The sequence below is a fragment of the Pyxicephalus adspersus genome, chromosome 6, assembly GCF_032062135.1.
Source record: "Pyxicephalus adspersus chromosome 6, UCB_Pads_2.0, whole genome shotgun sequence".
NCBI lineage: Eukaryota > Metazoa > Chordata > Amphibia > Anura > Pyxicephalidae > Pyxicephalus > Pyxicephalus adspersus.
Window position 1 is genome coordinate 57,087,705 of NC_092863.1, and position 72,089 is coordinate 57,159,793.

General features: G+C 35.6%; 1 protein-coding gene across 6 annotated transcripts; it reads right to left on the minus strand.

The window, feature by feature from the left end:
- Positions 1-14,769: 14,769 nt before the first annotated feature.
- Positions 14,770-56,669, minus strand: CMKLR1 (chemerin chemokine-like receptor 1). 6 transcript variants are annotated; one of them, XM_072415932.1, is made up of 4 exons: positions 56,388-56,483; positions 34,216-34,497; positions 19,592-19,652; positions 14,770-17,901 (listed from the first exon to the last, which is right to left on the minus strand). In XM_072415932.1, exons 3-4 carry the CDS (start codon positions 19,616-19,618, stop codon positions 16,837-16,839), a joined length of 1,092 nt encoding a protein of 363 aa, XP_072272033.1. In that variant the 5' UTR covers positions 19,619-19,652; positions 34,216-34,497; positions 56,388-56,483; the 3' UTR covers positions 14,770-16,836. The 6 variants fall into 6 exon arrangements, 5 of the variants coding, with proteins under 5 accessions (XP_072272033.1, XP_072272036.1, XP_072272035.1 ...); XM_072415935.1 differs by lacking the exon at positions 34,216-34,497 and having other exon boundaries at positions 56,388-56,508; XM_072415934.1 differs by lacking the exon at positions 34,216-34,497 and having other exon boundaries at positions 56,384-56,489.
- Between the last annotated feature and the right edge of the window lie 15,420 nt (positions 56,670-72,089).

The following is a 72,089-nucleotide window of genomic DNA, read 5'->3' on the forward strand; positions in this document are numbered from 1 at the left end:
GTCGTCTTCAAGGGATTTGGTTTTGAATAATGTTTGAGATAAATGCACGATTCGCATAACGAGTGTGTTGGGGCTTTCAGAGATGCTGACATTCAAAATAATAATATACTTTTTTTTTTCTTTTACAGGAATGTCAGTAGTGCTTTCATAAGCCAGCTTTGGATAAAAACCAGCACTGGTAAAGACAAGAAACACGCTTATTGTACTTTCAGCTTGTAACTTTGCTTTTTGCATATTTCATTTACATTTCACAGTGAATCTTTAGGCTACTTTCATCAAGTATAAGCACAGAAATTTTCAAATCCCCAAAGGTTTATTTGTCATTTTAGGGCCTTCAGCTTTTGAAGGTTGGTAACTGCATTTGTAAAAAGGATGGAAAATAAATGTTAAAATAATATTCCTATTGGACATGTGTGTTCTAGACCAGTGGTTTGCAACCTTTTAGACGTTACGGACCACTAATTTCACATACTCCAGAATGTGCATGCGCAGGGAGTTGTATGTCACTCAAAGGGCAAGAAACTTCCCCCATAGTGATGTCATGATGTCACAACCCGCCCACAACCCTGAGTCTGCGATCTGTACAGGAGACATGGTCCATGGTTCTGGTCGGCACCCCCCCCCCCCAGTGGGGTCCTTCTCCTGATCCTGCTGGGGGCCCACTGACCAGCGCCACGGACCACCAAAATTTTCTTGCAGAATTTTCATTATTCAAAAGCACAATAAACAGCATTTTGAAGAAGTGCCCACCAAAATCCCTTTACATTTTTATTTTCCCTAAAAAATGCTAACTAAAACTTTTACAAAACAATACTTCTCAATTATGACATTTCCATGTCTGTTGTTTCATATTACTTGCACAACAATTCTTACTTCCTTGTTTCATATGCCAGGCAGTTTTGTTTCTTATGTAATAGCTGTTTATTTTTTTTTGCCACTGCACAAAAACTAAAATGGAAATATAAATCATACATTGTATGGGCCCAAAGTATGAAATGTGGTGAAGTGCTGTGCACTTAAAGCTGAGCTTGAGGATAAAGATCTTTTTCACTCAATCTTCCCACCTATTAGACCAATAATTCTTATATTTTCTTGAAATCATAAAGCAGTTATCAAAATTCTAAGCATGTATTACCTGCAATATTATAACTTCCAGTCCTAGGGTGGAGGATGGCCTGAATCTCATGATAGCCAGAAATTCCAAATCAGAATTAGTAGCTTTTTAATAAGCTGCACTCTATTGTCAATGATGGTTAATGGCCCAGCCCATCCTGTTGCTGATCAAGAAATTAAACATATATATACACTGTATATATACTATAAACTGATCTGAATAAAAATTGAGGTAACTGCTTTTACTTGAAAAAACAAGAAAAACAAATTGTCTCAAGTATAAACCTGAGGAATAAACTGTGACCATCATAGCTACCACTGAAAACAGTAATCAATCAATTTGAATAAATACATCTATGATGTGTTATTTTGAAAAGATTTACTTTAAATGAGGAAAAATAATAAAATCACACATGCTCAGCCTGTACATAATTGCATTGCATAATTTTTATAGGGTTTTAAAGTATTTTGTACTTTTGAGCTAGATATATTTAATCACTTGCTCTTTTGTTAATGGTTAACAACCACCAGTATATGGCGCTGTGTCCTCATGATCTGTTAAACCAGAGGCAAATGCAGTTCCTCGGCCTGTCACCGGGTGTCATCTGAGTATAAACCAAGATACCTGTTCCAATGGCATTTGTAAAAAAAAAATCAGTTTATACTTGAATATGTACGGTATGTCAATTAGCAAAAATGGTTAATAAGACCCAGTTTTTTTCCACTCTGCAGCTCAGTAGCATTTGCATGTCTTGCACCTCCTCCTTCTGTGCTGATGAGTTATCCATCACACTGCATTAATTCTATATATATATATATATATATATATAAAAATAATACCTTAACTATGTATACAATAGTTTGTGTATTTTCTATCTGTGTAGACTTCAGCTGTAAAAAATGGTAAAAATATAAGCTAAATCCAGAAACAATTATCTCTGTTTATTTGGGCTAATAAAAAACTGAGAATCGCCCACAAAACTCTGCACACAAGAAACAATGTGGGCTGGGAGACCTTAACATTTGTAAGTATTACCAAGCCGCCCAAATAGCTCCCATGGTCAGTTTGTATGCAGGTACATCGACCCCAGTTTGGGTACACAATGAATCTTATTACTGTAATCCTGTGAATCCTAGGATAGTCCTGTGGCTTCCTCCCAAGTCTTGCCTTCCTGTTGGTTATCATTTTCAACAGATTTTAGGAGTTTGGGATGAAATCAAATATTCAAATGGTCTATTATCCCCACATTTGCCACTACTGTCAATACATTGCAACCCCTTTTTTCTACCAGGACTGGAATCACCCAGAGCCCTGGTGGGTAGATTATGGCTTCAGTACAGTCTATTCCCTGCTGGGGAAAAGGGGTGAAAAACTTGAGTTGGGAAACCATTAATGGTATTTATCCTGCCCTCAGTTCGGAACTATTCAGGTATATCCAGCTGAAGCATTGGATCTCGTCCCTAATAAATAATGGAATATCTAAATTGTTGGTTCTGGAACATATTTGTCTTAGAACATAACTGAAGACCGAACTAAATACAGTCATACGCGCTCATATCCACTCATACAAGGTGCAATAGGAAAAAGATCAGAAGGGTAACAAAACGGATACAGAATGGTTTAACATGTGGGCTAAAGTAATGACCTGTTCACCAAATGTCACCACTATTTAAAGTATTGATGGGATGGTACATGGTACCAGTTAAGTTGAAACATCTTTCCCCACATAATACCTGTCTTTGTTTCAGAGGTAGTGGGGAACTAGGGACTAAACTACATGTTTGGTGGATGTGTCCACTTATAATCCAACTTTGGGGAAGAGTATTTAAACTCCCCAGCACAGTATTCCAGAAAACTATTACCAGAGATCCCTGGCTAGCATTGCTCCACTTTAAACCTTCAACCTTAACAAATGTCCAGTTTAAATTATGGTATTTTATACCTTAAGCATATACCTGGAAAAAACAACTAGTACCATACCATGAGGTGTTATTATGGTTTGACAATACATTTATTATTGAAAAATTATCCAGTACACTAATGGATTCTTATTATAAGTTTAATAAAATATGGGAACCCTGGCACCAGTTTTCTTTATCTAATATGATCATGTCTTCCTTAGTAAACCTATGGCAAACATTTAGCTAGACTAAATTATCCTAGTGGAAACCATTGCTGCAATAAGTTCCACTCGACCAAATTCATTTTTCTCCAACATTTCCCCCTATTTTCCCTCTTTTATTGTTTCCCCCCTTGTTTTCTCATTGCTGTGATTTCAGCATATACCTTGATTTTAGCCTTGAATATCTGTTTTGCATTAGCTGTTTTCAGTCATTAAACAACCGGTATTACAGAGATTAATGCTGATTATAGCGGTGCTATACTACTGACTGCACTGTTATTTATATAATCTGTTAAAATTACATGTATTTATATTTCTGTTGTTTATTATGTATTTTGTTCATGCTTTTTCTTTAAAAACTAAAAAAAAAAATGTTGAAACCAAAATATAAGTTAATATAAAACTTAATGGAAAATAATACAATGACAACTCAAAATTAACTTTAAATTTGGGTGTGATCACTTTTTATATGCTATGCACAAAATATATTCCTCTTTAAAAAACATTACATGTTAAATTTAAGAAATTAATTCTATTTGTGTTATACATCAGGTTAAAATAAATATCTGTTTTCCTAGAAAGATTCTCTACATGCTACACAAATCAATACATGGTTTGTCAAATATCTTCTTACAGCTGACAGCAGTACACACATTAAAAACAGCTGGACTAAAATAGAAACCTATTTCTTTTTATCCTCTTGGTAAGGCGATATTTTGGAATCCTTTTGAATGGTTTAGCTATCTGTGAAGAAGAATCCATTGGTTTGTGAATATCTGTCAACGTATGTCATAAAAACCCTATAAAAGCAATGTTTTAGTTAAAGATTACTGGCAAATGAAAAGAGGCCACCATGGAAATGGATGTTTCACTTGGTTGTGTGTAATTGGACATCATCCCTGTCTTTCTTTATTCCTGTATATTTTTCAAACCATACAGACTAGGTTCTTAACTACAATATTTAAAGCCTTAATGAAAACTTTTAATGAGTTGGAGCAATAGCGTAATTGATCCTAACAAAAAGAATGTTGAAATCAATGACAAGGAGCAGGGGAGCTGTTAACATAGCCAGGTGGTCAGCTCACCTTGTTTTTTGCATCATGATATTTGTCAGGTAATACAATTTTTGAGTTTTGTGATAAATATTAGTTATTATAACTTTTACCAGTACACACTTGTTAGAATTCCTATGCACAATTTCTTTATAAACTTAGTCCAAAATACTTTTCACTGTGTTTTCTTTCAGAATTTGAAATCTCAACTTCAAATTTAAGGTTCAGTTGTACTGGTTTAGGCATAAAGGACTAATATAAATGTGCTGACCTGGATGACCGAAAGCCCAAAAAACAATCTAATTTCCAATAGGTATAGTTATATCACTGATCAAATCCTTAAGGCAATGGGTATTCTTTAATTGGAAAATGACAGCTGATGGAAAGATACATACCCATGCCAAATATATGGGTGAATGTTATTTTTTATAAATAATATAATATATATTTTGAAGAAAAATGAATTTGCTAACCAAAGTGAGATTAGGAGCTATATACAGCATTCATCTGCTTGTGTCACACTAAAGGTTTAGGGGTAAATTGTTAGGGGCTTCAACATTTTTAACTGATCTATACTTCTTCTCCACCATCAAACAAGAAACATTTAGGGAAAAAAAATATTTTCATTTGTATTTGCTGTACTCCATCTTTAGAGAATTTTCTCAATATCATGATTAAATTATGTGCCATTGGACACCCCGTATTTAATGTTTAATACATTTTGTGTATAAAACAAACAGTTTACACTTTTTTAAACATTTAGCAAGCCACTTATATCAAACTAAAACTTTGGAAGTTTGTTAGCACCCTTTTTTTTTATTTTTTATGGCAAGTGTGAGTTGTCCAACTTATTTAAAAACAGGAAATTTTGAGTGGTCGATATTGTAACAGCTGTTGAGCCCTGTACACATGATAGATTATTGTAACTGGAAACAATTTTTTCCAATAATTTCCTCGTGACACGATCGAACAAGGGCAGGGCAGATTGATAAACTATGTTAGGGCGAATACTGTATGGGTCTTCTATGCAGTTTTGTTTGTAATTAAGATTTAGCACTTCAGAGGTAAAATCCTGTTTCAGGTGGTGTTACCTACATGTATAAAGTGTTTAAATAATTGCTATAAAAATACCTATTTATTCACTAACTGTCCTTATATTTACCAGATGCACTGACAATGCTAATAAATGCTGTTGTTAACAAAACAAGACTAAACAACTCAGAATATTGACATTTTGTGATCACAGAAGAAAGAAGTCCTTTAGGTATTTTGCCCACATACGAAATTAACTGATATGTGATGATTACCACACACAATTGAACCATCAATATTGTAAGGTATAAATAAGTAATGGCAAGAGCTCAATATATGTACAAATCGAATACACTATCAATGCCTCTTTACACCCTAAATCCAATAACTGGTACTAGACTAATCAATCTTGAATAATCTGTAGTCTTCTTAAACAAACACAAGTGGGACAGGAAGGCAATACTAAATGGAAAACAGTAGTAATAAAAAAATAATTTTATTAATAAGTTGAAAAAACCCTAAAGCGTAAAAGAACATTGTATGTTATCTGCAGCTCAGGTAAATGTAGTATAAAGAAGGTTTCTTAATAATATTCATGGATAAGATTAAATATTTAAAAAAAAAAAAATACCTAGAAATAAATCCACTGGAGGCAGGGCCATCCAGATAGCTGGTGCTCAGTACTGGGGCTGGAGGGAAGTGCGGCTGAGGCACAAAGTCTAGGAAGTCACTGATGAATGCTAAAGCACCACACAAGCAATGATGTGATCACATCCAAGCTGCAGCATTCAGATACACCAGAGCAGTTAGCTATAGAAAAGGGTTATAGCTGTTTCAGAGTCAGGAACAAGTTGAAGGTCAGGGCGGGCAGTGGATAAGGCATAGTCGGGGTGAAGTTTAAGTTGAAGAAGGCAGAAGCAGCAAATAGGAAAACACGGGGTCAAGGGAGGTGTTAGGGTCTCAGGAGACACTGAGAAAACTGGGGTCAATGGAAGCACGGGGTCACATGTAGGACACCATATGGTTCTAGAAATGGTTGTGCTAGAACAATACTCTCCTAGACACTGATGTTGCAGCGTTCAATTTTAAAGAATTTCTTGTGTTTTTGAACTTATTTCAGTAATATTGTATGGTCATAGTATCAACTGTTTTAATAATATTCACAAGAATCCGATGTCTCTTGCCATGGATCATTTATTATGTACATAAGTATAGGCAGGCCTGGAGCAGGAACAGTAGAGAAGGGGCATAGGCACAGGGGCTACATAACAATGTGTGAAGGGAGGATTAGGGAAAATGTTTTGAGTAAGTAAAGGTCGGTTATCGGTGGGGGTCTTTGGAGTAGCTTGGGAAAAGCATTGAAAGAAAAGAAGTATGTTTGCTGCTAAATAAAAAGCTTGGATCTCTTGGGTACCCTGGTCATGACTGCTTACTGTGTCTTTTTTGAGTCCTACTCAAAAGCTTTATGATCTTTCCTTCAAACTGGGTGATGAACACGAAAAGGGAATTATGTGTATTTGTTTATTATTTGTTTTATTATGGTGGATGTGTGTATTTTTTAACCTAACTATGTTACTCTTACTACTTTATTACAACTAGGAAGCTTGCAACACATTGACAGCTAGTCACTGGTGTAAAATGCACTTATTGAATATTGTAGGATGAATATGCTTCATTTAGTGGTCTAGGTTACAATGACCTCTGTGAAATTTTTTAAAAAGTTGAGCTGATATGTTTAATGTACTGAATATAGGCAATTGAACTTGAAAGAATAGCTAGATATTGTGCAACGTCAACTCACTCTAAAAACGGTTATTGTGTGTTTTAAGCAAGTTGGATTTCCGAGCTGTTCTGCTGAAGAAAATGATATAGCCGGGGTGTTTTTAGCAGTTGCTTTTTCTTACAGTATAAGAGCTGCTTTTTACTCATCTAATTGAATTTTGGCATTCCTTGAGCAACATTTATGCTTCTTTGTACAGGCATCTCACAACTTTATTTTCAGTCCCTTCTTTTTCAATAATTGAATAGTACTATATTATTATTTATCATTGTAGCAACATGAAACTGTTTTTTTTGACAGTGTAGAGCTGTAAGGCCAACGTTTTTAAACATGTCATAGTTATGCCAGTCTACTGGAGTGACTAAGGTTTTTAGACTAGACAGGAGATCCTTACACTGATGATCATCTTCCTAAGGGTAAAGCTACTCTTATGTGAACCAATGCTTTTACAATATCTATGTTCTATGTCTAAGGGTCACAGGGTATATTTTACAGAATCTTTTTGTCTAATATTATGTTTTTTTATGTGTTATTTTTAACATTATAGACAATAAAAAAACACACATAAATGCATATATATAATAATACATGATTACTGTTAGCAGTGATTACTAATTACACATGACATGAGAAACAGCTAACCTTGTAAATTGTGCATAAAGTCAAATGTATATCCACAAAATTTGAATTAGGTACCCATAATGAGTGATACAGACAAAGCCGTCTGAACAGCATATAAAAAGCATATAAATAAATAAATATATATATATATGTATGTTATTTGTTAGTATATCAGTTGTACAAATAGAGAGAAGTCAAGTAAGAAAAACAAATTACTTAATACCTTACTATATAGTACATATATGGATAATAAAATACTATAATTTATTTTGACTTATTTATATATATTCAGTTAGAAGCTTGCAACAAGCAATATTGCTAACATGTTCTCCTGAGAATTTCCATCTGCTTACCGAGTTTGTCCAAGCATTGCCCAGGGCAGTAAACTATGGCACTGACAATTTGATTAATGCTGGAAAGTGAAAAGCAAGATAATAACAGGCTGGATTACATATCCTAAATCTATTTGTTTTATGTAAATGTTTGGGTATTTTAACACTCACTGCTTTGGACATTTTAGTTGACTGAAGGGATTCAACATTCTTTGTCAATGTTGCCTGAAGGCATTTTCGCTCTCATTTTCCAGTAACAAGTAGTGCATTTTATTCAGAAAGTTGAAGACACATTTCTTGGCTGTTGGGAAGATGTGTGATTGTAATCCAATGTTGTATACTCAAGATCTTACATTTCATGGGGCAGAGGAAAGTATAATTGCCTTTTTGGTGGTACTAAAATGGTTTACTTTAACTTGTATTTATGGGACATTTATACAACTGTTTAGACACCATAGCAAGGTGGAACCCCCAAGTGCATGCATCCTTCTGGCCTGGCCAATCAATATAGCAATGATCCCAAACCTTACTTTCACTTTAACCTCAATAATGTGATTACCTTACTGTTGGAAGCATGGGTAACTTCTGAACCCATTAGAAATATTCTTTTAAATTATCAGACTTGTCACCTGGTTTATAATTGGTGTCATATAGCACTTTAATGCCCTAATATTTCACAGATATAGCGTATTGTTATTTTTCTTTTCCCCATCAATAGCAAATCCATGTTTGGCAGAAAAGAACTCAGTGAAAGGGCATTTAATATGCATCTGCAGCAAAAGGGTAACAGCATGCATTTGCTATTAATGTGCAATAATGGCATCATTCAGTCTATTTTCTAAGGCTATGCACTCTGTTACTACACAAATAAAAACCATTTAGTGTTCTAAGTACAACTGACTTCACTGAAAGGAGCCTCCCCTTCAATGTAATTATGTGTCAATTAGCAAAAAGAAACCTTTCTTGTGTCCCTCATTTTAGCCTACCTTAGAATAAAGAAAGTACAATTCCTGCTTTAGAAATTACATCTTTTGTATGGATGTTGATTCTTTTAAAATCTGGTATTCAGGTTAGATGTAGGATGGATTTAATTTCAGTTAAAGCTAAATTTCAAGCTGATAAAAAGCACCAGTGGATTTTTAGATTCATTAAAAAATCTTTACAAGTTATACTAAGTATACTTACCTACAACTTGAAAAAAGAACCCTGTAATTCACTGCACAAAAGAACTAACCTCGGCAGGGGCGGGCTGCCACTCAGAATCCAGCGAGCATACCGATAATAACAAGGGATGGCTACTGCTCCTTCATTATGAGTACCTACTTTTACCAAGCCAGGCTTCTGTTTTAATAAAGGTCAAAAAGCTTCCTGCACTGTCTGGCAAGAGTACAAAAAACTAAATATTTAGAGAAAGTTATCCAGTTGGCATCAACCCAACTGATGTCACATCCCTGAAACCTAATAAACCATAATTCTTAAACTAGTTGGGACATTATGGACATTAAAATACAAAAACAAAATATTTTAGATAAAAACCATACCAAATTTTTACATATTAATTAAAAGATAAAATGACTGTCTTACAATAATTATACCTCTATACATAGAGCCTGTGTACCAGACACTAAATCCTATTATACACAATGTAGCCCTATTTGGTATAATTTACACCATGTTGTTTCACTGGTAACCAAGTATTCCTATTTCGTTCTGTCTTTCTGTGCATTTCACAGACATAATCTGCTTTGTGGCAGGATATCACAGTATGTCCTAGGAAAAGTATGTGATGGTGTTTATATTACATTTATTATCAGGCACTTTTCCTTTTAACTTTAAAAAAAATGTGGGGCTGTTTTCCAGTACAGCTTTGGAAGACTGGAAAACCAGTTTAGGGTCCTGGAGCTGGTCCCTGGTCAGTTCCCTAACCTGCTAATTGGATGCTGCAACTGAGCAGAAAAACACTGTCTAAGGGCATAATAGCTAAGGCAAAAGCATGATCATTATAATTAGGGATGAGCCTCTGGCATTCTCTCGAAAAATTCCTCAAAGTTCCGATGTGTTTGGTTCACAAAATTTTGCGAAACCATCAGAAATCACTATAGGAGGATTATAAATACAGCCGTGGGAATCCTCCTGTCAGTGAGCAATCCCCAAGCAAGCCCTCATTCTGACCTGTAGTGCCCAGGGATCTCTCATTGAGAGGAGGATTCTCACAGCTTCATTCATAAATGTAGCCGTGGTACGTCTCCTCTGAGAGTGAGTCATGTGGCTTGCGTTTATGAATGAATGTGGCCGTGGGAAAAATCAAAGGATTTTTCCCAGGCTGCATTCATTCATGAGCAGCCAGCGAAAATCACACTGTGTTCCTGGATAGAGAAACTCTATCCCAGAACACATGGTACAGGACTGCAACAGCAGTCAGAGGAGCTGATCTGACAGCTCCGCTCCCCTGATTGGTCTTGCAGGTCCCAAAATTCTGTCTCGCCAGCTGAAATTACAAAGACCGTTCTCGCCTACATGTTTGGTAAGCGAGAACGGCCCAATTCGCCGTGAGACTGATTTTAAAAAGTTTGCTCGCTCTTCCCTAATTATAGTCACCTAGACTAAATTGTGTTTTTTATATCTACCCAGAGTTCAGCTTTAGGCCTCAAACTGCTCCAAAATATTCACATCCCACAAATGTTTCTGCCATCTTGTTCTTAACAAAAGGATATTTCACTAAAAAACACATTAAAGAGAGCTTATTATACAAAATACAAGGTGCTCAGAGGAACCAGCACCTATTACTTTCTCCAACCCAACAAACACAGGAGGCAGCAAGGAAGGGCAAGCTTAGGCTTAGTCAGTCTAAATGGCAACAAATATGTTTTACTGTGCTAGTTAGTAAAGGAATTCAAACGATATATATATATATATATATATATATATATATATATATATATGTATCCCGTTTGCCACTAGTTTATATAAAGTCCTTAGTTCCCCTTTAATTGTTTTAACCTGCATAGATATAGGAGCCATATGTTTTTCTTGTATTTCTGGTGGTCATATTTACTGTTCCCAATGCTTTCCTAATCCAAAGTTATTATTTTTGCAGGGATTTTAAAAGCCAAAGCTACAACAACTGCGTTGCTTCTTCTTAACTGTTCTTTCAAGTGTTGTATCTCCAGGCAGCATACTGAAGGCTCATCCTCTGCTTGAATAAAGGAAGCACTGAGACATCAAATTGCTACCCCTGAAACCTTTCATCCAGCCAGTTCATCATGTTCCTTGCATTTTCTATTATCACTGTTTTATGTGGCATACCCATGATAGAGGCAATTCCCAAGTATGTTCGTTATAACTTTTGTGTCCTGTATGGTATTCTGTGGCCTTGAATGTATATTCTATCCAACAGGCAGAATAACAATGCTTCCTTAAGATTTGAGCTGAGATGTGCTGAGCTGCACATTCCTAGATCCACATTGCCTCATTCTGTAATCTGCGCTGTGCATTACCTATTCTACATTATCTCCTTTTACAATCTCCAATGTATTCTGCACCATCTCATTCTGTGCACTATGCTCTACATTTATAGCTCCATACTTCTTCATGCTGTACACTTCATTTTGTACCTTGTAGTGTACATTCCTTGTTTTACACTGTCTCACTTTATACCCTGTATACTCTATAGACGGAGACCTGTTTAAGTGAAGAAAATTGCATTTTCTTGCATCAGCACACTGGTCATTCAGAATCTTCATGGTTTGTTTCCTATTTCAACTTGTAGCTTGCACAGCAGGGAACTGCATTTAGCACACTTCCATTTGCTTCATGCTCAGGGCAATTGCATACCTGTGGTTTACTGCAGTGTTCTGCCACAGGCTTAACCAAGGTCCCAACTGCCATTCAAGTAAATGGGAGTGGATGGACACCCGTTTGTGCAAGTTTTTGCAGACAATTGGGGGTTCAGTGAACTGCACCCAGTTTATGAAAGCAACAAATTGCTTTTGTTGCATTTTCTACCACCAGTGTGAAAAAGGCCCAAAAAGGATAGGGAAATTGAAAGATTTTATCCATTTGTTAAAACTATTACCTTTTTGTTTAAAGGCTTCTGTTTCTATAAGTAATAAAGGTGTAGCAAATCTGGTGGAGCAAAACATAAAGTTTTAGTTGTTTTCCACTTTAACTACAATATTTATTTTGCAAATTCCAAAAAAGTATAGCAAAGAAGCACACAATGAAATAAAGAATTTGTTTATATGTGTAACAAATAATAAAATACTACAAGAAATCCCCCATGAAACAACAGACTACTGTTTTCAAATATATAGGAAATAAATGTGTCTTGCTCACTCTTGGGATCTCGTCTTATTACCTCTCCTGGATGTTCCTTTTTTTAGAAAGCAAATAAACCAATAACAGACTGCAGGAGTCAGGAGCGTGTAACTCACACAGTATGGGGGTAATGGGTGTTTAACATACAGAGTGCAGAACTCAGGTGTGAATAAAGAACAAAGTGCAGGGGTCAAGAGTATATAAAACACGGAGTGGAAGTTTGTTAGAGTCTCCTCAGGCAAGTAGCATGGAATCATTTGATGTGTTGAATCTAATTGATACATAGTCTTCACCTGGGCACCCGGCAATGGGTGATGGGCCAGTTGCCTAAGAAACTGCCAGGCTTTATGCTGCAAGGCCTCACTGTATAGTGGCCCTTAGGAGCGCCCTACCTGCAGAGGAGGATGGAGGAAAGTGGAGACAGTTGGAGTACAGCAGGTATGTGAGAGAAAGTGGAAAAGGGGTCAGAGCTGGTGGTAGACAGGTGTAGTCAGAGGGCAGGCAGCAGGCCTAGGGTAATCCAGGGAAAGGTTTAGGGCAGGAAGCAGGCAAGGAATAATCTGGGTGCCTCAAACAACCAAGGCAGAAAAGCAAGAGTCAACTGAATACCATCGCAGCTTGTGCAAAGTCACAGCACCAGCCACCATTACTGCTGGGTTGATGAACGACTGGCATGAGAGCACGGAAATGTGGCTGTGTACTCTGTCAGGCAGTGACAAAGAGCGGGTGCTGAGCCTGACAGCTCAGTGGGAAAGACAGGCACTTGACACTGATGGACAGTTCAGGATGGAGTGCCCCAAGAACCAACAGGTAGTGTGACAGTTCTGAGGTCAAACTTTTATTCTTTGTTACCATACACTGCCCTGAGAATAGCAGAGAAGTGTAAAAGTGCTGACAGGTGGCAGAGCTGCTGAGAATGGTAGAGCCATGTAAGCCTCTCACTGCCTGCTCTGATCTGCGACCCCCTGCACAACGGCCACAGATCGGCTCCAGGGGTTGGGGACCTCAGCTTTACATAAAAAGCTTCGATCAATTGAACACCTCTCGCGATTGTAGCACACAGGCACTTTCGTTTTTTTTTTTAAAAACATGGTCTCAATTTGTAGTGAAGGAGTTGTTCAAAGAACAGTTTGTGGTTTCTTATCAAAATGTTTCAGAAAATAGAATCAGTATCATACTGATAAGCTTTCAAGAACCTTGGGTGCCTTGAATGCTTCATGATCAGCTAAGCTACGTATCTAAATCATATCTAAATTCATTGTTTTCTTATTGTTTATGGTGTAACCAGATGACTGTATTTCTTTAATTCCTATATGCTTTTTGATTTTGAGATGGTACATGGGAGTATCTGTTGTTTTTTTTTTTCTTTTCTATCTTTTTTTCTGTAATTTTCTTTTTATATTTGTATTATAGTTACATAGTTACATAGTAGGTTAGGTTTAAAAAAGACATAAGTCCATCAAGTTCAACCACTAGACAACCGCCAATGTAAACACATCTATGAAATGACAAATTCTCCTGCTTATTGTATGTACAGTTTAAAGGGCTGAGAATCTTGGTGTTTATTTCTTCAGAATCTGCCACAGAATATGTAATTTCTGCAGTTGATTCTGCACAAATAAATATTAGGATTGCCAGCACTATTTATGTAGCACTAGTTAGATTCATTGTTTGGTGGATGCATTCATATTATACGTTATTACATGTAGTGAATGAAACTAAATTAGCAATGCTGGGTGATATAACAATTTTTTTGATAGTAGTGGGCATAGATTGTTAATTTTTTCCTTTTGTTCTGGGAATGTTTGAGGAGACATATATATGGTGGCCCGCATGTTAAAGGGCATCTAGATTCTCATAAGCCAACCCTCAAACCCCTAACACCAAGTAGACAGGTTGAGGGAAGACAAAGGGGCCTGGCATAGACAACAAGTGGTGCACATGCTGTATACATGGTGAGCCTTATGCCTTTTTTTTTTTTTTTTTAAAGAGGATGCACTCTTTCAAACTTATAAAATTGGAGAGATACCAATTGTACTTTGGTTTGTATGGGGTTATAGCAAATTAATTTTTTAATTAGGAGTCTACCGCTAGGTTCACACTCGTGTTGAAGTTGCAGTGTGTTTACTGCTTCCTTATGCCGGGAACCACTGCCTCTTGTAAAATGCTACATGGTAATGTCTCCCCGTGGCAGCCCCATAGGGAATGAATAGGGGGTCAGTGCGCCACACTAGTACCGCTGACTAATGCCAGCTGTCAAATGTGCAGACACTAGTTCTTTAAGAACCATGGGGAACCACATAGGATTGTGTGTTTCAGAGGTAAGGCTAAACCTACCCTAATTATTGTGAAGTAAGAGATCAGGAGCAACTTCCAAACTACACAAGACACTGCAGACATTCAGTCATAGTCATTTTATTTGAAATAAAACAGCTTTAATTCAGCAAATCAGATAAAAGACAATGAACAGCTTATTTCACATTTTTGTTGCATTGATAGAAGGTTAACAGTCTCTCAGCCTGAGCTGTAGGAGAGCCCCAAGTTTCCACAGGTAGCTTGGGATGCACAGCTGCACAGGAATTTTTCCCCCTGAAAACTATGTGCTGCCCTGTATCATTATCTAAACAGACACACCTTGCTCCTCTCTACTCTAGACCTACTTGGCTAGGTGCAGTGAAATCCCAGCATGTATTGTGGTGGGATAGGTGGGCTCCCCCAGATCTTTACCCCCATCCCAGGTTTACAGTGTCCTGTAGGAAAACTAGCAAAACTGCAACTATTAGTTACCAACACATTTCAGACTTTCAGCAGTACATAACCTGTTTTTTTTTCATTTTAGAAGGACCACAATCTAAAGCAGGAACAAATATTCTTGCCATCCAGAACCCATCCCAAAGTCTTATACTAAACACTACAGATCCTCTAAAGAAACTGCCAAGATCAACATGTAAATCCTAACTACATTATAAATGGTGTATACAACAATGTACAATAGTAATGCAGAAAAGTATGATTGATGAATGTAAACAGATATAATAGTATTTATTGCATATATTAAAGCATTTAGCGTTAAACAGAAAAATGTACCAGTGTTATCTAAATGCATTGTTTTCAGAAACAAATATTTATGTTTATAGTAATACCTCCTCCTTACTATACTTTATTTTCAATACAAGTATAGTAATGCTCACAAATGCCCCTCCTGTCTCCAACTAGTAACTTTGTACTTTCATGATATATAATAGTTGTCAGTTTGTAAGTATGTAATCTAATGCTGACTTGCTCTTGTCATCACTCTACCACTTTCAGCAAAGATGATAATGGGCAGTATAACAAAAATTCAATAATTATAATACCTTGGAAATATATGTAATGCTTCCTGCAGATATCATTGTAGAATAACACACACACACACATATATATATATATATATATATATATATCATATGTCAATATAGAGATTAAAAAAACAATCTATGCCCCATTAAAAAAAAAAAAAAAAAAAAAGCCTAAAGGCTAAGGTATATTAAGGTATATTAAGGAATACTAGACTATAAGGAAATCTAGCCTGTATGTTACCTTGCTTTATTGATTTCTCCTTTATAATCTTTCTATATGAAGCATAACACAGAATTATATAGTGCATGAAACATAAAAAACAATAGATTAACCAAAAAGTATGTCAGTGGTGAGTTTACTGTAAACATTACTAAGGCATGCCTTTAGGACCATACCAGCATGGTAGCTTTGCACTTGGATATTATTATTTGGCTAGGTGATGATAAGGGGAAGGCAAAGTGCCTGGCTACTACCTTTTGGTAATACTTTGCAACTGTTGCAATAACCATTTGTGAGGTTTCAGTTTTTGCTGTCAGGTTCTTTTCTTAAAACAGAACTATAGTAATAATTTTCCTTTGTATTGAGATAAAGGCAGGAAGAATAACTATATGGGCAAAAGGGGTTGGTGACAGATTCCACCTTAAATAGGCAATGCAGACAATAGATACATTCCTTTTCCATTAAATGGTCTATGATTTGGCACAGGATTGCCCACTGATAAACTTTTCACAGAGGCTTTAGGTAAGGGTTTTACCACAATTCAAACATAAGGAGTGTAACCTTTTCCTTTACCTGGTTTCTGTCCTATGAAATAGTCAGTATTAAGTCCTTTGACATCATCACTTGACCACATCAAATTTCTATGGGCAGCTGCTGGTGCTGGGAGCTCAGATCATTTTGATTTGGACTCCCCTATCTTATGCACAGCATATGGGCAGGCTGTTTGAAGCAGAATAGTTTTTCTGAAAAATATAAACAAGACACCTGATCTGTCCATCAAAGACACTGGTAACTTTTTGTTAAAGAAAAAGTCATTGTTGAATTTTTCGTATTCTTCAGTAGCTGGTTAAACACATCCATTATTACTTTTGTCTTTATTTAAAAATATATATTCAGTTCTGAACAGATTAAATGGTGGTAGAGTCTTTTTCTGTCACTGAGGTTCGCAGTGTGAAGCTCCTGTGGCTGAGGCGTGTGTGCACTGTATCCTCACTTATTGCATTGTCAAGTCTTGATAGAATGCTCAGCTTAAATTTCTTGAAATCTTGTCCCATAATAACATATACAATAGGGTTTACACAGCTGTTGGCAATGGCAAGAGCTGAGGCAATAGGCATGCCGATCTTGAATAAATAATCTGAAAAATTGTGGTGGTAAAGCTCCAAAATATGTAGTATGTGGAATGGTGACCAACAAATGAAGAACGCCAGAATGATTGTAAATATGATTTTAAAGGGTTTCTTGGATTTTGCTATCTTGTTTTTCTTCAGTTTGAAGACGATTGTAACATAGCTGAGTGTTATCAGGATGAGTGGGATTATGTATCCAAACAGAAATTTTATTACCACCATCGAAGTATGGGTTTCAATGCAATCATTTTTACCAAACATTGAATAGTTGTTGAAACAGACTATTTTGCTGCCTTCATGTCTGGTATCACGGAAAACAAAGGAAGGTGAGCTTAGGAAAAATCCGACAAACCATGCAACTGCAGACAGAAAGCTGGCAAGCCTGATAGAGCGATGATTTTGTGACCAAACGGGAAAGACAACAGATATGCAACGATCGAGGCTAATGATGGTCAGCAGAAGGACGCTGGTAAACATGTTCAATGCCAGAATGAAAGAGTTCAGCTTACACATAACTGTTCCAAATACCCAGTAATGATCCATGGCAGTGTAAACTACAGTTAGGGGTAGAAAGAATGTGAACATAAAGTCAGCCATAGCCAGGTTAAAAAGCCAGATGGTATTTACAGATTTTTTCATCTTGAATACAATTATACCAATGACAAGGCCATTTCCAATGACCCCCAAAAACCAGACAACCATGTAAAGTAGGGTAGGAGCAATCCAGACAGCTATGTTACTGACTTCATTGTGGTCCTCATTGTGGTAAACAGTTAGTGTGTCTCCGTAATAATCCTCAGTGCCATAGCCATATTCATTTACATCATGTTCTTTATCCATACCCTGAAAAAAAAAACATTGTGCCATTATTAGTGGAAAAATTACAAATTTCCACTAGCATAGTACACCAAGGAACTAAGGAGGCAGGACACTGATATTTTACGCACATTTAAATAGGTTTTCTTTAGGTTCTGTGCTGTCTTTCAGTGATTCAAAGCATACCAAAATTGATGTGTTTGACTATGTTTTGTAAGACAGAATTAGCTTAGAATTATGTAATATCTTCTGGGGTATGGACTGTAATATCTCCAGGGCTATGTACTTTTAAAGCTTTCAAAAATTGCAGTAGCAATATTATTAAAAACACACCCATCCATTTTTTTCGCTCGTCCAATTACCTAATAATGACTTCCTCTCTCATTACTTCATCACATGCAAGGCTCCAAGACTTTTCTTGAGCTGCCCCAATTCTCTGGAATGGTCTTCCTCATCTTACTCGGCTTGCTCCTACTTTCTGCTAATTTAAAAGTGCACTCAAAACCCATCTTTCAAACTTGCCTACCTATCTTCTTCTGTCTCTTAAACTCCACTTACACTACTTACCCACCATTTCATAGTGTGTGCTGCTTCCCCTACCTCTTAGAATGTAAGTTCTTCTGACCAGGCTCCCCTCTTCTTTTTGTGTCACTGTCTGAAACAACTATCATATTAGCCCATTTAGCTTCCCCCACTAAACAGCCTATCAGCCTTTTCATTTTTAATGTGAACACGGAGCAGGAGGGTAGGCAGAGTCCTAAGACCAGACTTACAGTTTCTATTATGAAATATGAGGATGAATTGCTCCATAGTGTCTGCAACTACAAAGGTTAGGATGTAGCAATGAAGCAGTGTACCTCTCAACACTGAAGTCTGTACGGTTTACTATGATACAACCAAAAGAAATCTACAGTTAAAGTACAGGTTCTCTATTAACCAGGAATCTAAACTCTAATATACTTCAAAGTGTATAAAAACAATGTACTGTGAATGCACAAGCTATGCTGGGGTGCTGGTCTCCACGTTGGGGTCCCTGAAAAAGGAAACTAGCCAATAATGATATAAAACCTGATCCACTCCATCCAAATACCACCACTAAGAAAACAAAAACTGAGCTCTAACATTTTTTAAGTCCAGAAATAATTCTAATAATTTACAATGAACTCACACGTAAAAAAAGCCAACATGTTTTTGGTATCTAATCAGGTGCTTTGTGTTATTGGTAAACTGCCTCAAGCAAGCTACTGAGATTATTGAACTTTTTGCCTTCACATTGCATGATTGAATATTAACACAGCATTTCACGACTTAAAGGAAGTGCATAGAATTTAGGCTTTCAGTTTAATTTTTAAAAAATGGTTGATGGTTTATAAATTGACCCCCTAGTCCTGTCCATATTGACAGCATTGCCTATGTTGCTGAAACTTTCCCACTAAAGGGTGCAGTGTCCAAAATAGGTATGATAGACACAAAAAAGGAGAATTTGCCTCAGTAACAGGAGGTTAATTTTGTGTAAGATTTATAAGGCTTGTGCATCACACATGAATCTGATTTACTAAAAAAAACTTGGGCTACTTATCAAAACAAATTACCAAAGTGCAAGTAATGATTTACTTAGCTAAGTGAACAGCCTAAACTCCTTTTGTACATTAACCCCTCAGTAGGTGGATTAAAGTCTTGTTAGGACTTGTTCGTTTTGCTCTAAACGAAAACTTACAATTCCAGATGGGGTCACAGTATCCATGGAAAATGTATAAATTTACTTTAAATGCTTCACCCTGAGAACAAAAAAACGAAAAGCAAAAATTACCAATGTGAACATATAAAATTGTTTAGCTAATTTTAGCTAAAAATACCTTTTTTAGTTATTGCTGGAAAGCAAAGTTATAAAGAAAAAAAATATCATCTCATTAGTTACTCATTCAAATAGCCACAAATAATCATTTTCTTCCAAATGTTACTAGATATTTAATTAGTAAAAGCAAGGGGTTGTAACATAAATCTGAATGGATCTGAAATCATGATGCCAAAGCTACCATTTTTATTACAAGAATAATGGACAAATATTGATAAAGGACTGATAATTCATTTGTATTTCTTTACCACCTTTGGAGACAACTTTGATGTGAAGACACTACATTTACATGTTTGGGCTATATCTTTTCTATGCAGCATCTACCTAATTCAAATGGGGAAACAAACTGTAAAAAAGACGGAAAACATGGGTTTGTGGTATGACTTGAACTATATTCGAGTAAATATAGGAACGTTCTTAATACCGGAAGAATAATTTCTACCCAGTTAGGATACCATGTCAAATAATAGTTAAACTAGGGTATTAAAAATGTAATTATTCAAACACAAAACACATGTAATTTTACTAATCTAGATATGTGTTTTTTTGCCTTCATCTAGATCCAAAGTGAGTATAATCATGCATATTAGTTATATTATTCTTTATAGAATATGCAGGTTTTTTAGAATATGTTCTTTTATTTTTGGTTGAACTTGTATTTTTTTCTTACTAATCATGACTAGCTATGTAACTATAGTAATAGTAAGCTATAGTTCAGATGCCTAAAGAAATACACAATTAATTATGCCATCTAATAACATTGCATAAAATGTTTTGTAATGCTGTACTATTTAAGTTACTAACCTAATATGTATTGATACATCATTGATAATATTCAATACATCAAATATAAAATATATATACTACTCATACTTTCCCTGTCACACAAGAGATTACTCGAAACATTTAAGAGACACACAAAAAATACATGTAAAAAAATAAATAAATAAAAGAGGAAGAGATTTCAAGAACAAAGGAATGCTGCTGTGTTCTGTACTGAATTTATTGTGAAAAGTTTCTATGCTTAGCCCTGCTGGACCCAAAGACTCAGGAAAATGTGCAATCTTATAACATAGTCTAGTATTAGTATTTGTACAGTCCAAACATGATTTTTTTTCCTGGTCATTATTGGACAATTGTCACCTTCCCAAGTGGAACTAAACTTTAAAAACAAATGACAATCAGGCAGGTCCTTTATTGAAGAAGGGACAAGTAATGTCCTTTTTGCAATAAAAACCTACCTTGCTGATTGCAATTTTTTAATTACACTCACATGTTTTTGCTCTGTCCTGGGTGCAGCCATCTTTGTCATTCTGGAATGATATAACTCCTGCACATCGGAGTACATCAAGTTCTGGCAGCCTGGGGCGTGCTGGGATACTTGACATGTCCTGGCATCCTACACTTATCTGCCTATGTGCAACTCAGTGTAGCCTAAGAATTAAAGATTGTGAACAGAGAGATTGGTACTATAAGTTTTATTGCAATGGGACATTGCCTGCCCCGTTTACAATAAATTCCAGCATGCTCACAATTTTTTATAATGTGGAACTATAGTTCTCTCTATTAACTCTATTAACAAAGCCAACATGATTTTTTGCCTTTAAGCACCATTGACTGATATCTATGTATGTCCTCTACAGGTTTCTCTTTAAATGTCTGTTCACTGCATGCTGTCAGTTTATTGTAATCAGACAATCCTGACATAGTTAGGGGTGCTACCATTTCTCGCTATATTACAAACTCTGTCTGCATTCTTACTAGAAATGAGGAACAGAAAATAAACAATAGAAACATTTATTTTCAGATGAATGTTAAATTGTTCTTTTTTTATAATGCAGGAAGTTGATAAAACAGGGTTTGATATTATCAATACTTTGCAGTGCTGTTCTAGAGCAATGTTCTTTGCCATACCATACCAACAAATACTAAACTACTGCTAGATTCTCAAATTTTAGGACATTTCATGTAACAGGGGTGTATTAATTTGTAAGTATGTCAAAGCCTAAGTTAAAATAATATTTGAAATTTTTTCCTAGTTTAGGTTCAGACAAATAGTATTTTCAAGAGGTACAGCTGTAAACCAGTCTTTAAAGGTCCTCTCAAAAATTGGTTATTTAAATAATTGGGTGCACTATTTTTTAAGCATGTCTATGATAGTAATTCACTCCTTACAGCAAAAAGACCTTGTAATAGAGAATGACAACCATGAATGGCACTGGGTAGAACTCAGAAAGAATTTAGAACTAGAAAGCAAGAATCTTGTATTTTCAAGTTTTGGCGTCTTTTTCCATTTCCATGGGTATAATTTGTCTGTGTTTTCTACAGGTGTATAAAATGCACCTCTCTGCAAACACATACACAAGTGTTTGCAAACAACTTAAAGAACTCTAAAACCCTATAACTGCCTATAACTGCTCCTGGCCACAAAGCGGTTTCCAGTAGGCACAAAAAAGTAAAATGCACCATTATTGATCACTAGTTGGCACATGAGCCTTAAGTTTTTTTCATTCAAAATAGCTTGCAACTAATGGGTTAACATTGTAATGAATGGGTCAGTTCATTATCCTTTATTTAAAAGGCAGTAGAACTACATAGTTTTTTGGATGTGAAATGCAGCATCCAGGTGTGGTTTGTTGCTTTTTCTTAACCACAACAAAAAAGTTTTAGGTCCTACCATATTTTGAAACCAGACCCTTTAAAAGGACTTTGGACTTTCTTGAATAGGAAATGGGGCAGTGAACATGTGTGTCCACTCTTCTAGCTATAAAAGTTTTTCTGGATTCTTCTTGCCAAAAAGCACGTAGCCCCCCTTCCATTTTGCTAAAACCAGACCCCCTGTCTGACAAGGCAAAGGGCCATGGTTAGAGAGAGGGCATCATCCATACAGCATAACTCCTGTATTGCATGGTTCTGCAGTAGGGGTACTTCTTTGGAATCTGGAAGTCTCCTTTATTAGAAGGGGCCGCACATATCTACCCATTCAACCTGATGAATGTGTAATAAAGGCTTGGTTTCCTAGAAATGGTAGTATGAGTTAATTTCATCATTATTCACATTAGTGTAGCCAATTAATTATGCAAGACAGGAAACTAAGAATGCAAATATGACAGCTTCATCAATGTCAATAAATATCACATCATTGTTTACATGAGTTCACCCAATCCAGCATGAGGGCAGCCTTGCTAGATTGGCTGTAAGCAATAACTGGAGCTCCACCCTCTTGGCCAGAGATCCTATCACTTTACAGAGGAGAGCAGGTGGTGCTGGATGTAAAGAAGTCAGTGCTTGATGGGTCATTTTGTAGAGCTGCTTTAACCAATTCTGGAAAATGTGTAAGGGGTTCTATGTACTCCTGTATTCAATCCCCATGGACTTCAAACACATTCCCCATCTAAAGACTCCCACAATATAGGAATTACATTGTGGAGATGACTTTTCCCCTTAACAATGGCCCTTGCCCTTCCTTCTTTGGCAAGCCAGATTGAGAGGACCTTCTTAAGGTAGGAGAGGGAGCACTCATGCTATCTGACCCATTTTGTGATCCGGGAAGGTCTGTTTTCAATATTATAGGTGGTCTCCACTGTGTTAAAAATGCTTTAGGCATGAAAACCCCTAAAATGTCTATAAACACATACTCAGGCATCTGCAAATAGCTGTACAAGCATTTACAAATACTTGCAAAAACCAAGTCTTTAAGCCTGAAACCTCTCCTGTATAGTGATAAACACTGCCTTTTACCTCTAGTCTTAACATAGCCATTTGCCTCTTTCATGTTTGCTGTGGAAAATACAGTTAGTTCCTCCTAGAGGCTCATCTGCTGCTTTAAACCCAGAAGCATCAAACAAAACTTGTTTGCATGTGTGCAACTGCTTGTCCAGAAGAAACTTGTTGCTTCCAGGAACAACTCCTATTCAGCTGAATGGGAGCACTTAGTAGTGCAGTTGAGCCTATGGCAGATAGGGATGAGCGAGCGAGTTTGGCCCATCATCAGGATTTTCCTTTCCTCAGCCAATCAGAAAGCACTGAATGTTTTGAATGGGGAGACTTGTCCTTATTCAACCTCTAGTGCCGGGGATCGCACACAGGATTCCCACGACTGCATGAATAAATGCAGCCCTGGAAATCCACTACAATCCCAGGGCACTAGAGGTTAATTAACCTCTAGTGCTGGGGATTGCACACAGGAGGATTCCCAGGGCTGCATTAATGAATGCAGCCCTGGAAATCCTTCTGTACTGATTTCCTGGAACATCCGATGGGTCATCAGAAGTTCGAGGAATTTTTCGTGAGAATGCCAGAGGCATTCTCGCTCATCCCTACTGGCAGAACACCTTGGGGTCTGAAACAGCCTTTAGTCTCCTCTAAGGTCACTGCAACATTGTAACTTTGTAACAACTAACCCTAAGGTAAGGGATTGCAATAGGGTTGTGTTGAATATTCATTTTTAAACACATTTAAGGACTGAACTAAATATATAATACATAGAATATTAATTCTAATTAATATATATAATTTCAAACAATACATAACACATTTTTATATTATTAAATACAAATATAAGATGAGTAACATTGACCTGATATTTTTTGTATTCTCTTTAAACATATGAAAAGTCTACTGTATGTTTAGAAAAAAAAACAATGGGTAGCTAGAATGAGGTAAACGTCTGCCTTAGGCAAGTGACTGCAGAAGAAAATCTATAGAGCCAAGGTAATTAAGATGCTCCGGTGGTCATTGTATAACCTTTAAAAAAGTTCCTACTACATGGATTACATTTCGGCCTTCTACTTGTCATTTTAATTGGCATCTAATATTTTTCTCCATTGAGAAGAACTGCTCACTTTTTATGAATCTTTGAGTTACACGGATTGTGAAAATTGCGTCCTTGGGAAAAAAAGGGCAGAAAAATGATGATAGATGAGAGAACAAATAGCCAGAAAAGAGACACACTATTTATTTCAAGGTATAGGTAATGCAATTTCTCTTAATGCAGTGTGATGAAGACATAGTTCCTATCCTTTCATGTTCTGACCTTCAAATCTAGTTTGATTTTTTTTACTTGCTACTTTACTGATGTCAGCCTTTCTAGAAGTAAGGACAGCAGCTAAGTGATAAATGTAAAACAAAGTAGAATGAATGGAAGGGAATGTATAGATTCTTTTCAAATACTGTTTACACATATTTGTAGTAAAATCAGATTTATGTAAATATTCTAACAATGTGCGTTAATATTGTAAAAAAAATTGTTTTTATGTGAAGACTATAATCAAATACGTGCATTGGGCAGCCTTGCTTGTTAAGCTCTGTGTCTTAAGACTTGGTATGCCTTTTGCTTCTTCTTCTTTCAATACAAGTTTTTTTTTTAACACTACACTCCCTTTGTGGCTGATGTATCATCTCAGCTGAGTGGGTATGAGTCAAATACAGAATTCCCACTTGTAGCTAATCTGAAAATCTTCATGTTTAGTATGTAGTAAAAAAAATATGGTAGAACAAGCTTGTGAAAATAAGTACATTCTATACTATATATATATTAAAATATGTACTCACTGAAAGTACATTAAAGGTAGCCTTTAAAATGGGCAATTTGTTTATTAGACATTTAACTTAGACAAGGCAAGTTTTATTAAAAAAATGAATAGAAACTTTTTTTTCATAATTTTAGAAAAACACATTCTCATAAAGGTAACCATAGTGGTAGTAAAGTCAATGGTCAGAGGTCAAAACATGATGTTTTAATATTTACAACTAGACAGGTTAAGGTAAGGTAGGCTAAAAGGAACCAAAAAGTGTACCAATAATCATTGCTAATGAGCATTACATCCTTCTAAAAACAAAAAGTATGCATTTTTATCACAAATACAAAAAAAATATTTATTTTAGGATGGTGAGCATTGCACATGAATTAATTCTTGAACCTCTGGTGTATACACACAGAATAATATTATAGAATCATTTATTGCAAACTGTATGCAGCACTTTAGGCTAATTGGTCATTATTATATGAAAAACAGGCTCATGGATCATGTTTAGCAAGTATTTGGTAAGGAAATTATTTGCATGTTCCAATGGATGTCTTTCTTTTTTTATATGTGATTAATGTGGGTGTATAGATAATTCACAGTACTGTGCTTTGTACTGATTACATAGTGGGGGTTTAATTCCTTTAACCCAACTCCCAATAGCCTATCTGGTTGTACAAATTCAAAAATATTCTGACCCTTGACCACTTCATTACAGTACCTCAATTGTTATCATTATGTGAGTATGTTTATTCTGCATTAGATTTTCTGTCTACAATCATTAATTAGAGGCAGGATCACACAAGCCGCTTGATTAATCTCTTATGTGTGGCTCCGTGTGACTCGAGGACTTGCACAGCATGTTCATGAACCAATGCTTGCATATTTGACAGCTGGCTCAGGGAGCGGTACTAGTACTTCTTACTACAGCCCCTATTCATTCTATATGGGGGATGCCGCAGCACGGCTGCATTTCCTGGCGTGAGAAAGCGGTGGACAAATCACAACCCCACTGCCAGTGTGAATTAGCCTCAAAGGGCAGGTTATCCTGCAGTTTGAAGTAATATCAGTTAACCTCCAAAAAGAATATTTGAGTTGAAGTTGCATAAAGATAGTTAATGTGATAAAATTAAATACTTGGCTTCATATTGTCTTTTTTCCCTGTTTTCAAATACCAGCTAAAAATATTGGGGAATGAATATCCCCCAAAAAACTTGACTGTTGGTCTAACCTTTCCTTGTTTTGTCAAAAATAAATGTCTTCACATACATGTAATAGTACTTTATATAGAAGCTCCAGTGCATTGTCTGAAGGCAATTCAGTCCACATCAAATATTAGCTGGTGCACAGATGAGAAGCAATGGCTTTTTCTGTAATAGATAGTGATCATTTGAATTGATCTCGACAGTCAGTAAGCAAGAATGCTGGCTGAGTTATCTTATAGGTGATTGTCACTAATAGGGAGAATATAAAAAAAGCAATCATGACAGTGTGGCCCAATGAGCAAGTAAAATGTGAAAATTGCTTTGAGGTCAAGTAATTTAAGCCTTTAAGACTCTGCTGTCTAATAATCTTGTGTTCCATCAATATCGATCAATAGGTAGAGAGATGGTGGAATGGAAATGGCCGCGTGTCTTTCATCAAATGATTTTTAGGCAACCTTATTAATCTACCTGTCAATAACATTTGAACAAATACATTGCGAGAAACATATCAATGTTACTATTACCCTACCTATTACTACTAATCGGTGCTCTGTATTCTGCTACAAATGGGAGGTATTACAGATATAACGATGAATATCAGCCATACATTTTATTTTCTTATGGGTTTAGGTATGTTCCCTACCCATATGACAGCAATACTTCATATGCATACAGTATTTCCCAGATTTCCCTTCCCCTCTGCTTCTAAATCTGATGCCTCTTCCAGAAGTCACATGGATCCTACTGCATGCAATGTAGCATCCCAGGCAATACTCTTTGGTTGATTGCACTTGGTGTTTCATCTTTGGGTTGGACAATGTGTTAGCAAATGCTTTACTTGTTATTAAAGACTCTTACTGATCACATCATATAGTAATTGCAGAATATTCTATTCGGACTGATTTTAAGATACCAAGTGAATAGAAAGCACTGAAATCATTAAGGCATAATGAATGGAATTAATAGATTATGCATTCCCTTTAAGTAATAACAGTAAAGCAAGCCTGGTTTGGAATTACTGGCAGTTTCAAAGCTATAGCAGCTGCTTCTCACTACAATAACACTTTACAAATTTTTATTCTTTCCAAGGGTTACTGATCACAGATCACTCAGCAGTGAAGCTAAGTTCTTTCCTTAAATAAAGATAAATCATTCTTCTAAACAGCATATGTTTCTACTACATAGCCACACATTCTTCAGCCGGCCTTAACAAAAGAAATAAGTGGATCAAAGTTAGTAGCTTATATTGTGCCGAAGCCACCATTTGTTAGTTACAGTACCCATCAATCCCAATAAACAGATATAAATGCATTTCACTCATAGTTTAGATGGAAAAGAATTATTTATCTAAATGTCCCAAAGACACTGATGGACTAGCAGTAATTGAGATCTATGAGAAAAATAATGTGTACTTGTGCTGCAGAGTTTTGCTTGACCTCTCAGAGAAGATAGATGCCCTACATTACACATACTTTCTGTATTCAGTATATAGCTTGATGACAGCCTGTTCATGAAAATATATAAAACCCTACATTGTGACAGACTAAAAGACCTGTCGGTTTACACAAGATAAAAAGGTATAGGTATTTAATAAACAGACAACTTAGCAGTAATGTAATATTAACAATGCAATGCATTTTAGATTCAAATTTGAAGAGAACATATTGTAAGATAAATATTTGTGTTATCATTGCCATATATCTTCTGGAAATTCTTGAATTTCATACTGATACCCCAACTTTTTTTTTTTGGTCAATAACTAGGTTCTAATGCCAGAGGAATTTTGAGAGCTAAATAACTTTAATATTGGAAGCAGTGGTATATTTGTACTTGGACCCCATGGTCTGGCCAAGCTTTTGTTGTGTGGCGTCCAAATCTTAAAAACATGCAGGATTTTTTTAAACCTACACCACTCCTAACATTTACTTTCAACTTCTTGAAACTGTTACAGATAAAAAATACTTCTTACCTCATCTTCTCCCACAGGGAAAGCAGACTGTATATTGTAATACATGCCCTCAAAAATGGCAAGAGTGGGGTCAAAGGCTAGTCACTGGAACAGTTACAAATCCACAGACAGCAGCAGAAAAGTAAAAAAGCCATGGATTTTCCCAAAAGGGTAACACAGTGAAAATGTAACCATAGGCTTTAGTGGGAAAGCCTTAATTCTGATACTTTTCTGCATCAGAATGAAGTTTGTAGGAACAAAGAGAACCTTGCATATGGGCTCTGAAGTACAGCTGCCTCTCCATCAGGTCTTCAGAGTAATAATAAGTTGTATTGGAGTGACACCAACTCTCCATACAGTGCTCATGAGAATAGCAGTCATCGGCACGAGTGGGAGGAATATAATTTCAATGATCTCACACCACAGATGCAACTTTGATGTCAGAAAATGCAATGCTACTTTAAAGAAATTTCAAAAAAGGGTATATTTTTTAGGATACTTTAAAATTTCAATAAACCTTATAAGTTATGTATTTAAAACAGCATAATAAATCTTCACTTTTATGTACAGGTCCACTTTAAAGAAGAACTAACCGGTGTTACTCTTTTTTACTTTGTACTGCCATCTTTCTTCACTTACAGTAGGTGATCATTGGCCATCTTAATTGGCTGAGCCAGAATGACATACCTCGTGTGCAGCAGTTCATTCCTGATACCTGCAAGAAGCCAGGGGTGCTGGGTATCCTAGTAACTAAAGCTGATACTGCGTAGCTCAGCTTTTTGCCAGAAATGACCTGCCGATCGTGGATTCCTATTCCTAAAGTGGAATTTTATTTCTTCCTTAAACTATACCTATCCATTTAACCTGACCCTAAAACTAAACTTTTACCCTTACCATAACATTTAATCCTTACCTTTACATAAACCATTTACCTTCCATAACTTGAGCCGTTAACATTTACCTTCTACTGTTACCTAAATAAACCCCTAAAACTCAATCCTTATACGACTTTAAAAGATAATCGTCTTCCATCGTTATTCTGACTGGTAAAAGAGCCCCTTTACAATAAATCCAATGACAATGTTTAACTTCTAAAATGACCCTGTAAGGGGCTAACAATTTGGGCTGAAAGTTCCCTGCAATGGAGGAGCTCTTCATGGAGGTTTGAATTTTCTACCTTGTGTAAGAATCCATGCCTAAATTTTATAAGCTTTAGCTACATAGTTTGTTAGGAAATGACACCTGTTCTTTGCATACCTTTATCCTTGGTATGTCTGGGGGAACACTTCTTTTTTATAAGAATCAATACAAAGTTGTACAAGCTTACGGACTGTGAAGCCTGGATTACATTGTGGTCATCTAAGGAGATTGGCATCCTAGTTCTATGTGTAAAAAGTCAGTTTTAGTTCATGGCAGACATTTCTACAGCTTCAATAATGTACATGGTTTGGTCATGGAGAGATGGGCAGGTTTTATGAACTTTTAATGAATAAAAAGTTAGGTGCTCCAACATTTTCAAGGAAATAGAGCCACCAGCAGCAGTGGGATTTTGGTCACTATTAAACATGTCCATACATGAATCATTAAATGCACACAAGAGAAGTGTATATAGTATACAAAGATTTTCTACCAACATTTTGGGAAACCTTTGGATAATTGTTAATTCTACTTCTATTTTCTTTCATAGAAAAGGGAACAATCCTTTCAACAGACACAAGGATCAGTTTGGGGAGAAAAGTCAAAGCACTTTCTGGTAACATTTTCTAGATGGAATGACAACATTTCTTTAGAGAAAAGAAGCAAAAATGTTTCTTCATAAAAATTCTTTATAGCTCCCAGTTTTGCATGCACATCAAGCTGCCTCATTAATATTCTATTTTGAGGATGCATTTATAATATTTTTCTCAGCATCTATACCGAGGGTGGGTTCTTCATATTTCCTTTGGTCTGTGAAAAAAACATTTGTGAGCTTCAACTGTAAAACCAGTATGGCATTACTAGAACCATTCATAAAGCATCATTAAGCAGAAATATTATATATTAGCTATTTAGGAACCTAAACTTGCTGATATAGTTACTTCGAATGGATCATCAATTTAATATCTCACTCTTATGAAATGTTTTACAGGCCATGTGACAAACTTTTTTAGTTTGATTTCTAGCATTTTATATTCTAGCATATATAAGAGCTGCATCTACTAAATTCAATATATTCTGGTATCATATTTTTAGTCAAAATGTCAGTAATTTAGTATAAATGAATATTTTTTTATAAATGATCTACAGTGAATATTAGGAAATATATCACAAAACCTTTATGTGGTACATTCAAATAAATGTACCACAAATTCAAATAAATCAAGTAAATTTGTTTACTAATATTCTGTGTTGTATTGTTTTTATTATTTTTCACCTATAGCATTTGGCATGTTAAAAAATGTTCTTCATCACTAGAAATAGCTTCACTGATCAATCTTACTGCTTATATTTGCTAGACTTTCTTCAAAATTAGATCATTAAAGTACACTTCCTTATAGGGCTCTATTTATAAAACAGGGAATCTGACATTCCCTCGTGGAAATCTTCAAGGTCAATGTGTTTCAATGGCAGTAAGTTATTCCCACCAGGAAATGTTAGATTTCCTGTTTTATAAGTGGAGCCAAGACTATTTAAGTTTGTTGGTCAACTGCATTGATTAGTTATGAAGCAATAAGCAAACTTTAACTTTGACAGGAAGTATAAGGGCTTCACCTATCCGATCCGATCCAGATGGAATTTAGGCATACAAATAGGAACTTGGAGGCAGGATGAGTGTTGCTGCTGAAATTTGCATGCCAGGTATCATATTGTCAGGTTATAGGTGTGAAAAAATAGTAGTCCATATTGGGGATATACCTTTTTATGCACAACAAATAATACTTTGGTCTCAAATATTGCTGTTTACTTTTCCAAGGATATACAGTAAGATCCACCGTAAGGCTTTTATATATCAGAAGACATAGTTAATTTCTTTATTGTGAAGTCTGCATAGATAAAGCAATGTTAACGTTTGAAATATTACAACTTAATTTAAAGTGCCTTGAAATTTTTATTCACAAATTCAAAGCTAATTGTAATTATTCCAATTGTTGCAAGTTTTTTGTTCTCTCTATCCCAACATTTTGCAAAGACTTCATGTACTTTCTGATTTATTGGATTACTTTTTTTAGACGAGTTCATTTGTTAAGAATTAATAAATTAAAAACCATTGTTCTTTAAATAAGGACTTTCATTGTGGCAGTGCTTTGGCCCACAGGTTAGCGCTCCAGCCTTTGCAGTGCTAGGTCCCAGGTTCAAATCTCCCCACACAAAATTATTTTCAGTGGAAAAAAGACCATGTGACATTGATGGGCAATGGTGGAAGGGATGTCCTATTTAAAGGATATTTTCCTATAGATAGTAAACAATTGGCAATAATCTAATTACTTTATTTTTTTATTTTTTTCATGAAAAAATAATGACAGCTCAATGACACCCACGTTACTACTTTACTTTTGAAAAAGTGCATAAAGCAAAGGTAAACAAGGTAATAAGTCTGCATGTTCTGTTCAATTCTAAAGTTTCATTTTTCAATTTCTTTTTTATACTTTCCATTCAATACGTAGCTTAATTAAAACAGTTACATGCTTTATACTGCCCAAAATGCAATTTAGAGATAAAGAAACTGAACAGTAAATTGAGTTCTCTCTAAAAAAATGTAATAGGCAATCTTAATAGTTTGTGAAGAATTGAGAACAACTGAAAATAGGAGAAATAATACAACACTTAATGAAAATGTCAAAATCAATATGTTACCACTTTAGTTAACATCACCTTACTCCAGACTTGGGTTAACAATAGGCTATACTTGCCAGCAGTCCAGAAATTTCAGATGTAAGCAATGTATCTTCGAGGGGGAAAATTGTGAATTGCCTAGCTTATTTTATTATCTTGCTAAAGCTTTACTGCTTACATATCTGGAAATTCTGAATGATGCAATAAGTAAAATGTTTCACAAGGCAACAGCCCATAACAACCAATCAGACTATATATACATAGCTATAAAAGTACACCAAATTACTACAATTACAAATATATTTTTAAGTATTAAAAAAAAAATCCTAGTGATCCTGCTGTGAAGGTCCTTGTGGTTTGCTACATAAACAAATATATATATAAAAAAAAAAAACACGAAAAACTATTGTATGTCTGCACAACCCAATGTGATATACCCTCCTTGTTCACAATTTCAGCCTTGTATGAAATTTAGTTTAGTAAAGTATGAAGTTTAGTAAATAACCAAAATATCATAAACTAAGTTTTTGTATCAGCATCATTTGCAACTTAAATGTACTAAGTCCTAAAAGAACTCTGATTTTCATGTCTGGATTGTCCATGACACGATGTTTTTTTTTTACAAATACATTCTTGTTTCTAGACAAGCACTTTCAAAACACATGCTGTTTTCATGGCAGCAGCTGGTGCTAAAAATGTTTTGATTTAATTATTAAGAACTGTTTAATTTACTTAATTTACCATCAGCGTGATAAATTAAAATAACAGATAATAAAAATAAAAAAAAGAATAATTGTCTTATCTTAAAATGCATTCATGATAAAATGTTTTTTAGTATTGTTATTAGGTAACATTTTGTTATGAATGATATAGTAAAACAAGTAAAAGCAAATAAATCCCAGCATTCTGGCATAAAAGAGGGGCTCGGTACCTCATTTTCTTTGTAAAATCCCTAGAGTTGCTACCTGAATTTCTAAAAAGGTTTAAAGCTTATGTCACTGCATAGATAAACAAGAACTTATCAGTGATTTATGTTTACTGTCAATAAAGAGATCCTTGATTTTTTTTCTCAATTGTGTATGTCTTTGCCTATTTGAGAGCTTATGCCATGTTTACTTTTAATTTACCCCAAAACCAGTGAACTGTAATAAACCTGTTACTTTAAAAGGCTTTGCTATTAATAAATCAATTAGTATTTAATTTATAAATGTATAAAGCTCCATGCAACTCTGGCATGTTGAGCCTACAAGAACTAACCTCATTTGACTGACCTCCGGGCTGGTGATAGATCTCTTTGGGTACCAAATATTGCATTGTAAAGCGTACAAAAGAAAGGGTCACATACTTCCCTCTACCTAAGCTATTATCAAAGTCTCTGAGAAATACCTGGGGAAAATAAAAAAATCTGTATTTTTTGTATTTTTTCTTTCTATTCAAATTCTAATTCACTAACATTTAGTTTACAAAGTGAATTTACACATAGGGATTCACCTCTATTACTTAAAATAAACCCAGCTAATAGTAAATTAAATTAGGTGATGAGTTAGGGGTTTGGTGTTAAACACCTTAGCTCATAAACTAAAATATACACCAGTCAACAGTTAACAGCCTAGTAACAGCAAAGTCAATGGCAGTTAACAGCGTAGTAGTAAAATGTATACAATCTAGAAAGGACATAACGAAAAAGCAGAGATGAATATTCTTATCTAAACCAATCTGAAATATTGAAATCATTGAAATAATTAAATATAACTCACTCAAATGTAAGTTTATTTGCCTTAAATCCATGTGTAGATAATATTCATTGAAAAAATATAATGAGATCTTGCAATATAAGTTACATCCTTTAGAGAAATACTTGGTGACTAGTCTTTAAAGTTTTTTTTTTTTTTAAGTTGTGGTTGAATAATGCGATGAGTATTCTCATCAATGGCTAACACAGCACATTTACCAACATCCAGTCTACTTACCACTGTATTTATTGTGATAAATTACCTTTTATTGTAGAAATCCCCTTGTCTTGGAAGTCTTCAGTAAGGAAAGCACTGCATTTCAGCAACCCACAATCTCTTCTGGACATCAGCTGTCATGGTATAGTGTATTTTATGACACTGCTTTTCTTAAAAGGAAATCCACAGTATGTAAGTTTCATTTCCTCCTAAACTGATTGCACCCGTGTTCCAAAACAAAGAAAGTCTTTAAAGCAGGATTCTGATGCCACTGCTGTACTGGAAACATTTTCTGATAACAGGAAAATGATGTGATAGTAGATAGTTGCTAATAGAGGCAAACAGAACGGAAATAGTTTGAATGTAGGTCAATAAATCTGACAAGAATCAAAAACTCCAGTTCAGATTTTTTTAACTAAAGGTTTCAAATAATTACTTTTGGTGAAAAATTCCTAGAAATAGTTTCCACCATTCATTTTAGGAAACATGGCGGCAGTCTGAATCCATTTTTCTGTTTCCTGTACCTTTAACTGTGCTGAGAAAACAGATACATTTTACACACCAATGGGCACAAAACTTGCTTGTTAATAACCAGAACTAACTGCAACTGCAACAAACTGCAATGATGTTAATGATGTATTAATGAATAGACATCGATATTAGCTTTTGTATTTTAAATTTTCCTGGAGTAAAGCTTTATTATACACAGCCTAAAAGTACTTTATGTGCCTAAATACAATAGGTCTGATTTATTAAAGTTCTCAAAAAGACAAGAAGACAAAGAACCATTGGTGAACCTGGGTGATCCAAAAAAAAAAAACAGAATAAATCTGGTCTAGGACTAAAAATATTTGCCGAAGATTTGTAAAAAATATATTCCAGGTTTTCTGGATTACCCAGGTTCTCCTATGATTGTTTATTTTCCCTAGTCTTGTGGAGCTTTAATAAATTAGGCCCAAAGTTTTTTTGGGACTGCTGATGTGTGTTGTATCAAATGTGATTTTTAGTCACAGGTCCATAATAATACAGGTCCATTTTGTTTCTTGACATTACAATAGAATTTCAGTATGCAATTGTCAAGAACAGAAGTTGCAAAACAGTGTATGACTTGACATTTATGATACAAAGAGGAAATGCAAAGGCTGTCACTTGGAATGTGTTATTGTGAAAATTCTGTTTTCTGGCTGTTATGTAAAAACATTTGGGCCTGGCGTATTAAATCTCTCCAAGGCTGGAGAGGATACACATCAGTGAAGCTGGGTGATTCAGCAAACCTGGAATGCAATTCTTAAGTCATTTAGTATTTGTTCGTAAATGTTTTCAATCCTGGACCAGATCTATTCCAGGTTTGCGGGATCACCCAGCTTCACTAAAGAAAGTGTATCCTTTCCAGCTTGGAGAGCTTTAATAAATCAGACCCAAGGACCCAGGACAATAAAGGGATACAGAATTTCCAATCGTAACCTATCTTTATTTTTCTGCATCCCTTTTCTGGGCCAGACTAAAATGTTAAGGCAACTAGTGTTCTCAGAAGGTGAGCAACATTGGCTCCTATAATTCTCTGTTTTAATTCAAACTAATAAAGATATGTTTGGCACACAAGGATGAATACATAAAATAAAGGTCAGTTTGCAAGCACTGGAAAATATAATATGAAATTTTTATTAAATTAGAAGGTGCACATAATAAAAGTAAAATATTTAAAAAAATCAATTCATAGCAACAGAAAAAATAAATAATGCCTTAAAAGCATGGTGAGGATTCTCACTAGCCTGTATGACTAATTCTAGCTTGTTATAATCATTACCCACATTTCTAACAACAAGAATGAAACTCTGTGGTTTTACATCCCCACCGTAAATATACCATATGCACGCCTTTACTCCTTTTTTTACTTTTTGCAAACCACACACAATGTACTTTTTTCCACAGTTAAAAGAATTTGAGATATGTATCTGGATTTAGTATTAATTTTGTAATTGTAATGGTATTTATTATTTAATATATTTATTAAAGCATATATTACACTAAATGCCACCTTTATTATGAATGTTTATTCAGAATTTAGAGAGCAAAAATAAAAAAATATGTAATGTATTTTATTAAGTATAAAGCAGGATTTCCCTAAAAATGCCATTTAAAAATAATCTTTGTTTTTATTTGAGTCACACCAGTAGATGGTGCTGTGTCCAACTAATTTTTGCTGTATGAGACTAGATTAGAGTTTGTTATATACTATATTGTATACACACCACCGACCAACAATAATGTACAAAAATTCATTTAAGAGCAAGTTGCCCATCATATCCAAAAAAAAGTACAAAATACTTCAGCCTGTGAAAGTGGTAAAAGATATATAGACTGTGCCGTGTCATTTTTTAAATTTTACTACCTATATTATTATTATTTTATTACCTATAAAATATGTTAAGGGAGGAGAAATATTCATAATTTTGTAAACCACTCAAAATATTTGTTCTAAAAAGTAAGGAGATATCTGCTACAAACATTCCACAACACATTTATACAATACTAACATCTCTCCTTATGTACAATTGGAGAACTGCAGAAAGGACCACTGCTGCATAAACTCCAAAATTAGATTATGACTGGGCTTAGAAGAAGGAAATAAAACAGTGGCAAAAAACAGTTGTTAAATAAATCTTCTTAAAAATTTGTGTATAATTAGTCTATAATTAAATGTTACTGTCTATTCATTTTTAAATTCTGAGGCTCACTCAGCCAAATAAAGTAATTCTGTGACTGTCATGACTGTAAAAGACCATTACTATACATATCCATGTCATAAACATACAAAAGGCATGATAATCAGTGAAGTTTTTCTACCTGCAGAGCACTTTTCTTTTGTTGCAGATTACTGCCTGAGAAAGTTCTCTAAAAGTGCTTATCTGTACAAATTCTAAATGCTTTCTCCATCATTCCACCATACACTCTTATTGATGTCAGCCTGTGTATTGACAGTGATCGGACTGCAAGAGACTGATGTCTTTGTTGAAGCTGGCATGTGACTGGAACACAGACATAGCTATCGATCATATGGCAGATTACAAGTATACAATAATCCTCCACCTAGCATCTCCTGAAGCCTTATCACTGGGAATGCAGGTATCTGCCTTGATGCTGCTTGAGTAAGTCTTTGACGGAAATATATATGGGGAAACAGTCAGACAGGGATAAATATCAGTACACATTTATTTAGAATGAAAAAAAAATTATCTCTTTTAAACTCATTGTTTGAATTGATAGTATAGATGTAGAATGGACTGTTATGATGGAACAAATAGTATCTATAAAAGTTTGCTATCATTTTCTACTCTTTCTGATGCCGTTTCTACAGTACTGATGCTTGGAAATTGAATGCTCGGAGAGAAAGTCTTCAGTCCTATGTAAACTCCATGTTCTGATTATCGCTTACACTCTATTAGGGCTTCGTCTCTGTGCTCCTGATCTCTCAAAACAGCATTGAGGAAGCAAAAGGGACAGTTGCTGTTAGGTAGAAGAACCTAAAATTTTTGCACCTATTAAAGAAAGAAGAGTGGCCCTTACCTATCCAGTAAGTGGTGTTAAAGCAGACTTATTACCAAAAAATTGTGGAGCCCCTCACTTTATGTATTTATTGCTGATAAAGACAAAATGGGAATGCAGAGACTCCTATGATACCCACGTCACGCATCCCAGGAGGCTTCTGGATGCTCCTTCTGTGCATGCATAATCTTGGGCACAGAAGAAGCTTTTTCATCAGGGGAAAAAGAATGCCGATCTCGTGGAGTAAGATCGGCACTTTTTTGTTCCCCATTTCTAGAAGGCTACGTCACCCAATCTTGCGCCTGCACAGTGGGATATTGGGTGACATAGACAGAAGTTATAGGACGAAGAAAGAAGATGGCGGCGCCTGGTGCTTCCTTCTTCGTGGGGATGAAAAAGAATTTCCGGACGGCCTAGGACCGAATCCAGGAAAGCTCTGCAGGGATCTGAATCTGTGGAAGTGTGAGTGAGTTTTTTTTTTTAGTAAAGTTCTTCTTTAACACTTCCTTCTAAAGGCACCACTGCTACCCAACACATATAGAAGTGTTACTTACTGTCTTCTATGCTTTGCACAATAGAACAAAGCTGTAGCATGGATAGTAAAGTATTCCTTGTCTGGCTGGTTTAAAATTTTCCGCCTTACAATGCATTGACCCAATCTCAGGTTCACTTGTATGCCTTAACTATAATCTTTTTTTATTTTCTCCAATTTAGGATATGAAATATATAATTGAAAGCTGCAACTTGTACATATGTATTCTTGTGTGTAAATAAAATGTAAGGAATGTGTGGAATAAATTGACACCAGCTGGTCACTGTTGACTAGTTTTAATACTTTTTTAATGGCTATATATTTATGACATTATTATTACTCATTCTATATTTTAGATTAGCTTGAAATTATGTGAAATTATTAGTTTGGGGCATATATTTTTTTTTATTTCTAAAATATTGTTTTGTTCTTCTTTTGTGAGTCATTGCATACACAGCAATATATCTCTGAGCATTGATAAGAATCCCATCAGTTCCACTTTTCTGGTAGTGACTGAGCATTGTGTCTCCATGTAGAATGATAATTACTTCTTCAAAGCATTATGCATAAATCTCCCTATCGTGTGATTACTTCCACTGATTTAGATGTTGCACAGCAGATCATCCCCGCCACTGTTTGCACAGAATTGTAGATATATTATGCATTGGAACTTTATCTCCCAATTACATTCCAGTTATTAAGCATTGCAATGATGGTGCCCTCAATCAACATGTGTCATTGGCCTGATGTAAAACATATTATTGAGGCAGTGTGGTTCATGTAAGATAAGCAAACCAATCACACAATTAGCATGGAGATTATAGAACAAAGATATGTGGGACTGACTAAAGTTCAAAGAAAACTAGAAAAGTTATTCTATTATTGATGTGTGACCAGTCTAGCATATTAAAAGAGAGAAACCGAGGACAAATTGAAAAGTATTCTACAGTGTATGCAGGTTTTGTAAGGCTTAACAAGTTGTTGTGCATTTGACTGTTTAAGTTGTGTTACAATAGAATTTCTGTATATGGAACTGGTAATAAAATGTACTAATCAGAACCAAGGCAGGCTGCTTTTGGGTCCAACAACACAAGTAATTCAGCACTGTAATAGTGCTTAATAATTCTTTCCGGGTTAGTAAACAATACAAACTAACAAACTTTCCAATTTTGTTTATTATTGTAATTGTATATTATACTTGGCTATGTATAATTATTTAATATACATTCACCCTAAAAATCCATTTTTTGGGGTATTTTCCTTTTACTAAGGATACCAATATGTAGAATCTCATTTTTTGACTTTTTGTATGTCAGTCTGGTTGTAATCATTCTGCTACAAAGTTTCATGGATATTGGGTAATTTACAGATAAATTAATATTACACCGATGATAATGGGTCAATCAATAGGAGTTATTAACCCCCTAACCGCTAAGCCCGTAATTTCTCGCACTAAATATTTTTGCTCTTTTGGTTAACCCTGTATTTTTTCGCCTACACTAAAATCCCCACTTACCTGGTCCCGCTGTGCTAATCCAGCGTCGGTTCCGTGTTCCAGCGTCGGGTCCATGTTCCAGCGTCGTCCTCCAGCGTCGGGTGTCCCTCTCCTTAAAAGAAAAAGCCGGCCGGCTTAGAGGAGAAAGCCAGCTGGCTTTCTTTTCTAAGCCAGCCGGCTTCCTCTCCCTCCTCTCCCTGTCCCTATCCCTGTGCCTCTCCCTGTCCAGCGTCGATCGCTGGACAAAAAAAAAAAAATACTCACCTTCTTCCTCCGCTCCTCCGGACACGTCCTTCCTCTTCTGTGTTCAGCCGGCGAGTGCAGAGACGATCACCGGGGTTTCCCGGTGACGTCGCTGCGTGCGTCGGCGCGGGAGGGAGGCGGGGCGGCAAATTCAAAATTTTGCATTGAGTTCCTTTGTATTGAACTCAATACAAAAAAGCTGTATTGAGTTCAATACAAAGAAATCCTTATATAATATATATATAATTGTATTATATATATATTATATAAGCTACTGTACATTACATTTTACACTTTTTTTTTTTTTTACTTTTTTTAGTTTTTTTTTAAAGATTTTTTTTTTTTATGTTTTATAAAAAAAAAAATTTAATTATTAAATTTATAAAATTTTGGACATATTTTGGTGAGTTATGCGGTAATTCGGTGAATTAGAGCCTACAATCCAAAATAAATTTCCATGCAAAAAATGTAACACTTTTTGCATGGAAGTTTGGAAAGAATTAGAATACCCGGCATTTGCGTACGCGTCCCTCGGCGATTCCTGATGATGCGCGTGCGTGCGCCCGTCGATGAGGGTCGTAGCGGAAAATTCAAATTTTTTGTATTGGATTTAATACAAAGTCCTGTATCCAATCCAATACAAAATAATAGAAAATATATTTATGTGGTTTTGTCTATAGGTATGTGACGGACACTAGGGAGGTGTTTTAGAAAAATATATTACTATACATTATACCGAATTATCGCATTTTCAGTATTTTTCATTTATTTATGTGTTCTTGTTTAAGCTGATTTTTGTGTTTTTCCTTTAATTTTATTAAAAGTTTTTTTTTTTTTTACATGATTGTGTGTTTCAAACATTTTTTATATTCATGATATCTACTAGAACCCTATTCGGACATATTTCTGTAAGTTACAGGTCTACAATTTAAAAAAAAAAATTTCATGAAAACCTGTGACGCTTTTGGAACAGAAATCTAGAAATCAGTGTAACGCTCAGGTGGTTAAAGCAAAGGTCTATTTACCATCTTATCAACATTGCACCCTCCTCCAACTTCTATTGGCTCAAATACTTCCTGCCCCAATCCAGTTACAGCACAGCTCTGGATTACAATATATTACGAACTAATACAATATCAATACAATAAAACAAAAACTTTGTGTCGGTACTAGTGTTCAGACAAGGTCCTTGAAAATTAAAGGAAAAAAAAAACAAAGTGCCCCCCCCCCGCCCCTGATTGATATAGCATGCCTTTTGCAATAACAATGTGCTTTCTCACAACTTTTTTGATATTTAAGTTTAGTTCCATTTTAATTGCAGGGCCCCTGAACATGGTATTGTCACCAAAACTGTTGAAACAAGCAATGGGACCTGAGGGAGCATACCCCTCCCCCCAAAAAAAAAATCATAGATAAAATATAGAAAAAAATACATTTTGTAAGCAAGACGGTGGATTTGCATCTACATACAACATCTTAGTGCTAAGTCCAACAACAGATTTTGTCCCAAATCAATAGCAAGATTCATTTAAATGCAAGGCTTTCAATAATTCATTTATTCATTTTTTCACAAGTTAGGCAATACAGAATAGACAGACATTTTGTATAGTATTGGGGATTCTTGCTGGCTGCAGCTGGGGTAAACATAATAATACACAAAACATTCACATAACTATTGATTTATTTAATTATTTTTAAAGTTATCTGCCCCCTATTTTAAAAACAAACTCTTGTTCTCCCTGCCCATACCAGACGTCTGGAACTGACTAATCAAAAAAAAGGAGGGGGCAGCAAGTGTGTTCCCCACCATTGGAGAGAGTCTCATGTATAAAAAAAACTTTGCTGCAAATGTTTGGGGACATGTTACCTTAGGTCTTGTTAACATTCCTAGTAATTGTTACCGGAAATGCTAATTGTCATAACAAATGCTTAGGTTATTTTTATGCCAAAGTAAGTATGTGTTAAATAATCCAATATAATTAAGTAATTAACAAAAGCTACACGCAAACAATAACCAGCTCTATATAATTATTGTATTCACTAAAGCAATGGAAAAAGCAATAATGATTTGCAAAGAACATTACACATTTCAATATTGTGTAACCAGGTAATTGAAAGATGTGATCTGATTGGTTGCTAAAAATTACTGCACCTTTCACGTGCTAATTGTTTTTAGAATTGCTTTACTGAAAAAGTCAATACAGAGGAATGGCAGGATGTACCCAACTGGTACAAACGGCTATTAATGAAACTAGACTAAATACTCAATTTCCCGCAATAGAAATAAAATTCAATTGCTCAATGTAAATCACAGTTTTTACACTAGATAGATATGAAAAAGTAATCCAAACAGTGCCCTTAAAAGGGGTTCTGCTCATTAACTAAAATAGGAATTTGTTGCTGCTATAAAAATAACAGAGAGAGTGAGGCACTCCCAGAGTGTAGAGATGATGGGAAATAAAAAGACATACCATTTAGGTGGCTGAACTCACAAATTGCCTCAGAAAAAAAGATTAAAGCTAAAGTGTCATTTCCCTAATGGAACAATACATAATGGGCTTGATTTTTTAAAGCTCTCCAAGACTGGGGAAGATAGACTATCATAGGAGAACCTGGGGCACCAGAAATCCTGGAACAGATCTGGTCTAGGGTTAAAAACTTTTACCAACTAAAAGCAAATGCATTTTATGTAATCTTTTCCAGGTTTGCTGGATGCCTCAGGTTCTCTTTTTATTAAATCAGGCCTAAGGTGTCCCCAGCACACTTTTACATGAACAAAAAAATATAAAATGTTTTAATTACTGGGATATAAACATAGCTTTTGGTTGAATATATTTACACACACATCCTAAAGACATTGGGCATGATTTAATAAAGCTCTCCAAAATTGGAGAGGATACACTTTCATCAATGAAGCTGGGTGATCTAGCAAACCTGGAATTGATCTTAAAAGTAATTTGCTAATTGTTAGCAAGTGTTTTTAATCCTGGACCAGATCCATTTCAGGTTTGCTGGATCACCCAGCTTCACTGATGAAAGCGATTCTCTCCAGTCTTGGAGAGCTTTAATAAATCAGGTCCATAGTGTTGCATCAAGGAACCTCTGCTAAATGTGGCCCTAACTGTAAAATATCTAAAGGTGCGTACACACTTCCAATTTTTATCGTTCCAACCGAACGACGAACGATTGATTGGGCAAAAAATCGTTCGTAAAAAAGTAACCGACGCCGACGAACGAGGAAACTCGTTGGAAACGAACGACCGGACCGGCGGATCGGATTGGACGACGATCGTTGAACATCGTTCGTGTGTACGGTCGTTCGTTGATCGTCCATGGGGTGAGCATGCGTAATGAACGAACGTTCGTTCACTTTCCTGTCGTGCACATAGTTCCTCTATCGTTCAAACGATCGTATCTATTGTGTGTACAATATCTACGAACGATCGTGTCGTTATCTCTATGTGCAGGATCGGTGCTATACGATCGTTCGTAGATATCATGCAGGATCGTTCGTTGTTCGTTTTCCAACGATAATAATTGGAAGTGTGTACGTAGCTTTAGTTACTAGCCATGGTATGGCAACTCCACTTTAGGCATTCTTCCAGGCATTTAGTAAGTGTGATCATTGTAGTAATATGACATTTTGTTTGTTTTTTGTATGTATATGTATATGCAGAAATGTACTGGAAACATTAATTGTTATAAAAGACTTGAATGTTTAAATAAAGCAACATAGTTCTTTTTTTTTCTATAAAACAATTAATAATGAAGCATTATAATGTAAATGAATAGATTGTTAGAAGTAATAAAGGAGAACTATTCCTTTTAAAAAGTATTGCCTTGTTATTTCAGAAAATAATAGGGAACAGTTTGTTCTACTTAAAATATTTTTCAATGTTTTTCTCTCTCTCGCTCTCTACCAAAGGCATCATCTGGTGTCTTTTTAGGGCACTGCATTGCTATGAAGAATATAATGCAGCCATTAACTGGCTCTTTTTTGATAGCTTATAATGGTCTCTTGACTAGTCTTAGTTTGCGTTCATCTCGACATACTACACAATGTACTCTTACTGTTGACAATGCGGGTTGTCATTATAGTTACCTGGATAAAAATGCTATTCACTGTAAAATGTAATAAGAAATCCATAGCTAATCAGGGTTTTAAACATATAGTTTTTTCACATTTGCATCATTTTATTATATAAAACAGATGTTGTGATGATTTATTAGAGTTTTAAAAGCTAACTCAGAAATCTATGACTTCAGTTCAGTAGGAGATTTATATATGTATATATATTTTTTTCTTACAAATTAGCAAATAATGAAGGTCTTGTTTTTGATCGTAAGGATGTCCTAGGTAAAGGAGAGAACCTGCTGTTGGAGAGATCATTTTACTTAGGGGGGAGATAACCCAACATTTGGATCTGTAAGACAACCAGGTGATTAGGAAGATTAAACAGGTGCATAGTGACACCTAAGTAAATCACCAAAGTATATTTTTATTAATAAACCAAGCAATGCATCAAATGGCTTACAAATTTCAGCCCACAAGAACCTTGCTAGATATCTAAGGTTATTGTGAACTGAAGTACATAAGCTAACCTATTACGTTTGAGCTGAACCTATGACTTTGCTTCCTGGTAGTTGAAACATTTAAACAGTTTCATGGACTGCTTGACTTTCTAATAAACATACTTAGTAGCTAGAGTCCCAAACTATAAGGACCGCAAACTGGTACATGGGCCATGGGCCGTAACCATCCTTGTTTGCTGTAGTGTTTGCTGTGGTAGAAAGGATCTGTGTCCTCTCTTCTGTCATTTCATTCATAGGCTGGTTTGCATGATTGGCTAAAGAAAATAACAGCAAGGAATGTGGACAAAAAGTACTCCCTTACATTTCTTACTGAACCAGTCAAATGGCAAGGACAGGCCAGAGGACACAGTTCCTTTCTGACACAGCAAAGACTGTAACCAATGAGGACAGATGCTCCTCTCCTTCTACCATAGACCGGTATCATGAAATTAAATTTTTTAACAAGGGGGGACCATGGTGCAAAAAAAGTTGGGGACTGCTGCTTTAAAGACTTGCTAGTATGGTGGCCTTGGTTGTGGTTTGCTTAAAGACTACTGTTGTGTGTGCACTCTTTACTCCATTAGCTCCATGAAATACCACTGGATCCAAAGGTCGAGCTACATCACAATGGAAAGGGAATTTACATGGCTTCACTGAGGTCAGGACCATGATAGAAGCAGTCGGGAAACATTTAGACTTTCACACCTTTCATGGGGGTAAACCTTTTGGGAACAAAAGGTTTACCCCCATGAAAGGTCTAAAGGAAAAAAGAGACCTAAGTGATGTTTTTCCAGTATTGGACTTTTTATAGGGTCATGACATAGTGGACAGAGAGAAATAGTTTAAGCAAAGAACAGGCATGGCGAATTCCAGGGAACGTGTTGCAGTAGAGTTTTGAGACCCATGAAAAAGTGCTGTAGGATGCTGGAAAAAAACATTAGAAACAAATATCTCTGCTGTAGCATTTTTACCCAGAGTAGTCACTGCTGTATTGCTCTCTCGCTTTAAAGCAGAAGTGCTAGTTCCCCATTACATATACCGGTAGTTATCGGTTAGAGGTACATACTGAAATGTTGTCCATTTAAATCCTAAGATTCCAGGTTGTAGAGATAATTACTCCTCATTTTGTGTTGTAACTGTTCTGTATAGACAGCTTAGAAAGCTATTAGGCTAATTTATGATGTGCTTATTTAAAGTGCTGATATAGTGGTATGCTTCACCCATCAAAGTGAACATGCGAGGGCCCAATATGGTGGCACCAATGTGTCAAACACACTACATAAGGTGAAATTTGTGAGTCCATCTGGGTTCAGAATCATTACATTTAAATCTGAGAAAGCCTTTCTAAGAGGTCTATGTATAAATCAGTGAATTTGACATTGCCTTGAAAATCAATTACTAATGGACCTACACATGGACCTAGAAGATTTTCCACCAGCTTTTTATGTAAACCTCTAAGTGTTCTTATTCCCTTATTCCTTGGGAAGGCATTTGTAGAGAAAGGATGGCCGGATACAAATAAAAAAATACTGGTTCTCTAGTATGTATACAGCCATATTCCACAACCTTGTCCTGCACCCTTATGTACTAAAGGGACAGTCATTTTTATCATACCAGCTATAATTTATTTGAACGTTAATAAGGTCATTTTAATGTGTATAGCAAACCATCTGTACTTTAAATACAATAAATGCTGACACAAGCATACAAACCCCTCAGCTAATGCAAGACAAATTATTTATGAATAATATTGTTCTTGTGGTGAGCATGTATGCAGCTACTTTTTTCCTAGGCTTGCTTTTAATTCATACAATGGTGTCTCTGTGGAAAAACTATTTCTGTTCCAAAACATTCCTGATTACACCAAGAGTACAATCCTGTGTGGCATGACTGGGTGGAATATATCTCTGTTTATGGAACAATCTCCATTGCTGTTTCTAGAAGGGTTGATATGTGTAGACCTGTTCTGCTGCTTTCAATCAGAAAATGTCCATCAAATGTACATTTTCTACTGAATAGTTTGACAGAATAAATCAGCTTTTCTTCATCTTGTACCCCATGAACACCCTTTAAATAATTTCCAGGTTTCTGGAAATCCCAGCTAAACCACATTTATTGGGGATTAGTAGGAAATAAGCTTCCTAAATTGATGGCCAATGGAAAGGATGACCTCTTTACAAAAGCTAGAAAACCACCTTGATAGCAACTAAAAATATAATTCAAATTATGCTGCTGGCTCCACCGAGTGGCATTGACCCTAGATCCATACAGGCACTATCAAATAGAAAGTCGGCCAGCCACTGTTTAAGGAACCCCCAGCAACCTCTGGAAGAAGCCAGGGGTTCCACAGAACTTTGGTTAAGAGTGGCTGCTCTACTGTACTAATAAATCAAAGCAGATCCACTTTAATTACATCACTCCATGGTAACATAATCACATGAGAAAGTAAGACATCTGTGGTCATGGTGCACCTGGCCAGCCGGACAGCCAGACTTGTTTTAGTTATTTCTTCATCTCTTAAATTTTCATTTTGTAGGTTGTTTTTTTTTCACATTTTGTAGGGCTGCATGCTTTAACTGTAATATTATCATGTCACTTTCAGGTTGCATAAAAAAATCTTACTTTACAACCACTATATACATAGTTTTCTTCCTGTACATATAAAATTACCACAGAGAATAAAATCAGTTTCTCTTTTTACTTAGAATACAAAGTGTAATCAAGATTAAAAAAATGTCTTATCACATTTTTCTAAAGTATTTTCTGTATGTAAGTGTAAATACATTTAAAGAACAATCAGTAAACAAAAAATGTTTTCTAATTGTCCTTGCAGTTATGTAATTAACTTGTCATATGTAAATGTTATATTTAACTTTTGAGGACAGAAATAAAGGGGTAGGTTTTAGGGTTTTCACTCTGATTCAGTTCAGTAATGAGTTGTTACTTGAACAAACCTGTGATCAGTTCAAGCTTAATGAGAGTTCAAGTTCATGTTTGACCAAATATGCTTGGCTTTGGCTCATCCACTGTGTAACAGGCTCAAAAAAGATTCAAGGTTCAATACTATATTTACATTTACTTGTAACAAGTGTAAATTTTAGGACTATAAGCCACTGGCTGGTGCATGTTAGGAGGTTGTAACGTGCCAAACAGCCATCAACCAATGAAAATATTGGCTAACAAGGATAAAGAAAAATTCTTCAATGGGCCATAAATTGTCCAACCCTATCCCCAACTAAAGTGCTTGTAATTATACAACGTATTAAAAGATCTCTGTGTGACAAAGACAATCCTTTCTCCCAATATTGAAAAGGAGGAGACATCTACTTATTTATGGTCATCTCATATCTTGAAGCAAAATGAAAGTGACAAAACTACCATTTGGGTTGGTAAATGTCAGTGTTTCCCAACCTTTGAAACATGGGGGACCCCTGCTATAGTTACTATATCAATAGTTCATAGTAGATTAATGTGGTGGTCAGTACAAACATAGCCTCATACATTGCTGAGCAACCCTAGCAACCTCTTGAGGAACCCTGGTTGAAAAACACTGGTGTTTGTGATATTAAACAAATGAAATCGTAAAAACGCAATAAATAACTTCCTAGAATTTTTGTTTGGATATCTTCATGCCATTCTCTCTGTCCCTATTATCCTATTCAAAGCTATTAGAATCATAATCTATAGCAGCCTGACTACAGTTTGGTGAAGGTGGGTTTACTTAAAGTGTTGAGAATCTCCACACAAATTGAGATCCATTCATATGAAAATAGAATTCCTGTTTACATATGTGATCTGGGCATTACTTGGTATTCAAAGTAAGCATGAATCTGATCTCACATAAAAGAAATTTTTAAGTGCATCTTCAGACAATTTACTGTATGAAGATTGTGAATGTCTTTAGTAATACAGTTGATCTGATGATTATTGGATGTTTAGCAGACTGAACACTTAGAAATAAAAATGGTGCTATGTCTAAGCTGCCTTCTAACTCAGGGATAAATATGGAGGCCTACATTTATCAGCTTTTTGAAAAATGCAGACTACCTCGGTGTGCTCATTCACTCACAACATAGTATATCAGATCATCTCATTTGCATGCTGGTCCCAGGTCAGCCTTCTAGAAACTGCTAAAGCAGATGAATCAGTCTGACAAGTTTGCTTAAGATCACGTAAGGTTTGGAAAGACCTTATAGGACTTATAGGGCTTGGCTGCGGACGTCCTGCTTTTTACTACCACACACAACCACCAATCTGTTTAAAAGAATCACACTTAAATATGGACTCCTTCATACATTACAGTCTGACCCTATGAGAAAATGTGAACCCTAGGGATGCACTGAACCCACCGTCCCTTACCTAATTTGTACAATTTTGTTGTAAATATATGTTATTGATTTCATTTGATCCCCTGAGGAAGCCAAATAAGGCGAAACACGTTGGGTACTGTGAGATATCTTTGAACATGTGTTTATTAACTTTGTACTAAAATATCAAATCTATATTAATTGATATTTTATTGTCACTATATATATTGTGTTTAGAATAGTTGTCTCTGTTAGAGTCAGGACCATTTTAAAATACTTTCTTAATAAATAGATACCTAATATTTGTCCTTTAAAAGCCTGTCTGCTTCTATCTTTCCATTTATCCAAGGTTTGGAAAGAATTTATTTCCCCCCACTTTATTTTGTTTTTTGTTGTATTTTAAGTGAAAACAGAGGTCGCTAAAGATCACATAATCTCATACAGACTCGCATTCATATCTCCAAAACACAGTAGCTTGAAAGAATGCATGAAAAATCACTAAGGATCTCTATTTAGTGAGGCATCTTTGGATAAAACAGCATTAAATTGAGATTCTGTAAAGCTTACAATACATCTCTCTGAGTCAATTTTATAAGTGATTTTTCATGCATTCTAGCTGTGATACTATTTTATTGTTAATAACAGCTATATCAACAAAAAGATTGCAACAATGCGAGCACTGTGTTTACAATTATATCAAAAATTAACTTTACCTATTTCTGATTCTTATTAAGCAGAAAGTTGCCATATATTTATTTCCAAACGTTGCATGCCGTTCTTATTGTGCAACAAAATGCACTTTTCACCTAGCAACCGCTGTGTGATGGACCTTATGAATATAATTCATAGAAATTGCTTTTACTGTTCATTGCAGGCTTTTATTCAGTTTATTAGAATGTCTTCAATCACAAATGCGGGCTTCTCTTTTTTCCCCGGTTCACTCAGTGCACTTGTCAGCACTGGTAATGGCAGAGAGATTCTGTACTGCCAGTAGGGTTAGGGTCAATTATGATGTGCAAGGAACAATGGAAACGCTTTATCCTGTTCATTTTTGAAGCATGAATGTTGTTTTTCATGCCTTACATAAAATAATAAAATGGATGTATTTAAAATGCAGCTGTGCCCAGATTATAGATATTAAAATATTTACATATTTGTAAGCCATCTCTGAGCTCTCTTGTAGCTTTTAAGTTAGTTCTTTACAAAGACTAGAGTTGGGTTTAGTTTTATCTCTGTGCCCTGTAAACTAAATATGCTGCCTAACATACACAAGTACAGTAAAACAAAGCACACATCCTGTTTACCATCCATTTATAATGCAGAGTGTGAACTCCGCACCACACGTTCTTCTGCAATAATTGTTGGGATGCAATTGGGAATTTTTGCCAGTGGTTTACAATAGAGAGTTTATAGGTTATCAAGATTTAGTTCTTATAGAGAAAACAGTACCTGTGTTGTGAAAAATGAAAATGATTTTCTTTACAATTCTTATAGCTACAGAAATAACTGGTAGTTTCTTTTAAAATGATTTCAGTGCTTATTCGGAATATGTGTGTATGAACTGAACACAGGTTCACTTTTCTTGAATAATATATGCTTCTAAAGTGTTATGGCATGTATGTTAGTTGTTTGTGGGAACCACTCATCAAGATTCATTTAGCATTTTCTGGTGATATCACACAACCTCATTTTCCTTTGAATTCGCAATGTAACACATTATTTTTTCTTTAGTTTTTAGTGATAGAGATTTTGCAATGGTTTTCATCAAGCAAAGTGACAGTTGTATTTTTATTTGTGGTTGCCAGTTCTGCCGCTGGCAACTGTTAACCTCACATCTGTCCATCCTGGGGCATTATGTATTGCATTAACATGCATGGAGTTAGGACAGCCAATTTGAGTAAATGGATGGACAATGTACGAGATCATATACTTCCTTTAAAAGATGGCCACCTCCATAGAGAAACAGAGTGTAGAATAGGCTTTGTATGTCTATAATGGGAATAGATCAGATAGAGGGAACCTACAGGTAATTCTAGTTTCTTTGCTTTCTGCTTTTCTTTGTTGGTGCACAGCTTCTACTGTACAGGTCCCTTTAAAATGCATAGATAGTCAGTGCGAATATTTGTATTTATCGTGTTTGGTTCCTGTATCACTCATATGCTTTGGAGAAGTAATACCAAATAATTTAAAGTTAACAAAAACACAGTTCACATTTCTATGAAGGATGAATGCTTTGCTTTCACTCTCTGTATGGCTTCTATATTCTTTATTGACAGCCTTTCCATCAAAAATTTCCTTTTTTTCTCTAGTGCCGCTACAGGTCACAAGTGTCTATACAAGAGGAAGCACTGGAAAATTCTAACAGCTAGAACAAACACAAAGCCCCCTTATAAGTCTACACAGGAGTCAAATAATTCACTCCAAACGGCATGTGTGAAAAATCATTCAGGAACTTCGCCACTGAAACTTGCTTTATTGACTAACAAGTTATTCACTTTATTAAATTATCCAATAGTATGAAAAATGCTTTGCAAATTCAATTTCATGGATGTTTTTCATGCATTCTCATGGCTGCAATTTTCCTGTTAAACAACAATATTAGCATTGTCATTATCTAAAGTATTTACAGGCACTTTCTACTGCCAAATAGGAATGTTGAAGAAGACCTTTTCCTGGAACTCTCATATCTAAACTGAGCACATATTAAAACTTCAATGTACTTCCAGTAACACAAAATCTATTTTATGCAGTTTAATATTAAGGTTTGATTCATTGAAGCTACAGAGAGGAGCATATCTGTAGTTGTTGCTTATGGTAAGCATTTCCAATCATTATTTTTAATGTTCCAAATAATGAATGATGAAACCTGATAGGTTGATATTGGTATTGGTGATATCCTTCATGTGGAAGGGTTTAAAGATCTCCTCTCACCTATTAAAAATGCAGGTAAAAACACAAAAACTTAGGAATTAGAAATGCTTGCAGTGCTTCTGTTTCATAAACTAGTTTTGTACACTTGCAATGTGTCTTTGTGCTAAAAATTTTGATTGCTCCAGGAGGAGTCAATTTCCCATCTCAGCCTACTCGGAACCTTAAAGCCCTTTCCTATTCTGGGAGTGCTAAATATTGTGACAAGGCATGTTCACCCCTCACATTTCTATATACCCTTTTATGTAGCAGCTATAGGGGAACTACTAAAGGGGAATACTACAGAGTGTCACTTTATAGACCTCATTGAGTCTACTGGGGTTGCAAAATGGTGGCACTTACCAGCAATCTGAATGTTAAAAAGATGTCTACACAAAGGGGGGGGGGTAGATATGTTAAATACACATGTAATCCTAAAAAGAAAGTTTTGATGGGTTTTTTTTATAAAAGCAATGATGCTGGCTGTTCCCTATTTCATCCACTGCAGGAGCCTTGCTGTCTCCCACACAAACAGACAGGGAGGCTGCACAGCACAGGATCTTGTGACAGAGAACTGCTCAAAAAGCAAAAGCAAGATTACGTAAATTTGGATTGAGTGGAAGTTTTGACATGGGTACAAAAACTTTGAAAACTTTAGCTATTGATTCAGCTAATTTCTTGGTGGGAGTTCAGTAAGTTCATGAGGTCAGTAAGGCTGTCAATATATATTCCAATACATCCAACTTGACACACTGCAGTCATCATTAGATTGTCAGGTAGCTCTTTTTTCCCTATTGGCTTTCACTTTTGTACTTTTGCCTTACAAAGCTAGGGTGTGATATTCAGCCCATGTATTATTTGCTTGGAGTTCATATTTTCCACCTGTATTTCTGTGAGTTTACTCCATGAACTCCAGTTTCCTCTAGCATCCCAAAATCAAACTGGTGGGTTTATTCACTTCTCTCCAAATAGGGATAAATGTGGTATGGATACAGGACTTTAGTAAGGACAGTAGACTGTGAGCTACTTTTTACATCCAGACAATTCTTATTCCTCAGAATGAGTTCAGCAATGGCAGCCTATATCATCATTTAGTGGTAGGTCTCCTTTAAGCACCCAAACCTCCAATCCAAAACCTTTGGATGAAGAGTGTCGGGGAGTCACATTTCTGGATGTATGTAAGCAAATGAACCTGGGGAGGATAAATGTTAAGGCTGAGTTATAGTATGACTGTACAATCTTCATTACCAAACAATCTCCTGCAAAACATAGAATAGGAGATAGTACAGAACGTCTGTATAGTGAACGTTAGATTTCAGGAATCTTGAAAATAGCCTCACAAAGTCAGTGATAAATGGTGTCCAATTGTTTTCCACTGATATTAGCATAACCAAGTTCAATTTAGGTTTAGGTTCTTGCTGCTCATACAGACATGAACAGTGTGCTGAAAAATAGTTATAGGCATATGATGACAAGTTCAGCTGTTTTCAGCTTGATTGGACAACAATCTTATGTCTATACAATCTCATGCAGGAAAGACAGGAACCACCAAGTTGCATTATTTGTGGTATATCTTCTGCCTTTTATTTTTATTGATATGACTAGACAATCTGCAGAATAGAAGAGTTTAATGAACATTTGGGATTGTAAAAATACATCCTATTTCCCCTTCATCTCCTGGGCAGCTTTACTCACATTCTCCTGAAAGTGCAGATGAATAAATCTATAATTTATCAATAATAAATTTGATTAGATTTTTCATTGTCTCAGTATTTTTATTTTTAATATTTATGCAGGAACTGCTTTGTCATTTAGTGAACCTGGGTGATCCAGCAAACCCAGAATGGGTTTCTTAAGTTATTTGGTATTTGATAGTAAAATAGTTCAATCCTGGACCAAATCAATTCCAGGTTAGTTGGATCACCCAGGTTCAGTGATAAAAGTGTATCCTCCTCAGCCTTGGAGAGCTTTATTAAATCAGGCCCAATGTAGTGGTTTATTCTTTGTGATATGTATCTGAACGTAAATGTTTCCCAGAGATTTTTTCCAAAACACTCAATACTTTACAAATACTATTACATTTTGGATATTCAAGGCATGAAAGTGAACAAGATTAATATTAAAGCTAAACAGAGATTGTAAGCTCCTGGGGGCAGGGTCCTCTTCTCCTCCTGTGTCACTGTCTGTATTCGTCTGTCATTTGCTACCCCTATTTAATGTACAGCTCTGCGTAATATGTTGGCGCCATATAAATCCTGATTAATAATAATAACATACCTGTTAGTTATTGGAAAGGGAATTCTAATAGGTTGAGCGACAAACTAACTTTTGTTCTGTTCTCCAATTTTAATGAATCATCCCCATTAAATTGCAATGGATTTGGCTTGTGACAAGTTTCTTTTTAACATTACACATGTATATATTTAAATTATGCAAGGGTTTACTAAAGCAAACTAAACAGGAATGTCATTCCTATAGGGCCCACCTCACCCTGACGGTCTTTTTTACATAAGTGTTTTGTCAGCCTGATGTGCTTTGCTTTCATGTCAGTTCAGGTTTTTTTAATTGGTATATGCATAAGAAGCTGGAATACTGCCCAGAAAAGGTGGGTAATCTGTATTGTTAGTGCTAGATATTTCAACATTTAAAAATGACATGGTCAAAGGGTAGGAAGTGTGAGATAAAACAATAAGGGCTTGATTTACACAAGGGTAGACAATGATAGACTTAACACCTAATGTAATTATAATACACATGTAGTGTCCATGATAGGATATTTGCCAAATCTGGCTACATGCACGTGCGAAAAAGCGACGCAATGCCAACAATCATATTTTGGTCAGCATATTGTAACTCAGGTTAAAAACTGAGAACTTTTCCTAGAAAGACAACTACAAGTTCAAAAAAGTTGCATTAATCTGCCATTAAAAAGTATTTTTTTTAACAGGACCTAATTACCTAATGACATGCCAACATATGGTATATCTATACTCTTGTGGTTCCTAATTCCTGATGACAAGCCCCTGTGCCTTTATAGCCAAGGGAGCCAGGCAGAGAGAATTGAAGAATGCCAATGCATGCATTCTAAAGTCATTTGAATTATATACACTTTATTCTTATAAAAAAGAGGATGCCTTCCACCCAATAGAACAAGGGAGAGAAAAAAGACTGGCTTGTTTTGGCTTAACCTTCACCCAGGAATGGCAAATTTCTCCAAATGAATGTCCTTAAAAACGTGTGTAAATCTTGGGTGAATGCTGTGTTAAACTTAGCTGAAAACATTTATAAATAGACCTGTAAGTGTACTGATATTATTAGGCTGTACATAGAACACAGAAATATTCACATGAATGACTACACGGGGACCCCATAATGCCTATATTATAGATATACTGAATGTAGGGTATAGTAAAACTTTTCTAATGTAGTGCCATTTTGTTGCACTGTGTGGAAAAAAAAAAGATAACTTTCTATAAGATTAGTCATTTTTTTAGCTTAAAGGGAGCATGTTGATATGAGAATGAAGCAAGTGACAAAGAGCTGAACTCATCACTGGGGTGCTTCCCCATCCCCATTCACTGTCCAGGATAACCGGGGCTCAGAGGAAGTGGAATAAATAATGGTGACCATGAGACATCTATTGGCTAAAAAGTAATGCTATAAAGCAATTTTATTAATATTTTAATAGCATGATTTTCATTAATAATCTTTTTGAGAGTGAAGCTTTAAGATTTCAAAAAATAAAAGTTTTTCACATTGCAAATTTCCAATTGTAATCAGAAAAAACATTCAGTTGTATATAAAATAATAGCCACAAATTTGACCCAATATCACTCATCATATTTTGTACATACAGTATATTTCTTGCTGATATTACATTTGATTTTCTCTGGTATTTTGTGCTAATTGTTTTCCTTTTGTTTTTTTATCATATAAATTTAACCTTTCACCACCTAAGCCTCATATTAAAAACTACATGGAACAGTTTTATATAACAGAGTGTAGAAAATAAGTAATACTAATGCTAAAACAACCATTTCCAGAGGTGCAGGGTGATGCAAGCTGGCTAATTGTTGCTAGAATAAACATAATCAAGAATTGTAAAAAGAATATAAATTCGAATTTGTTTTTTACATTAGAGAAGTACAAGATAGATTTTAACAAACATTGCTCTTTGCTCTTAGTAAATGCTCATTACACGGTTTCACTGAATGAAGCTACTGGTGTCTTAGATTGCTAAGTAAATGATGTTGTACAACAGAATCCCCCAAATTAATCTTTGTCGTCATAGATTAATATAGGTATACATATCTGTACCCTACATTAATGTCCGTGTGCTGCATGTAACATAACACAGTTCTTATAAGGATTAGTAAACCAGAAAATTCTAAAATCCTAAATTTAACTGCTCCACAGTATTCTTCTATTGCAGAGATAAATATACTTATTTTAAATTACAGATTCAGCATAGGCTACTACATTTAAAAAGACAGAAACAGATAAATGCAAAGCAAGCATTTTTTTTTAGCACAGGTACTTTCTGCAGTTGACTATGACTGTTATAAAAGGTTTAAAAAAATAGTTGAAGATTAGTATCACGTTTAGCACTTACCTACCTTGCTGCTGTGTCCTGGAGGTCCCCTTATACACGATATGTCATTCCTCATGGATTCCCTAAGTGAATATTTTAGAGTAACATCTCTGAAGTGTAAAACAGCAAGTGAATTTGTAGCATGTGACAGCGCAGTGATAAAAGCATCACACGGCTTGTATACAGCTGTTATTGTGTACTTTCCAGAACACTTTCAATTTGCATTTTTAATTTTAAGATGTTTGCCAGTTCCCAAGCTGTTCCCTTTCCACACCCTTGACAGATGTATATGTAATTCCCACAGTTCCCATGTGTGATCCAAATTTCCGTACATCACTCGCCATAGCAACTTCATAGCAAACAAGTTGGAGAAATCTACCTGTTTTCTATTTCCCACAATAGATTCCTATTGTAGGTAGTTTGTTAATTGAGGATAGACACTTTACAATGCACTCTGAAGCACATACTGAACAATTATTTCTCTTTTTGCATTGTATTAGTCTCGATTAGAATAATGGCCTATGTCACTATTTTTTAAACTTGGCAATTTTTTGGTGTAACTTTGACGTACACATGAATGTTGCTTTTTTTCACAGACTGGGGCAAGAATAGGACAACCTAAACTCAGAGAATGTAAATTGAATGATGCTTGCTAGGGATGGGCAAAAATCACCAAATTTAGACTTTTATTTCCATTTTTATACAGATGTTTTACTTAAAGTGAGGTCAAGTTAATTTGAATCTGAATCCCCCAATCTAATCCCAATGGTAAGACATTAGGGTTTTATTGTCTGACATGACAAGCTTGTTCCCCCCTTCCCTGCCCATACTGGGGCTCCTGGAACCTGGCTCACCAATTAAGGAGAGGCAGTCAGGGTCCATTCAGGGCCCCTGCCTTATCTCAATAGTAAGGTTGGGGGTCTCAGAGTTGGATGAAAGGGCCTCATTGCCACAGCCTATCCCCCAAATTGTTGTGGGGTCTGTAGGGGAGGTTTTATAAATGGTGGCCCTTACCCATTCCCAAAAAGAGGTAAAAGCACATCTAGAAATAATTAATTTTGTAAAAGAAAAATACTTTTATTTATGTCCCAGGTATGAGTGCCCAGCATTGTAAATCCATGTTAATCACGATGAGTGCTGATTGCCAAACCTAACTTTTTGAGTACCACCACCACAATGACATATAGTCTGGCCAGGGCTATGTAAATGCAGTGCTCACCAGGTTATTAGCATTTGTAGAATCTGTTAATAATAATAAACCATTCACGGATTAATAAATGGACAAGTAAGTGATGACATCCCTGCAATTTTGGTGACAATACTGTGTATTACAGGGGCTTTGCATTTAATTCAAAAACCCAGCCTGCAGACTTCAACACAGTGTACAGTCATCATTGAAATATTGGTATGCAAGCCAAAATTAATATGAGATTCAGATGACTTTACCAGTCCCTAGCCAGCCTCATTCAATCAACCTTTCTGCGTCCAGGTCATCCTGGACCAGTCTGCAATCTTTTCATTTCAATCTCTAAATTCAATTTTTTATTTGCCCATCAGACTGGGGATATTTAGTGGCAGTAGGAAACCGATGCAGAAGAAATCTCTCATCTGATTAACTGCAGCAATAGCTGCTTTTATTATTTTAATATGCTATTGATTTTTTCCAATGTTATTTTTCTAGTTTTCTTTAGACATGCTCACGATTACTACCCTCTGACAAAAAATTATGTTAACAAACAGGGGCAGACACAAAAAATAGCATTTTCTTCCATCTATCTTTTATGATTTTGTACCGTACCTCTATTTAGAACACACATCACAATGGACTTGATTTATTAAAGCTCTCCATGATTGGAGAAGATAGACTGTGATAACCTGGGTGATCCAGCAAACCTGAAATGGATCTGGTCCAGGGTTGGATAAATTTGCCAACTAATAGCAAATGATTTTTAGGTAATCAGTTTCAGGGTTATTGGATCACCCAGCTTCTCCCATGATAGTCTATGCTCGCCTGCCATGGGGAGCTTTAATAAATAAAGCTAAATGGGTGTGTCTGGATTTGCTTAATGCACAAATTAGGCTACCTGTGGGCACCTTAACATGTTAAGAAAACATGTATGTATGGGGCCAGGTCATAGCAGGGAGATTTGCATGCACAGGGCAGCTTCAGAGCAGAGGGATGTTTTAACTTATCCAACCTGTGTTGCATAAGCATTTGAGACAGAATGTTTAGGAAGTGTTGAAAATGTATCACAGTGCTCAGTGCTTGTGCTCTACTCATGCATTTTACTGTGGAGCTCTGCTTGAAAGTGTCAGCCTAAATTCATATAGATACATTGGAATATATCTGTAATCTATTAGTAAAGCTGAACAGTCTCTTCACAGGATCCCATTTAATTAGGGCATTTGCCTTGTAATGCTAGATTAGATTGTGAGCTCCTTTGAGGGACAGTTAGTGACACAACTATGGACTTTGTACAGCGCTGTGTAATATGATGGCACTATATAAATACTGTATAATAATAATAATAATGAGAGTTCTAGTTCAGTTCTGGAAAATTACACCTAATAGATATATTTATATATGTAGTTTTGTAAGCAATTGTGTCAGTTGTGTATTGTAAGTAGTTAGGGGCAAACTCCGGGACAAGGTTGAATTGATATTTATATTGATATTTTTCTTTATATTATGCTTTAATAAAATCAAGTTGGAATTCCCATGGCACTAGATGATGGCCTAAGTACCAAAAAAAGCAATAGCATAGGAAATCCTTGACCTTTTGTTCCACTGGCATTGGCTAACCTTATAGTCTAATAATTAAGGTTGGGTAGATAACAATAGGGATTATGCTGCCAAATGATAGGCCAGGGTCACAACTTGAATTATAGTCCTATCTGATAACTTCAGGTCTTCAGGTCTACATTTTCTATGTTGCTGTGGGTAATGGTGCCTTAGGGAGGAAGAGCCGCCAGAACGACCCTGATGTAGGTGTTGGGGTAGAGGTCTCAATGGGGAGGATGCAGATCTGCCAGGATTCCCTGATGGATCGATCAACTGGTGTAGGAGACAGTAGGCCCAATGTTGGAAAAAGTTCCTTCGCCCCCTCTGGCATAGTGATGACCTGAGTTTACCCATAGTAAGCAAAAAGGAGCCAGGGTCACAACTTCTATGAAGTATAAAAATAAGGACCACACTATTTCCTTTCATGAAGGCACTGTTCTGATTCACTGAAAATATTTTATTTTTGTTGTTTGCTAATGTTCTGAGCACTGTACCACTATGTGCATGACTGGTAAAATGGTAGGCCCTACAAACAGACTATCGATAGCTACTCTAGGCTATCTGCTTTAAGAATTAAGCTGAACTTTAACTTTACCTCCTGGGTTGTACAGTTGTACAGGCTCCTCTACTTTACAAATAATTGTTTACACTGATTTTACTGCGTTTAGTCTGTTTCTCATAGTGTATGTTTTATTTTATGACTGATTGACATCCGGAATCATCTACCATGACCTGTCCATTTTATTTATTAAATTTCAGTTCTTTTAATCATGGAAACTCAGCATCACATGTGGCGGTTATCACTGCAATGCAAAGACTTGGTATTGATGTCACTGGACCTAAAATCAGGCATGTTATGAAAGCAGTTATATGTAGTAAATTAACATTTTGGTGAGTGATGCAAGATGAACCAGGACAGCAAAATATTTGAAGAATAAACTTTAGTTTTAAAGGTCCAATAAAACAGGGTGAAAACTTGAGAGAAGAGGCCAATGGAGATCCTTAATAGATAAACTAAAGACTAGGAAATAACTTATCAAAAGACAAATTGAAAGAAATACAAAGTTTTAGATCTAGAAAGTACAGTATATCTGAGTGTAAGTAAAGAGCTTGCAGAGTCTTTAGCTCTGTGTGAACCCGACTAGATCAAAATTTTGGATCACTGGTGACCCAGATTGTACCCTGACCAGTCTCCAGAGTTACCCTTCTGTTACCTTTATACAGATTCTGTATTACTGTGGCCGACCTTGACTTGTTCCAGAACCTGCTTTGTCTCCTGCCTTGTACCACAGCTGCCCACATGTTGCCTCTGATCTGCATTCCTTGTCCTCCAGCATACTACCAACATTGAGATTCAGATCAAATTTGGCTATGCTTTATTTATTTTGCATATTTTTCTTAGTTTGGTTTTAAAAAGATTGATATTGTTCACTTTAAGATAATCATTAGAACAGTTTTCAAGCAGAGTTTCCTGTTGAGCAGATACATCAGTGTATGTCACCTATGGTTCACTGTGGGTGGACAAGCTATAATTCCATCGCATTCCTCATCTGACATAAAATATAACTTACGCAGCAAAGCAAAAAAAACAACAGATGCAAAGAAACTGCACAGCATGTCAGATTTAAAAAAAAAAAAATGTGTTCCTATTATTATAATGATTATTAGGATGTTTCCAGAAATAAACAAAATGCTAGGTAGAAGTTTACAAAAGTGCAGCTTTTATGAATCAGGTACAATTGGCATCCACTGATTTGGCACACTGACACTCACAATAATCTGCCACCCCCTGAGCAACCATGTGTGTTGTGTACAATATAGAAATTGGGTTCCTGAAATAAAACATCTGAATATAACTGGAGAAAACAAAAAGCAGCTGCTGAATTTGGCAGAAAAATCACTATTCCCCACTGTCTCCTAAAACTATGGTCATATTTCCTTTGAAATGATTAAATTAATTTAGACAATAAAAGCATCTGGAACTTTTTGCTACCTACTATTCGACACCAAATCCTTTAAGGAATGAAAGGAAGAAATTTGTCTTTACTGATTTACTTCAATCTATTGAATTGTTTGAGAAATTTCCTCTCACGCCCTGTTCTGGGGACATTTTACCAGACCAGATGTTAGGGAAAATCTGCACCAGGGAAACAGAAAACAATAAAAATAAAAAGTCCACAGCAGTTTTCTCATTTTCTTGCTTAAAATCTAACCAGAACCAAAACTGAACACGGCAAACATCTAATAGCAATCAGGTTGATAGGTATATACAAACATAGAAACAAGGTGGTACACAAAATATTTGTTTTATGTGTTTGCACACTGTTTAAACTAATTATTTATCTCTAAATTCAGCCAGAGAGGTTCAATCAGATGTGACAAGCTATTTTTTTTTTTTACATCTGTATGAGTTGCTGGTCTCTTTTCCTCATCTGACAAAAGTTATATCAGGAACAGTAGGTAGGCCCAGATCTCTGTTATGGAGCCCCTGACAGACGTAAAGCCCAGTCCTTTACCACTCTATTTAAAACTTTGAAATAAAGTTTTGGTCATAATAGCCCTTTGATGTAGACAGTTGTGTGGTATGTATGCACAGGGAGGAGATCAGTACTGTTAGAAATAAGGTTTGTGCCATTACTAACATTCTTTCCAAATGCTATCTAGTTGGCCGTCTCTGGCTACATTACTTTATAACACTGACCTGGACCTGCATGTACATAAAAAAAACAGTAAATTGAGAATCACATACTTTACTGATCTGCTCTTTAATTAATCAGCATTTGAAAAAAAATGGATTCCAACTGAATCAGCGGAGAATGCAAAATTTGTAATTTATTAAATGGTTCCTTATATTCAAGGGCTGTGAGGTATTTGTTTTTTATTTACCCAAGTTTATATAATATTTGAATTATGATGAATAATAATAAAGTTATTTATATATAATAAAACAAATATTTTGTTTATTGCAGTAATATATTAATGAAGGACCATCAATGTTTTAATAGGCAGTTTTTGAAGTACAATAATAATGTTATGGATGTTAAATGTAAGAGTCTGTTAGAAACAAGTTCAGTTCAGTACAAATGCTTACTGATTATGAATGTTCCCAATTTGGATAAGAAAAAAAAAGCATATCCATGGCAACTCTGCTTTTCTTATTCACTGGATCTTTGTGTACTAATTAGCCATGTAATTAGAGGGCAATGTATCTGAAGTGAGAAGTATTTTTCTTATGAAAAACAAACTATGCAAATATTCAGCATCCTAATTAATAAATTCTTGTTCTCCTCCTGTGTTTTCAATACTTTTGACCAAAGAGCTTTTTAAATATTAACATAACCACTAACTGCCAAATAAAATAATGAACTTTGCAACTGCATGCTTTCCACTGTTATGCTGTCCAAATGTGGATACAAAACAACATGAAAAATGTAAAGTATGGTATAGATCCATAGCAAGTAAACCTGTGACATTTTTTATTTATATATTATCTGGTGGCTTCTGTCTGAACAGAACAGCAAACAAGTCATTGCCTTTCATTGTCATATTTGCAATTAGAGAAAGGAAGGATCTTGGATCTAGCGTTGACTTTTACAATGTCAATGATATGAATGTTTAAAAAATTTCATTCATGCCTCTATAACTACAGCAGCATTTTGAATTCAGCACTTTGATCCATGAAAAGACTGAGGCTGTGTGATTTTACCGTAGTAGTCTGATTTATAATGAATTTGATCATACATTATGTACAGGCTCGGCATACACCTGTTTCCTATTGAGTACATATCTGTTCCCTGCCAGAATAAAGATTCCATTCTTGTTAGAGGATTTTACAATCTAATATTGATTGATTGTTAAGTTGATAAATCTAAATATTATAACTCTCATTTTGAGTTTCTATTTTTTGATTGCCAAGGTCTGGGGTCCTATACACCTTCCTAAGATGTATAAAAAGAAAGTGATCTACACTTTTGCTGATATATGAATGGTGTTTAGCACAGATAGTGTATTATGTTACCCCAGCACACACACATACACAGTTGTATAGTTTTTCTCTGATCTAGTAAGATTTTGGATGTGCTCTGCCAGGCCTATACATGCATGTCCCAAATCTCTATGCTGTCCTACGAAAGTTGGTATTCCAAAAGGAAAGATCAAGGCCAGGTTATGCCAATATTAAGTTAAGTGCCCACAATCATGTTGTTCATTGGGAGAAGATCCTATTATAATGTGTGTTATATATTGGTTTTATTGGGTTAATTACCCCCATTTGTCCATCTTATCCGATTGCAATTCTTTTCTGTCATACACAGAAAGATATCATCATTCTAACATAAAAATGGGTTTGATTTTTTTAAAGAATTAAATTTCTATTTTGTAATATATGATTTGTTTAAAGTGTTAACTTCCAGGCATGAAATAGGATGTTTCATTACTTTTAAAATGCTAAAAGATCTAACTGCTTGCTGCCCACCATCTTATTAGCAGCACATTGATTTATAGTAGACTACAAATAAGGTCAAGTGTATGCAAAGCCCAAGGCTATGTATATACAGATAGGACAATTGTCACTGGAAACAATCTTTCGTGATCATTTCCAGTTACAGATAAATGAACACTGAACACACAGTGCAATTCTGCTTTATGGAGAGGAGGTAGGTGAGCAAGTGGTACCCCACTGAACTCTCCTCCATAGGTATGAACAGCTGTCGTTCCGCCATGATGGATTAAAGAATGACTTTGGGGGAACCACCTAAGTGTGTTGGGCAGCATGATCATCTAAGGTTTTGTATGCTATAATATTTAAGCTTTGGTTTAGATACAATTTATAACAAAATACTGACTTTTCAGTTTACCTGAATTCTTCACTATTTTTTCTTTAATATCTCTTTCAAAAGAAGCAGGTGGTTAAGCTATTTTCTGTCCACCAATGTGCAAAATATTTAGTTTTTATAAAAGTGACCTATACTCAAAAAGTATCTTTCTATCAAGATTTTTTAAATGAATAAAGGAATGGTAAATGTGCCCAAGAAGTACTCTAAAAAGTCTACCTTTTTTCCTAAAAGCAGTGAAGTTCCTAACATGTGAGTGTACTTTCATGTGCCATTCCTACCTCTCTCTGATGACTGGTGTTGTCATGAGATTTTTGAGAATTGAACTGCTTAGCAAATGCATGAGTTAACCCCAGCTAGTTCTAGTAGCAAACCCTAGCACTGTACTGCCAGCTGTTTTCGTTGCAGGAGAGGAAGTTGTACCTGATGACTTGCAGTGTAAACACTGTGCTGATCCTGTTTTATTCCTTCTTTAGATCTACCTCTGCTGTTGGTTCTTGATCATTGACCCATACATACAGTAAATGGTCTGTGTGGTCTTAAAGGATCTGTGTGGGACTTTAAAACTAAATGTCATAAAAAAAAACTTCAATAAAACCCATGGGTAATCAATCTCTAAAAAGAACACATATACACTGTGTTTAGTATCAACAAACAAGGCAGAAAGTGTATATATAATGCAATCAAGGTATTAAAAATAAACTTCAATTTATGGTTAGGCAGTGGTGAAAAGCTTTAATTTCTGCTGATAAAAAGTCAACAATTTGGTTCCCTATTTGAAGTCAGCATTTATAGTTTCACATCCCTTTAAAAGTGAATCACAAGACATTTGCTGGATAATTTCTGGGTGTCTTTTGTGCTTATTCTATTTTTTTTCTTTTTACACAATTACATCCTCTTTATTGTTTCCAAGCATTCTCTAAATGTCATTTTCTTTGTAATCTTTGACGTCAGTGCCAGAGAACGATGAATGAAGAAAGAGGGCAAATCATTAAAGTTGTGAATGGAACTTTTTGAGAAAGATCCTAAAATTGAAATTAAGGGATTTCCAATGTTGCCTATGACCTAACCAATGACGTTTTGGTCTCCCTATTCACTGCATACTTCCTGTATCTCCTCCAAATAGACCCTAAGGAAATATTTGTGTTGTGTTTTCCATAGCAAATTACTTAAGTAGATTTATTTGTATTTTTTCTTGTGCTTAGATAAAACTAATTTACAACAATACAGTGCATTGCTGAGTGGGAATAAGCATGGCTGACTGAAAACCAAGCCAGAATTGGGGTGCAATGAATGTATTATGATCCTACTGATGTATCGCTGCTGTCTGAGGTCATTGGGGCCATTTATGACAGCATTTGCATTTTTTTCAGTATGAAAATGAATGCAAAACATTCATAAGACATAATTCTCTTGTAACTAATCTTGCAAGGCAGCTTTGAATTTGCAAATCTGTCATGCCACTTTGCCTGATGAATGGCCTCATGGTGGTTTGAAAACATCACTATTGTTTTGTTTTTATTTGCTGAATATATTTCAATAAAATGATGATTTTATTGCATGAATATGATGATGTTGGTGATACAAGCAAATTTTTAAATGTCAGCCGGCTTTCATAAGAACTTAAAACTAGTTTGCAGTAAACTAGGATGCTCATTTGTTTTTAAATGTTTAAAATAACAAAAAAAATATAAAAAAAGGAGTGATATGGACCACTTCTTAAGCAAATGCAGAGGACTGATGCAAGCCAAATTGTGGCAATTAATTACATTCTTTGGCATATGCGTGCCAATGCTGTTACACTTAATATAACACGCAGGGTAGCAAATCTGTACTTGTTCACATCTTCAGAATAAAAGCAGACACACATGACTGTGGTGTATTACAATATTATGATTAATCTGTTGCTTTTCAAAAACAGATATGCAAAACACATTTGGGAACGTAGCAATTATGACGTTATTAATAAATGTCTACCACTGCCTTATATATGTTCACTCTATGAAGTCTTGATGCTTGTGTGTAATTTCTATAACTCCAGCTTGGCAATATTTTAGTGTACAGGGTCATCTATGGCTTTCTTACACATTTCTCAGAAATCAACCTCTAAAAAACATCAACCACCATTATGTAGATCTCAAACAGCACTTAAGGAAGCACATTTGGTATTGGTACTGTGAAATATGTACAAATATTACCCACATGGCCCACATCAAAAATATAACAGACTGGGTTGTTTGATCAATGTATACTAAACTGTATACTTCATCTCCTCATTTATGTGGAACACTTTAAAACATCATAACATGTGGTTTTATGTTTCCACAAAGCAAGTCTTTAATATATTTGTTCCCTAATCAATGATAAACCAATAGAGAAAACTGATCTGTATGTACACCAGATGATTTTGGCCTCTCTCATTCTTGCAGTAATATAGTCTGTCCCTTCTGTAATACAGACCCTGCATGCTTACACGTTCGGTATTGCAGGACCTGTGAGACTGTGATTAGTTCTGATTTAAGTAAAAAATAATGTAGCAGGTCTTTTCATTCTTTTCTGCATGCAATCTGTCCACAGTCGTACCATGGTCACAAAGTAAGAAGGAAGTGGTGAAATTAAGTCAGAGACCAAAAAAAGCATGACTAGTTAACTCCTCTGTCAAGTTCAATCACTGGTCACTAGAACCATAACCACCAAGTTAGAAACATTTTCAAGAAATTTTAAAGATCATATTTTAAAGTTCAGGGAACCAAAAAAAGAGATATTTCTGAATATATTTTAAATTAGCTCACAAACATCAACAAGGATCCAGAAAAATATTTTCCAAAAGAAGACTGATCATTTTCATAGTGATACGGAAATATACTTTGGGTATGAATAAACAGAAAAATACCATCACAATCAGAAAAAAGAAAAGGACAAAAATAAAAGCATAAAAAAAATTATTGCATCTTGTTATCCAGTGTGTCAGGGGACACGTGTCCCCGATCTATTAATACCAAAAATAAGGTGTTTTTGTGCTTATAGAGGTGACTTAATATCTGAAAAATGTGCAGATTTTGAACTTTTGTTAAGTATTTTCTGTCTGCTTCTGGCTGACAAAATTCTCATACTGTGCTGCTGGGGAGAGAAAAGGAAACATGCATGTTGGGACCAAAATGCTAGGACCCCACTAGGTAACCAGGTGACCCATTCAAATATTGTGTATGTGTAATAAATGTTTTGGGATGATGTATATATAACTTTGCAAATTCATGTTTGGATCTTTTAATATGGCAAATATACATTATGTCTATAAAGACTTTTATGGTAGAACCTGGGTAATCCAGCAAAACTGTGGTGGATTTCCAAAAAAACATTTGCTATTCTCCCATGATAGTCTATCTTCTCCAGTCATGGAGAGCTGATTTAAATCAGACCCATTGTTTCAAAGTACAACTGTATTAGTTTTTTAAACTATGCTTTTCAGACCTGTAATGTGATGTACAACTAAATTATTCAGTAGGTATAGGTTGTAGCCTCTTTCCTCATCCCCAACCTTATGGGAAAGTGCTGTGTTAAAGACTAAGATAAGAAGAAAGGATTCAAGCAGTTGATACATTCTGGCCATTCTCCAATAAAGATTTTTTTTTTACTTGCTTTATATGTTTATTGGGTGAATGATCTCAACTGATTATTCAGGAGTTTCTGCATCCATGTTGGGCCCTTAAAATTCTTTTGGTCAGCAGTGGTCAAGATACTTCTTAAGAATTACAAAAAGGTTTCCTCTTCCTGCCCATTTGAGCATTGTTTAATGTTTTCTGAAATTTAGGAACGTGGCACTAAACTCTGATTTGAGGCCTTCATTAACACCTGAGGCTTCACTTTACCAGGTTAGCATACAAACAGCAGGAAACAGGCTGGGAGGTGGTACTTATACCAGTTTTTGATAAATTTAATAACTGTTCAGCAAGACAAAGACAGCTCTTTTTTTATTTGTTTGCAATGCATTGAAAGACCATTTAAACCCCAAATCAAAGTTAGGTCTTAAAGCATTTGTTTTAAATATTGGAAAAAAGTCTTACTTTTGGAACTGAACTTTCTTGTAACTAGAAGTCCTAGTGGTGGGGTTTGCACACTCTTCTCAATGAATGTGGCCGCCTCCGCCGGAGATGTGTGGTTCGGGGTACTAGAGGTTAATCAACCTCTAGTGTCGGGGATATTCTCAATGAATGCGGACGCATACACCAGAAATGCCTTGAACCGAGGGGAGTCCTTGAATACTGACCAAGCAATCAAAGTGAGATGGTATCATTCGTTTTGGTCATTCTCCTTAAATTTTGGGTTTTTAAATGTTTGAACCTGGGTTTAGTTCCCCCTTAAATATCATTACTGCTAATTCTACACTTCATCTGTAAATGTCAATATTTATTAATACTTCATAGAATGCATGTATTTTTAGGTTTTAAAAATCCCTAACTCTTTTATGTAAACGATAGCATTTATTGGTAGAAAAAAAATGAAAACATTACTTGGAGAAAGAAGAAAGGCAGCATTTTGTTGGCTAGTATTTATGCTGTTTAGCTGTAAAATGTTGAAATGACATCCCGAGCTATACAGGGTATGCCTGCAAATCTGACTTCAGCTGCCAGCCTACATTTTCTCATACAGAGATGGATAAAATTTCGTGAGTGGCCAATCCGTTACCCTGTTATTATGGCAACAAATGTACAAAGTGGGGTATACAGATCAGCATGCAATTAAGATGTAATGGAGTCATCTTAGTTGTTTAGCAAGATGTAAAGCAGATGGTCCTGTATCATAATTTCATTAGATCTGACAAAGCTGGGGCAAACAACGATTACAAGGGGAGTAATTTCATCACCAGGCAGTAAGAACGTAATTGAACGTGAATTGTAGACAGTTTGATATTTTGCAGCTCTCAATATATAATTAACACATTAGCAGCATTGTTCTTTCTTCATTCACTGTACCGAGTAAACTGAGTAATTTGGTACAACAATCCATGTGGCATTTTATATCTTTATCTGGGTATTGTTTTTACAGATATAGATAGAAGCAGATTATTAGCTGCTTTTTAAGGCCAGCTTTTTACATGTGTTCGTAATCGCAGCGCCTCTGTCCGGATCAACAACATTAACTACATCAGTTTTTATGTATTTTGGATTTTATTGTTTGAAAGGCCAGCTGAACGTTTAATTTAAATCAACATATTGGAAAAATATTACAGTTTGATTTTTGAGTACTTTCAGAAACCTCTGGAATGAGACCACTGCTTCTACACAGAGAGCAAAGAATAGGACTTTTTACTGAGACCACTTTATAAACTCAATTGCAACACATTGAGCATTTTTAGTTTGAATACACCAGTAATTTAGGTTTTAAATGGATACTGTGCGAGAATTGTTTACATTGCACCACACCCTAATACTCACAAATATAAAAGGGTTTTCTTTCCCCAACAGGGAAAATTTGCATGGGTTTTAAAGGTGCCAAATATCAACACTAACAACACAATGTTAAAAAACAATGTGTTACAATTTATTATACAATGATATAAAAACGTATCACAAAACAATAATTGATTGCAAAATGCAAAAAATGACAATTCAGTAATCACATGACTTGTAATGATACACAATAACTTTTACAGTCCTTAACGCGTTTCTCCAATAGGCTTTATCAGAAGGACAGAAAGGTATTAGTATCGCATCTATGTTTTTGTTTAGATAGTGGTTGATGATTAGGTTGGTATTATGTCATTCAAGCATTGATGTTGAAAAGATTATTTGTTTAAAATCCATTATACAGACTTTCTTGTCCAGGTAAGAGTGATGTGACCCCCATAGTGATGTAGGTAGTATCTTCTAGCGCACCACAGTGTATATAATCAAAAAGATAAAATATCATCTTTAGTAGTATTGTCTTCAGATTTAGAACAAAATAGAGCACCTTTTGTTCTTTAGTTGTTAATTCTACCGGGGCCACTCTTTCACTGCTTCCTGTCATTAATAATAATGATAATTAACAGTATTTATATAGTGCCAACATATTACGTAGTGCTGTACAATAAATACGAGTTGCCAATGACCGAGAGATACAGACAGTGACACAAAAAGGGGGGAGGACCCTGCCCAGAAAAGGTGACAATGTTCTTACCTTTCCCTCATTTTATGCAAAACATCAATAGACTTTGTATGGATTTATTTTTGTTGCAGATATTCTGCAGTAGTTAATGTTCTGGCTATATATGTGTGACACGTAGAAAGGCATTTGTGGTTAAAGTTGGAAGATAGTTGATGCTCATATCTTTTTAGCAGAAATACCATATAAAAAGTGTCAACACAGTAGTGTTTTGGTAATGGTAACCCCTAAACTTATTATTATTATTAATAATTCATTTTTGCCATGAAGATTAACACAAGGAAATATATATTTTCTGAACATAGCTCACCTGTTGGATAAAAATATCCTAGCTGATATTTTTTATAGTTGCACAATAGTTAGGCAACAAGCCACAAAATTGCCCAACTGAAAGAAATGAAAAAAAAATACAATACCCCAAATTGTCTGAAGGTGATGTGTGGGTGGGGGGGGGGGGGGGGGGGGGGGGGGATGGAATGCTGCAGCAGGTACAAAAAGGAGGAGGAGCAAATTTTTTAGCAATGGTGAAACTCTGCAGTCAATTGCTATGGAACACAAAGGCACATACTGCGGAACTAAATGATCCAGACCTGAGGATACAGAGTGGCCTGTAAGGCTAAATGGATTTGGAAGGCTGCTCCTTCCTGTTCTCTGCAGGCTGTCCCTGCCACTGGGGAACATAGCCCCCCTCATTGCTGTTCTACCTTTCATTCAGAACTTTGATGTAAAGATATTTTGAAAGTGTAAAACATTTTGAAAAATATGGTTACTGAAAAGAAAACAAATGATACACCTAGGATACCAGTAAGAGGATGCTCTAGATCAGGGATCAGCAAACTCCGGCCTTTAGGCCAAATACAGCCTAGCCGGTAGTTTGTTCCAGCCTAACGCCCCCTGGCCGATCTGGCGGGTTGCCGGTGGAGCTTCGGTGCTGCCCCCTTTGCAGTTGCTTACCTACTTACCGCGGCCGACGTTGACACTTCGGCCACTGCGGTACATAGGGAAAGCTCCCTGAAGGTAAATCCCTCTCCTCCGCAATGCATACGGCCTAGTGTGCTTCCGCCCACCCAATAAATGGCCTAGTGGCCATAAAACTTTGCTGACCCCTGCTCTAGATGTATATATATATGCAAGAAAAATTAGAGATGTTCAAAAATAGTAATCACATTACGTCAAATATTATTTGACCATTTCTGGATCTATCTAGTGGAGCTTTAAAATTATTTGAATGATTGTTTCTTCTTAAATGTTTCAAATCTCCCATTGTTTTGCTTTGGCCCAACTTGGAAGGAGATAACACAAAGAAACTGTGAGGTCAAAGGGATAGTAATAGGCAGAATCATCAGGGACCACGCAGACATCCTTTAGTGCTGATTAATGTAATCAAACTAGAGTTCTGCATTACAGAAAAATTGAACCACTGATGTCTACTCAATGAAAGAGTTACCCTTATTACAGAATAGGTATTAAGAGCACTTGTGAAGATGCTTCAGAATAAATTAGTTCTTTTCAGGCGATGAAAATACAAGTAATTTGCTAGCTAAATACACTGCTGATGTAGAGGTACCTGCTGTGCTTAAGGTAAGAATTGAAAGAAGCATTTCTTTTATGAGTTAGATTCTTTATTAGTTCTTTAAAATAAAATAAATTAAAAAAAAAAAGTTTTTTTAGCAAGCTTTTTTTTGCAATATATGCTGATAAAGGAAACAACACAGATGAGTACTATCTTAGATATTCTTTTTAATTGCATTGGGCCATTGTGTGTTGGTACTAAGAAGGGTGTAGAACCCAGGAAGCTTATCAAGATTAAACTGTTAGTGTAATTAAAAAAAATGTTTTAAAGAAATTTCTTATCATATATTGCTAAACAATGCTGATGTGTCCCATTTGGTGCCATTGAAAATTAATTGCACTGCAAAAAATAGTTTTGACTGGCTGGAAATTTATGTTGCAAATGCTGTTTGGTCAT

What these genes read in the sequence shown, in the direction of transcription:
- CMKLR1 (XM_072415935.1), bottom strand. Translation starts at nt 19,618, where the DNA reads ATGGATACTGTGACCCCATCTGGAATT. An exon ending in CTGTGACCCCATCTGGAATT is followed by an intron (nt 17,902 to 19,591) that starts GTAAGTTTTCGT and finishes TTTTTTTTTCAG; the next exon opens with GGTATGGATAAAGAACATGA.